Source organism: Cornus florida, unplaced genomic scaffold (genome assembly GCF_030987335.1).
Source record: "Cornus florida cultivar Cherokee Brave unplaced genomic scaffold, ASM3098733v1 CherokeeBrave_3.0.0_Hap2_Chr11, whole genome shotgun sequence".
Taxonomy (NCBI): Eukaryota; Viridiplantae; Streptophyta; class Magnoliopsida; order Cornales; family Cornaceae; genus Cornus; species Cornus florida.
Genome location: NW_026775581.1, coordinates 107,341,305 through 107,398,970, shown reverse-complemented (window position 1 = coordinate 107,398,970; position 57,666 = coordinate 107,341,305). Strand labels below are relative to the sequence as shown.

Sequence of the window (57,666 nt, the reverse complement as noted above, 5' to 3'; positions counted from 1 at the left end):
AATTATATATATATATATATATATATATATATATATATATTGAGGGTTGCAATGGAAAGTTCCCTTGTGCAATGGGTTTTTAAGAAGGAGGAAAATATTGATGACAGGTGGATCTATTAAAAAAAAATTAAATTGATGCAGAGACGAGGGAGATAAAGTATTAAGATGATTGTTGAGTGGTGGTGTGGGGAGGCGCCGACGATGGTGGATATTGCCGAACACAAATTTTTGGGCCAAGCCACGGAAAGAAAGAAACAAACGCTAAACAAAAATTTAGAAAAATAAATAAAAATAAATACCCAACAATTTTAGGCTACCAAGAGCATAATGACTTCCATTAAAACGGGTGAGAGCCCAACATCAAACTTCATGACCGCCGGCGAGAAGCTTTAAGAATCTATGACGCAATCACAATAACCCCGTTGAAATTTATTGAAGAACCAGCTCGTCGGCGAAGTCGGCTGCCGAAGGTTGCAATTGGTAGTCGATATCGTCGGCAACAGAGAAGGAAAACGCAACACAGAGCGTAAAGAAAGAGACAGAGCGTAGAGAAAGAGAGAGAGAGAGAGTTCTGTAGAGAGACCGTGTTTGGCGCTAAAATAAGTACTCTAAGGACATGTTTGGCAGTTGTGTTAAGGGTTATTGGTGATAAGGTGATGTGTTGTCCTAATAGTATTGGATGTTCAAATTGCATTTGCCACGTCAACAACATCAGGTGCTAAAACAATTAAACAGCAGCGTTCCACTAAAGGGTAGTCTAGTAATATAACATTTTGGATGACCTCCGGTGACCCTGATATTTGATTTTGTCCTTAAAGTGAAATTTTTTTGATAGTTTAGGGGGTAATTATTAGTTCAGGGGGGTTTTGTGAAATTGACTGAAAGATCAGTATTTGCACTTTACCTTATATATTATTTATGCTTCTCTATTACAGCATCACAGCCAACCACCAGTGGCAGCAACCACCTTCACCACCACCATTATCATCTTACAAACATCAGGGGCACCACTACCACTATCCAACACAATTAGAAACGTCTCCACCACCTCTTTTACCCCTTCAATTGAAACCCTAATTTCCTAACTTCTTCACTGGGTCAAATAACTCATCATCATATCTTACCTCCCTTTTTCTTCATGGATTATATGGATCGGCATCGACCATTAATCCTCTGCAAATCGCGTATTCAGATTAGATCTAGTTGGAGAAACAGGGTTAATTGGTTGTTAGAGTAAGGAGTTGCAAAAGTTCTTTGTGCACTGGACGTTCACTGATCTGGGTTTGGGACATGACATTCCATACTTGACGACAGAGTCATCGCCACCGGAGAAGAGGTGGAGATTATTGAGGCAGGGGTAGTGGAAAATATGGACAGGGTGAGAATGGTATCGGATTTGACGAAGAGGGGGGCGGGTTTTGATGTTGAATACCTAGACGAGACCATAGAGGGATTCGGTGGCTACGTGGCGGCCATCGGAGTGGAAGAAGACAGAGGTGGCAATGTTAAAGAAGGCGGAGATGGTGGATTTGGGCTCGAGGGTTTGGGCAAGAAGATAATGATGGTGGCGGAATAGGTGGCCGCGAATTCGTGAGGAGCTGTTGGGGAAGAAAACGAGGTGATGAAGGAGATTAAGGTTTAGATGGGTTCGGGCTTGAATTATTTCCAATACTTTGATTCTGAAGAAATTGACTAGCCATGTCAGGGCTTGAATCATGTCGCCAATGATTCTTGTTGGCTGGTTAGCGAGATCGTCGACCTTAAACCGAGAGAAAATACAGACATAAAACAGCATATATGTGTAAATATCATATATTCTATCTTGTATTATACTATTTTTACTTTGTATATATATATATATTCACTTGCAGTTTTATTAATATGATAATCTACATAAACATATTCTATCTTGTGCGCTGAACATTTTCAACTCCCTATTTAGTTGTCTAGAAAATGCAAGAAAATGAAGATATATATATATATATAAGGTTGGGAAGTACAGTGGAGTAATTAGCTGGAGACAGATGAAGAAGAAGAAAAAATGAGTGAGTTAAAAGAATAAAGGTGGGTAAAAGTGTCATTTGGCAATATAATTTGATAAGTTGTTGTATTAATATAATAATATAGGGTATAATAGTAGTTTCACATGCATTTTTAACAGAACTTAACGTCTGTCGCATTGGAGGGAGGTGATTGTAATTTTTGAAACCAAAGGGCACTGTCTGTAATTAGGCCTAATCTCGAGGGAGGTAAGTGATATTATCCCATTATATAAAACATCTATTAGACTACTGTAACGGGTGGGCGTTTGTCTATTTACTCAAAAACTCAAATTGTTGGGTTGCGCTACATGCTCACCTACTTATACACTGTAATGTTTATGGCTTTTATTATATATATATATATATATATATATATATATATATATATAATGTTAATTAAAGAAATTTTTTATTTTTGCTATGGGACCCACCTTACTTTAATGCCTTATGTGGTTAATGGGATTGCAGACCCATTTTTTTTATGCAATCAACTTTCTCTCTCGGCTAGTTCTCTCTCTCGCTGCTTTGTTTTTTTTTTTTTTCTTTTTCTGTTACAACTTCAACTCTTGATTACTTCCTCATCTCTTGAAAATTTTAGATGTCGTTTGCGGCAAAACGAAGAGCGCAGTGAGATCTTCACATAGATATAAGTAATTTCAGCTTTTGTGCCTCCTTGAATTTTCGAATCTAGGGCTTAAGAATTGGGGGTTTTCTCCTCCTTTGAGGTAGGGGTTCTTAATGTACAATTTCTTGCACTTTAGTGAATTTCCTTCTTGATTTTGCTACTTAGCATGCTATTTTGTGTTGATCTTCTTGTAAATGATAAAATTGTTCTAAATGAATTACATGACTATGTGTTTTAATTGACATTATGTGTAATAGCATGCTTGAATGATATAGAATTCATGCCTTACATGCTTAATCCTATTAGCTTATTATTGAATGTAAGTAATGTGAAAATTTATTTGAAATTCTTGTAAAGCATGTAAAACGGTATGAGTTTGAAATTACATGTGTGTTGATAAATATTGGCATGGCATGAAAATATGAAACATACATGCACTTCATTGGGAAGAAACGGGGAATGTTGTTTTGAAAGAAATAAATAGGCTTTTGGGAAAGGTTTTGAAAAGGTTTTTATGAAAAATCCGGCCGCCTAGGAGTTGCCAAGGGACCGCGGCGTTAGTGAGGCCTAGAGGGGACTAGAGAGATCGTCCTAGTGTAGTTGAATTACCTGGGCCCTAAATGACGCCATGGAGTTGCCATGGGTCAGGGACAGTGGCCAATCCTCCTCTTGTGCTACCATAGAGTTGCCATGGGATGGGTTCACTAACGTTTTGAAATTTACGATGGAAATGGTTTGGGAAATAGGGAGTGACGTTGCATGGTATGGCATATCATTGCACGACATATTCATTTGTGGTATCGGATTAATGATATGGTATTGTGGTTATATTTTTTCCCCAGCATGGTATGATCTCAATTTCTTTATTCATATTCATTGTGTGGATTCACGGGGTCTCAAGAGGTGTGCCTTGGGCACTTCCTAATGAGCTTATGCTCCACCCTTCATTTTAACATTTTTCAGGAAACGGGAATGAAGTGGCGGATGACGTTCTACTACAGGCTTAGTATGGATTAGATGATCATTTTGTTATTTTTGTATCTAAGTCCCACTATTTTTATAAAACTTAGTATATTGTATTCTGTACTGAGCCTTATGGACTCTTGCTATTGTAGTTATATTCATGGGCTGTAATTTTATTATAAATTATTTAAACGTTATAAGACATGGACTTTTGATCTAAACCATATTTTTTTTTTTTTCACTGTAATTATGATATTTGAATTAAATAGCATGTAGTTGTTCCACCATGAGTTGAACCATGTTGAAGCAAAATGAATGGATGAAAGCAATGTTGAAATGTATTATTTACATTGTGTTGGGACAGGTTAGGTAAATTTTGAAGGTCCAAGAGAGGCTTTTGCATTTTTATGCATTTAAGCAGGTTTGTCGTAGGACCCGTTTTAGCAAAGCTCATGCCAAAAATTTTTATTTATTTTATTTTTTATTTGTGTCATTTTAGGATCGTTACAAATTTAGTATCAAAACGATGGTTCGAAAACCATTAGGACGACGAGTAGAGGCTTACATATGCATGAGAAGTCATCTGCATAGTTTATGTGATTAATTCTTAAAGTTTTTTGCTATGTAAAAAAGTATGCTTAACTGTTTACTTGTTTACGTGCTTATGTGCTTATATGCTTATATTAATGTGTTCAATGCATAGTCTTGCATGCTAAGTATTTTGTGTTGAGTTGTTCACGGTTGAATCTTAGTATTATCGTTATTGAACCGTTTTCTAGTTTTATAGTATGATGCCGCCACGAAAGGAACCCAGAGGTGTTGGCCCTATGCCGACAAGAGGTGATGTTGGTGAAAGCTCTAGTTCCAATCCGGCGGAGCAAAATGAAGAAGATACACTTTTTAGGGATTTGATTACCCCAAGAGGTGTTTCCACCAGAAGGGATGATGTTGAGACACCCGTTGAAGATGGTGAACGTTCAGTGGAACTAGCATTAAACCGTTTGTTACAGAGAGCCTTGAGGGCTACAATTGCTACTCATTCGCAACCGGTACCACAACCGATAGTTCAGGTAGAGGAGACGCCAGCACATAAACATCTCAAGATTATTAAAGGGTTTTCTAAGTTGTTGCCAGTAATGCTTCAGGGTGGTGCAAATCCAATGGTAGCGGACGACTACATGGACCAAGTGGAAACCCATTTGATTTCTATGGATATAACAGATGATCACTTAAAAATCATCCTAGCCACTTATAAGTTTTCAAATGATGCCAAGCTTTGGTGGAAGTCGGTCACAAATCAGTAGAAGATTGAAGAGATGAGTTTGGATAGGTTCAAAGAGCTATTCTATGAGAAACATTTTCTTGCTCCCAAGAGGTGGGAACTAAGGGACCTGTTTAATGGTCTTATCCAAGGAAATATGTTAGTGACGGAATACGAGAACAAGTTCACTTCTCTTTCCCGCTTTGCTCTAGAGATGGTGAGAGATGAAGTTGATAAGACTCGAAAGTTTATTTCTGGTCTTGATTACAAAATGAGACCGTTGTTAACGGCACAGGGCATCAGGGTTTATTCTGAGGCAGTGGAAAGAGCATTGATGCTAGAGGCGGAGGCCAAAGATAAAGATGTAAGAAATGAACAATATAAGTAAAAGAGGAATGCAGGATCATCTTTAGAGGGACCTTCATGGAAGAGGAACAAAGGTAGTTCATCTCAGTTTCAAGGGCAGCAGTCTGCACGATCCGCTCCTACTACCCCTATGCCAGCAGGGTCTGCCAGGAGTGGTGTCATTTGTTATCGCTGTAATCAACCGGGTCACTACAAGTCAGAATGTCCACATGCATCGGTTAGTTCTGGGGTTTGCTTTGGTTGTGGCCAACATGGTCATAAGGTTAAGAATTATCTTAATTTGGGAGCAGGCATCGGTGGTGGCAGAGGGTCACAGCAAAGGCCGTCACAGTCGGCTACAGTTCAGTCATGTTTCAGACTACCACCACCACAGTCTGCCATGTCCTCTCAGGGTTCACTGCTAGTTAGGAAGGATACTCCTACTATGTCAGTGCAGTAGTCAGGTGTTCAGGTTGGCAGTTCTCAGGCACTAGCACCACAAGGACGTGTCTTTGCACTTACTCAGGGCGATGCATCTTCTGGTCCATCAGTTTTCTGAGGTATATTTCCAGTGTTTGGTTATTGGGCCCGTGTTTTGTTTGACTCTGGTGCATCTCATTCCTTTATTTCATCATCATTTGCATTTACATCGAGGTTAGAAGTCAGTTTCATGGATCAGGCGTTGTGTGTTGATACGCCAGTTGGGGTTTCAGTATCTTTGAGCCGAGTTGTGCGGGATTGTTTCATTGTGATAGCCGGACGGACTTTTGTGTTTGACCTTATCCTCCTGGAAATGACTAACTTTGATGTCATTCTCGGGATGGATCGGTTAACTTCCTTTCGTGCCACGATCGACTGTTTTAAAGGTAGAGTCACAGTTTGCACTCCTGAGGGAGACTGTTTACTTTTCATGGGAAATCGGAGTGATTCCCACACTTCATCGTTTTATGGAGTTCGTGGATGAAGTCATGGTGATTACTTCTTGGCTAGTCTTCTAGCCGAAGAAGATGATGTTATGGAAGAAGACTATCTTGCGGTTGTTCATGATTTTCTGGATGTGTTTCCCGAGGATTTGAAAGAGTTGCCTCCACACCGAGAAGTGGAGTTTACTATTGATTTGATGTCTGGTACCGCGCCGATTTCTATGGCACCGTATTGTATGGCACCAGTTGAATTGGAAGAATTGAAGATACAGCTTGATGATTTGAGGATGAAAGGTTTCATCCGACCGAGCGTGTCGCCGTGGGGCGCACTGATTTTATTTGCTAAGAAAAAAGATGGTTCTTTGAGATTGTGCATTGATTACCGGAAGTTGAATCATGTCACCATCAAGAACAAGTATCATTTGCCAAGGATAGATGATTTGTTTGATCAGTTGAGGGGAGCCAGTTGTTTTTCAAAGATTGACTTGAGGTCAGGCTATTATCAGTTGCGGGTTAAGGATGAGGATATCCTAAAGACAGTGTTCCGTACACGCTATGGACACTGTGAATTCCTTGTTATGCCTTTTGGCTTGACTAATGCTCCAGCGGTATTCATGGACTTGATGAACCGCGTCTTTCACGATTACTTGGACCAGTTTGTAGTAGTTTTCGTGGATGACATTCTTGTGTATTCAAGATCTCGGGAGGAGCACAAGATCCATTTGAGTATTGTATTGTAGATTTTACAAAAGCACCAATTGTATGCCAAATATGAGAAGTGTGAGTTTTGGCTACAAGATGTGAAGTTTTTGAGGCATGTTGTTTCAGAAGGTGGAGTATCGGTTGATCCATCAAAGATAGAGGCAAATCTGAATTGGGAACAACCAAAGAATATGTTTGAAATTCGCAGTTTTCTTGGTTTAGCGGGTTACTACCGAAGATTTGTGAAGGATTTTTCTCACTTGGCAGCGCCTATGACCCGTTTAACCCGGAAAGGGATTAAGTTTGCATGGAATGAAACATGTGAGTCATCCTTTCAGGAATTGAAGACAAGGTTGACTACGGCTCCAGTATTGGTAATACCTGAGCATAGCTTAGGTTACGTGATTTATTGTGACACTTCACGTGATGGTTTGGGATATGTGTTGATGCAGGATGATAGAGTGGTGGCTTATGGGTCTCGACAGTTGAAGACTAGCGAGCTTAACTACCCTACTCATGATTTAGAGTTAGCGGCAGTTGTATTTGCCTTAAAGTGTTGGAGACATTACTTGTAAGGTGAGAGATTCAAGATGTACTCGAATCATAAAAGTCTCAAGTACCTTTTTCTCCCAAAATGACTTGAACAACAGACAGAGAAGATGGATTGAATTCTTGGAAGATTACAATTTTGATTTACAGTATCATCCAAGCAAGGCAAATGTGGTAGCAGATGCCTTAATACAAAAATCTCGTGGAACTTTGGCTAGTTTGGCTATTCGAAAATGGAAAATGCTTGAAGATCTGGCAGAGATGGGATTGCAGTATTTTGATGATGATGTTTGCAGTGAGTCGGCATTCTTATTTAGTCCTGTGGCTCAACTTACTCTTGTCGGACGAGTGATTGACTCACAGAGACATGATCCAGATTTGGATGCCATTCACACTTTGATCTCCAGTGGTGAGACAGTGACAGATTGGACTTTGAATGCAGATGGAGGTCTATGGTTCAGAAGTTTGTTGGTTGTTCCCACAGTTTGTCGTGAGGAAGTCCTACGGGAGTTTCACACTTCCCGTTTTGCAGTTCATCCAGGCGGTACCAAGATGTATCACAATTTGAGACGTCAGTATTGGTGGAACGGAATAAAAAAAGATGTTGTACAGTTTGTGGCTAAGTGCCTTACCTGTCAACAGGTGAAGGCCGAGTATCAGAGACCAACCAGTTTGTTGCAACCATTGCCTGTAGCGCAGTGGAAATGGGAACATATTGTTACGGATTTTGTGACAGATTTTCCAAGGTCACGGAGGGGTAATGAAGTCGTATGGGTCATCGTTGACGGATTGATCAAGAGGACTCACTTTTTGCCTATTAAGGCAACAGATGATGCAGAGAAGGTTGGTGTACTATATGTGAAGGAAATTGTAAAGTTGCATGGAGTTCTAGTAACCATTGTCTCAGATAGGGATGTAAAGTTCACTTCGAAGTTCTGGAAAGGACTTCAAGCAGTGTTTGGGTCAACGTTACACCTTAGTACGGCATTCCATCCACAGATCGACGGCCAGTCAGAGCGTACCATCCAGATCTTGGAGGATATACTTCGGGCATGTGTATTTAATTTGGGAGGTAGTTGGGAGGATCACCTTCCGCTTATTTAGTTTGCCTACAACAACAGTTATCAAGCGAGTATCCAGATGGTTCTATTTAAGGTGTTGTATGGTAGATCATGTAGGTCTCCTGTTTGTTAGATTGAGGTGGGTGAGACAGCTGTCTTAGGACCCGACATAGTACTCGAGACTACTGAGAAAATTAAATTGATCAGACAGAGGTTGCTCACAGCTCAGAGTCGACAGAAGAGCTATGCGGATAGGCAGAGACGACCGCTATCTTTTGAGGTGGGAGACAATATTTTTCTACGGGTTTCTCCACGAAAGGGGTTAATAAGGTTCGCGAAGAGTGACAAGTTATCGCCACTATTCAATGGACATTTTGAGATCTTTGACTGGGTAGGAGATGTTGCCTTTAAACTTGCTTTGCCACCACAGTTGGACAGGGTCCACAATATTTTTCATGTATCGATGCTACGGAAGTACGAGCCAGATCCATCTCACATTTTGAGTTGGGTTGATGTGGACATTGATGAGGATGTTTCCTACGAGGAGGGACCGGTTCAAATCATTGACACATAGCAGAAGGTGTTAAGGAATAAGACGATACCACTAGTGAAGGTTCTTTGGAGGCATCATAGTGTTAAGGAGGTTACTTGGGTGCTTGAACAGGAGGTTCGCTTCAAGTATCCAGAGTTGTTTTTTCCCTCAGGTATAGCTTGATTTCGGGGACGAAATCTTTTTAAGTTGGGGAGAATGTAATGTTTATGGCTTTTATTATACATACATACATATATATATATATACATATATATATATACATATATATATATATATATATGTATATATATATATATGTATGTATAATGTTAATTAAAGAAATTTTTTATTTTAGCTGTGAGACCCACCTTACTTTAAGGCCTTATATGGTTAATAGGATTGCAGACCCATTTTTTTTTTTTTATGCAATCAGCTTTCTCTCTCGGCCAGTTCTCTCTCTCGCTACTTTATTTATCTTTTTTTCTTTTTATGTTACAACTTCAACTCTTGATTACTTTCTCATCTCTTGAAAATTTTAGATGCCGTTTGCAGCAAAACGAAGAGCGTAGTGAGATCTTCACATAGATATAAGTAATTTCAGCTTTGGTGCCTTCTTGAAGTTTCGAATCTAGGGCTTGGAAATTGGGGGTTTTGTCCTCCTTTGAGATAGGGGTTCTTAATGTACAATTTATTGCACCTTAGTGAATTTCCTTCTTGATTTTGCTACTTGGCATGCTATTTTGTGTTAATCTTCTTGTAAATGATAAAATTGTTCTAAATGAATTACATGACTATGTGTTTTAATTGACATTATGTGTAATAGCATGCTTGAATGATATAGAATTCATGTCTTACATGCTTAATCCTGCTAGCTTATTGTTGAATGTAAGTAATGTGATAATTTATTTGAAATTCTTGTAAAGCGTGTAAAATGGTATGAGTTTGAAATTACATGTGTGTTGATAAATATTGGCATGGCATGAAAATATGACACATACATGCACTTCATTGGGAAGAAATGGGGAATGTTGTTTTGAAAGAAGGAAATGGGCTTTTGGGAAAGGTTTTGTGAAAAACCCAGCCGCCTAGGAGTTGCCTAGGGACCGCGGCGTTAGTGAGGCCTAGAGGGGACTAAGGAGATTGCCCTAGCGTGGTTAAGTTACCTAGGCCCCAAATGATGCCATGGAGTTGCCATGGGTCAGGGACTGTGGCCAATCCTCCTCTTGTGCTGTCATGGAGTTGCCATGGGACGGGTTCACTAACGTTTTGAAATTGATGATGGAAATGGTTTAGAAAATGGGGAGTGATATTGCATGGTATGGCATATCATTGTACGACATATTCATTTGTGGTATTGGATTAATGATATGGTATTATGGTTATATTTTTTCCCCGGCATGGTATGATCCCAATTTCTTTATTCATATTCATTGTGGGCGTTCACGGGATCTCAAGAGGTGTGTCTTGGGCACTTCCTACCGAGCTTATGCTCACCCCTTCATTTTAACATTTTTCAGGAAACGGGAATGAAGTGGCGGATGACGTTCTACCATAGGCTTAGTATGGATTAAATGATCATTTTGTTATTTTTGTATCTAAGTCCCACTATTTTTGTAAAACTTAGTATATTGTATACTATACTGAGACTTAGGGACTCTTGCTATTGTAGTTATATTCATGGGCTGTAATTTTATTATAAGTTGTCTAAACGTTGTAAGACATGAACTTTTGATCTTAACCATTTTTTTTTTTTTTTTGACTGTTATGATATTTGGATTAAATAGCATGTAGTTCTTCTACCATGAGTTGAACTATGTTGAAGCAAAATGAATGGATGAAAGCAATGTTCAAATGTATTATTTGCATTGTGTTGTGATAGGTTAAGTAAAATTTGAAGGTCCAAGAGAGGCCTTCGCATTTTTATGCATTTAAGCAGGTTGTCGTAGGACCTTTTTTAGCAGAAGTCATGCCATTTTTTTATTTTGTTATTTTTGTATCATTTTAGGGTCATTACGTACACACTTCAACCCTCATCCAAATCCGATGTGGGACAAGTCCCACTTATAACATTCTCCCCTACCCGAACTCGCGCAACTCCCTTATTGCGGTTGGGCCACCCTGGCTACCCGAGGACAAAACCCGGACGCCCTTCAGGCTCGGCGCTTGGCGTAAAACTGGATTAAGGATTGGGTTTGGCTTTGATACCAACTATAACGGATGGGTGCTTACCCATTTACCTAAAAGCTCAAGCTATTGGGTAGTGCTGTATACCTACCCATTTATACACACCTCGACCCTATCCAAATTCGATATTGGACAAGTCCCACTTGTAACAACTATTAACAAACAACTATTAGACTGCCTATACTTTATGCTATCGACAAAAAATGGGTTAAACTCACAAGTAAGACATCTATACTACAGCACAATCAAAAAACGGATAAACCAATCATCTCAAACAAAACCAACCTAATAAATCACAAAACCTCTAACCCAATACCCATAATCATGTGATCAATAATTATAAACATAAAGTAATAGGTAACTCAATCATGCCTTGGCAAAACAATCGTGCTAGTTGATAAGCGTGAATATTTCATATTTGAGCCCTTATAAGTGCATGAGTTAATACCTTAGTTTTACTTTTCAACTTGGTTTTAGACTTATTTGTGATTATTTGCCTTTTGTAGGTCAATTACTTAAAAAGATGATTAAATTACACTTTTAAAGCATGGGGCGATGTTCTCGAAGCTTCTGGAGGTATTCTGAACTTTCTAGGAAGTTTCGGAGGTCAAACAAACAAGTTTGAAGAAGTATAAAGAACGGCGCTCGAGCATTGTGCTAATAGGGCTCAAACGCCATTTTGAAAAATCGATTAAGTATGGAAAGAAAGACACTTCGGATAATTTATGGAAAAAAATAAATGTGGATTAAGGCTCGAGCGCTATTTTGCCTTGGAGTAAAATCATGTGCGAAAAAGTTATAAAAAATAAGTTTTTTTTTTTTTTTACCCCACATGGGCCCAGATGATTCTAGAAGTCCTAAAGCCCATCCAATAAGGATTATGATTCAGTTTCTCATATTAAAAGAAGATAAAAGGTCACAAAGAAAGCTCATCTCTTGCAATTTTCAAATCTCGTGGCGGCTTTTAGGGTTTTGGAGTTCTCTTTGAAGATTGAAGAAGAAGATCACAAAAAGAAGAGTTACAATTCATGAAAATGTTTTATGCACCAACAATGATATTATCATCCATCTTCACGAGTCATTAAATCTTTTCTTAAGGCATTGATGTAACTCAAATCCGAGTAATATAGTTTGATTGATCTTTAACTTTGGGGATTTTTATTATTTATGTATTTTAATTGCATGAATATGACCAACGGGCCAGTGCCCTAGCGGTATTAGCCTCTTATTTCCCAAATGGAGGTCAAAGGTTCAAGTCTCATAAAAGATAAGTGTGTATAAGTACTAACTAGATAAAAATAAAAAAATAAAAAAAAAAAAACAAATTACATGAATACGAGCAATTGGATTTTTAATTAATAAAATTGATTTTTGATAAAATTAACCATTGTCTTAGAATTAGTTTTATTTTAATTAAATCCAAACTATTCTTATTGTTTGAGATTGGTGGTTAAGGGCTTCTCATAACAATCTAAATAGTGATAATGCAAAAATGCTTAATTGTATTGTGAATGAATGTTTTGATAATTTATGTTTAGGGAGAGGAATTATTCTGCAATTTAGTTCAAAGTAATTAGCAAATAATTCGTGTCAACCGAATATAAGTTATTATTTAATGTAAATTCAAGATTTATCTTCTTAAAATTGAATTAAATTGGATGTGAATTCATTTAATTCCCAATTATGCATAAATATTGAAATCCCTAAGGTTGAAGCAATTGACCATATTACGAGGCTCGTGGCGAAGTCAAGCCCTAAGTATTTGTTCCCTATATCTCAATCTTTGATACAATTGTTTATTCTTATTTTTCATGTTATTTAGATACAATCAAAACAAACAATTCATCTCTTTAAATTAAATTAGTGATTAATTTTACACTTGATAACCCAATACAGTCCTTGATGTTCGACACCCTCTGCATAGTTCTATCCTATAAGGATTCGTTCTATTACGAGTGGTTTATCATTGAAGAAAATACACATCACCAGTAATTCATACCACGTACCCAAATAACTCAACCATGCCTTGACAAATTATCTATGATAATAGGTACTTGTGAGACTGCGTTAATAGTCAGCCTACAATTGTTCCACATCACAACCCATATCCACAATACGATAAATGTCATTAATAGTACATATAACATAATATTAATTTATTTTTTCCAATTAATGATTTCGGCAAAACACAATACTTTACACGAACTACTCTAAGGTCGAGCTTGGGGGTCACTAATAAAATGCTATATCAAAACTTTACCATTCTGAAGGATTATCGAGTTACAGAGATCAATTATGACGTTAAGCCACCAAATAACACCAATGGGATCCTTAACGAGTCAATGATTGGTCTAGAGGTAGGTTAGAATAAGTTTTGCAGTGCACTGAGTCAAATTAAATATGGAGTAATAGGAATTTCAATCGGGTGAAATCAAATGTCAGCCTACTGAAACTACAATGTCAATCGACTGCAATTTTAGTCGATTGAAATTGCTTGGGCCAAATACTTTCACGAGGCTGCGGGTTCTCGTGTCAAAACACAATAGTTTAAGTCGGGTTTTGAAAGACAGAGGCAAGATTAGTGAATTTAAACATGAAATTACAATTACCCAAAAGCCTAACTAGGGTTCAAATCAAAATCAACAATATCAAAGCATAAATTACAGATGTATTTATAAAACTCAGAGACAACGAAATGTAGGTAGATTCAATTCAATATTCCATAATCTAAATAATTCATAATATTAACAATGGCTTGACATACTTATTTCGATTTATAAAAGGTGAAGAGTTTGTAGATTAAAAGGGGAAGAGAACAACATAAATTGCCTCATAAATTGTCGCAATACGAAATCGCAAACCTCTTCGGATTCCCTTCCATAAATCGACAGCATAGGGATTTCGGTCTCTCCCCCCACCCTCTCTCTCGCTTTCTTTTGTTTTATATCTCTGTCTCAATTATATGTATAATTATGTAACTACACCCTAATCATTATACTAGGGTTCACATCATATCATATATGACTTGGGCCTAATAAAATAAGTCCAACTCGAAATTCCATCAATGACTCGCATTTAATCCAACCCAATAACCAATTCAAAATAATAATATAATAGCACAAACACAAAATACATATAACTATTAATAATTAATTAATTCAACCACAAATAAACTAAATAAATTCATATTTAATAAATCATTTTAAATGTGGGGGATTACAATAAATACGAATGTTAAAATGAATGTCCGGTTGGGCGGGGGGTGGCATAAATACGAATGTTAAGATTTACATCTAATAAGACTATAAATAATAGATTTGGAAATGATCATATTTGGAAGATGGTTGGAGTAATAGGAATATTTTAATAAAAACACAAATTGTATTTGATACAATAATTTTAAATTATTTAAATACTACATAAATAGTGTTATATCCGTTACATTGGAGTCTCTATATGGGACGACTAATGTAAATCTCCACCATATATCTCTATTGTGTTTGATGAATCTACTATTTCTCAAGACTCACTCTCTTTTTATACTATTCGTTTTTTATACTCTTTATATAATACAATCAAGGGCGGATCCCGCACGAGTCGGGGGAAGGGGGGGATAAAGGGGCTTGAGCCCTCCCAAATTTTATTTTATTTTATAAAATATTAGTCGCAGCCCACCCCAGAATATTTTAGCCCCTAGATTATATTTTTGGGCTCACCATTGAATACAATACACTATTAACATGTTTATGGGCAATGAGACGTGACTTGGTTATCTCGTTTTCCCATGAATATGTCCGGAGGACCCACCACCTACGAGCTCTTGGGTTATATATTGGAACCGATACTATTGCCAATACCCCGCATGCGAAAAATAAGTATGACTTTAAACCCGTGCCTAACATGCCTCATAATCTCAAACTCCAATTTCTTACCTTTATCTAATTTGTTTTATTTTCCTATATACTACTGTAATTTGTTAGTACTTCGTATTTTGTTATTATAACTATTCAAATTGATTTATTGTTCATCTCATTATTTTTCTTCTAGCTATTGTATTGTTTGTTAATTGTATAATTGTCAACCTTTTATTATGAAATTAAACATATAATATTGTGTCATGTACTTTCATTTAGTAACATAAAAGTGTTCATTATACTTGACAGTGTTGCATTATTCATTTTGTTATTGAAAGTATTGTATATGTGTGAATAAAATTCATAAAATTCTCAAACGATAATGAGATAAAATAGGTTAAAATAGTTTGGATATGTGCAAATAGGATTTTAAAGTATGCTGATTAAGAAAAGTGGCTAAAAAAAAGAAGAAGACTAAAGTTAACCACTCGAGACTGTGGTCTTAAATAAAATGAAATAAAAACATGTGATTCAGGTAACTAACTCTAAATAATTAAAAAAAGACTTGGTTATTTTGATTGTTGTTCATTTCATCCACCTCCCAAAATATTTTTGATAAAATTACAGACATCTCATATGATTTTCAAACTTAAACTAACCTATCTCGTAACTAGAACTTGGTAATATTTACATCTCTTCGTTAACTTTGGTTAAAGACGAAAAATATAAAGGCACGAACAAATAAGTAAGAAATCAATAATAGTTAAAGTACAAGCCTATTAGCCTATTACAAATATTTATGTAATGGGTATTGGACTACTCTTGAAGCTAAATCCCAATGTGTTCAGCTTGATAGCGGATTTTCACAGCTTACAATGACTCAAGTTTGTCAACCGCCTTGGCAGGGTATGGTGAAAGGTCAAGTGGATATTGGTGGTCTAGTGCAAAACTTGGCTCAAGAAGAAAGGGATGTATTTGGAGTTCCTGAGAGCATCACTCTTGCTATAATATCTTGGCTCCATCGCGTTCTGTCTTCAATTATATGCTGCTGAGCACGTTCCATTGGCCAGGCTAATATATTGACCTCATGTATGCTGTGTTTGTTAAATATTTATATGTTGATATCCTTGCAGTAGTCAAAGAAGACTTATGTAATCATGTTATGTAGTAGTGTTTTGTTTGCCAAGAAAAAAAAAAAAAAAAGGAAAGATAATTATCTAGTTCAATTCAATTTTAAAAAATTGAAAAAATGTTTGTGTTAATCTATTTTTATATATTTGTTTGTAACTAACAAAAACCTATAATATAATTAACCACATTAATGAATGGTCACTTTATTAAAGTTTAACTATATGAAGCATTTTTATTCAAGGTTATCTATGTTGGATCTTGGGCCGCCGTCTTAATCGGCTAGTGAGCCGGCCACGATCTTTAGTTTCCTCTATGTTTTACGCAATCCATTGGTGCTCCACTAGTTGGTTGTTGCACCATCTTCGTAATTTCTTTTACACGTACAAACTTTCTATCTATTGTAACAAGCTTTTATTTTTCTTATTCTCCTTTTTGTCCATCACTAGCTCACTTTGTTTTGTGTTCCGGAGTGGAATAAGAATTGCAAAGTGAACTGGACTAAGAAAAAAAGAGTAATATTACACATAAAACGAGTTAAAAGGAATAACAGTATTGCATATAGACTGAGCTGTGGATTAGAACGGTAAAGCTTGCTATTATAGCATCCTAACTCTCATATAATTTAATAACTTCAATTCAATTATATATTTTGGCTCGAGAGACCTTTCTATTAAATCTTCAAATAATTAAAACTGAGAATTATAATCGTTATAAATTTTTTTATCATGAATGAATGACCTATTTCTCATCACAGAAAGTACAAAGAATATATATATATATATATAATAATAATAATAATAATAATAATAATAATAATAAAATATTAGTAGAGAAAATAAAATTAGAGATAGATAGAGAAATATAATGTAATTATTCATTCATATATATACCTATACATATAATAATAAAATATTAGTAGAGAAAATAAAATCAGAGATAGACAGAGAAATCTAATGTAATTATTCATTTATTTATTTTTCTTCAATTGACAATTCGTCTAGTTTATTAAAGTAGAAAACACAAATGCATAAAAGAATAAAATATAATATGTATTAAAATAGAGGACAATAATTTCTTTTTAGTTATTGTCACATCGAATTCAAGATCAAATCTCAAATTTTAATTCGAGATGTGTAGAACTGCTCTTGCAAAATATATAGCCAAATTTATACTCATGCATATAATTTCTATTTTTTTTCATCTTTTCTATTTTTTGGTTTGGCTTACAATTACTGAGTTATTTGTTCTTAGTTACTGGAATTTTTTTTTTCCTTTTTGATTCCTCCAAGACGTTGGTTCTTAGTAATTTGTTCATAGTTACAATTTGAAGAACTAAGAACAAAGAAAAAAATGAAAAATATTATCTTTTAGTTACTGGATGAAGAAATTAATTTGATTAAGGGGAAAGGGAGGAAAGGGGTGATCATGAAGACGTTGCAGCGATGCCGCTCATCTGGTGCTGGCATTGGAAGGGAAGAGTTCATTCAGAATTCAGCATTTTCCAATGACGAAAAGTAGTCATGATCTTCAAATCTAAAAAGTTAATTCAATTTTTTAATTATGGGTATTTATGTAAAAAAATAATTCATTTCTTAACGGCAGTTAATCTTCATATGTCAAATATGATAAATTGTAATACTTAATAAATTGAGGTTGTTTGTTGCTAAAAAAAAAAAAAAAAAAAAGAAAAGAAAAAAGAAAAAGAGAGAGGGAGATAAAAGAGAGATATAGTTAAAACTAGAGGAATTTTGGTGCACTACGACGACAAGTATCATACATTCCATATTGACACCGAATGGTAATCTCCTAATATATAGCCAATCTGAGGTGATTTTGTCAATTAAGACTCTTTAAACATCTACTTGTATTAAATATCTTAAATGGTGGATAAAATTCAGATAAAAAATGTTGGTTGAATATTGTGGAAAGAGAAGGTTGGGTTTTCTTGTTCTTGCCATTACCATCACTGTCGCTGTAGGTTTACACATGTATATATATATATATATATTTTTTTTTATTATTTATATATGAATGTTATCCATCTCCGTGACTTTACTTGGACTAATTTCGAAACCCTAGTTATAAGTTTAAGATCTATTACTTTGATATGAACATTATGCATAGCTTAATTTTGAATTAGTAGGCTCTTTGACTCTAAAACTTTATTGTGAAAAATAGTTTCACAGAGAGAGAGAAAAAGGTCGAGTAAATTTTCACGCAGAGAAAATGAAGAAAATTTAAGTCCCTAATTGTAGAGAAAAATTGAAGAGAATCTGAAAGAGAGGTAAATTTTTAGAGAGAGAAAGTGAATTTCAGACCCAATTTTAAATAGAGAAAATAAAAAAAAATTAGGAAATAGTGGAAGATAGAGAGAAAGTAATGGTTCTTGGATTGAAGATAACATTAAATATATATCTTTATATTTATTGAACAAAATTTTCTATTTTAAAAATTATCCAAATAGATTGCGGTCAAATTGGGTGTACATTCCAAGATATTTGATGGTTCCCTATCACTGCTCAATACGGAATATAAGAAAAACCCTCTCTACCAATAAATATTTATATTTATTTTTGCCTTAAATACAAATATCCCTGCATCATCACTTAACGTGTGAAAAAAAAAGGGTAAATGGACAAAAACATCAATGGGGGCATTGTTTCGTCACACTTCTCCTCTCTGGCTTACATGGCATTCTTTAATTGGTTGCTTGACTATTCTAACATCAATGCTCACCTCTCACCTACTTTAATGTTAGTATTTTACCCAGAGTCCCTAGACCAAAAAGAAAAACTACTTTAATATACTCCATCAGTTAAATGGTTGGTTATACTTATGTGTGCACTCACGCACACGTTTATATACATATTTACACGTATATCTAACATTCTGTATAAAATTTTACTCCGCCGTTGGTGATTCCGTCGTCTTCGTCTTCTCCCGTTTCTCTCAGAGCAAGAACTCTCGACATATAGCGAAACGGGAGTGATCGCAGAGCGATCTTCAATTTCCTTCTTAGATCGATCTACTTTCTTTATGTACATAGATGGATCGATTTCAATTGTTTGTTCCAAGTGTTTTCTGACGTTTTTAGGTTCTGAATTATTGAAATAATAGTGAGACCTTAGGGTTTTTTCTTTGTTCCTTTTAGTTTTGTTTGAGATATAATAAAGTAATATATTATATTATATATATACACGGTAATTTGAGATGGCAAGGAGTAGATCATCGTCGACCAGATGGAGGTATATAAATCCAGCGTATTACTTGAAGCGTCCGAAACGTCTCGCATTGCTCTTCATCGCTTTTGTCTTCGTCAGTTTCTTCGTTTGGGATCGACAGACTCTTGTACGAGAGCACGAGGTACTCTCTTTTCTTTAAATAGAACATCTGTTTTTCTTTATTTGTTGTATTGTTTTATTTGATAAATATTCATTTGTTGTATTTTTAGATCTATCTTCTTCCTTTTTTTTCTTTTTTTTTTTTCCTTGGAATTTGTGTTTATTTATTCATTCTGTTTTTGGGAACATGTTTCGTTGTTGTATTGGGTCGTTATATGTCATATATACGATCTGGATGGTGAAGTGAAACATTGTTTGTCCAGCATTTTGGAATTGCTTTTATGTAATTTGAAATAATGACTTGCACCGAATTTTTCTCAGAAGAGGGGGAAAAATAATAATATTAAGTTGTGTAACTGAACAGACAATGATAGTGCAGAACTACTATTTTGTATTTGTCAATCACTTAAGTTGTGTAACCGAACAGCCAGAATCACTAAATTGTGCTGAGTTTTTTTTTTATTATTTTTTTATTTTATTTTTTTTTCAATACAATAACAATGCGCATTTTGTTCATCAACTAGCTTTTCCACATACATGTGTTGTGGAAAATTATAATGTCAAATTATTTTTAATTTTAATTTTAATTTTTATTAAGAATTTGGGGTATGGGATATTCATTTTCATTGCCTATATTTAACCAATAGATTTCTTCATGTGAGGTCCACACGATATAAACTCTTTATTCTCCATTTCTTATTTTTATTTTGCATTACATAGTCAATTAAGTATTTCACTTTGAAAAGAATTTTCCTTGAGGAAATTTACACTGATTTTGCAGATAGAGGTCTCTAAGTTGAGTGAAGAAATGAATCGGTTGCAAGATCTGGTAAGGGTTATAATTCCTTGGCTTACATACTGAATTATACATACATACATATATATACATATATACATATACATACATACATATATATATATATATATATACACACACACACATAGCGTAATTTTGCCATCTACTTTCCTTGGTAGCTATGCCCTCGTGCATCTTTATTTTGTAATTTATGGAATTTCGTTGATATGTTCGTTTTCTTCTGACCCAAATCCGAGTCAACATTTGGCCCAATTCAGCAAATGTATACTTGTTAGTTTTCAGTAAGTTTAATACACATTCTACTATCTAACATGACAGAAGAACACAGTATTAAATAGCTAAATTTTGCAAGTAATATTACAAGTTTTCATGAAAACAACCAAATTACTTGCCTACAAAAATTGTTCTTAATTCTACTGACGCGCTCGGTTTTCTTTTCACAGTGTCCTTAATCGATACACGCATCAATACACGCATCAATGAAATATATATATATATATATATATATAGAGAGAGAGAGAGAGAGAATATTATTTTTCAAATGGCTGAATATTTGTGGACTGATATATATTTGATACTCGCAGCTGGAAGAGTTACAGAATGTTCAAGGAGTTTCTGGTGCAAAAAGTGGAAAAGTCTCTAAGAAAAATGATGTTCAAGATGATCCGATTGACATTCAGCGGAGAGAAAAAGTAAAAGATGCCATGGTTCATGCATGGAGTTCATATGAAAAATATGCTTGGGGCCAAGATGAGCTTCAGGTATGATGCATCCATATGTTTAAATTATTCGACCTGCTAATGTTTGTATTTAGTTCTCATTTCTTATATTTAATGAATTTTAACGGAGTATGTAATAAGTCTTTATTCCTTGTTCCTTGAGACATGGGCTTTCTGTTCTTCTGCATGTTTCCTTTGCTGTTGCTGCCTTACTGGAACCTTTTTCAGTATTTAAGCTTCAGTTTGGGTTAACTCTTAAAGTAGAATTAGTTTATGGAAGTTTAAACTTTTATCCTCAGTTAGACTCACTTCATGCTTACAAGTTCAATTTTGGGTAAGTATGAACCTTTCTTATATTGAAGTCTTTGCTGAAAAGTTGCAAATTTATAGCATGATATGAACGGGATAACACGATGGAGTTTTAAATTGCAGTATTATTAATTTTAGGAAGTTAACAGCAATCATTGCGTGCTGATATCGTGGATGTAAGTTGGACGGCGCCATGGTCCATGAATAAATGGGAAAAAAGTGAATGACTGTTGCACAAAATGACCAGTAAACAAAAAATTGATGTTCCTGATGTGACCGATCCTAGTATCCAACAGAATTTACAAAATTTAATTTATCACATCATGCCATGTCACGGTACAAAATGATTGCTGTTTTATTGCCTATAAAGCCAGAGCAAAACTTTTTTAACATGTCCATGTTTTTACCTATTGATTTATTATTAAAATGAAAAACTCACCCTTTCTGCATGATGTTATCTGATGTAACTGTTCTCAGTATCTAGCATTAGGTACATACAGGTCTGTGAATCTACCTTTCACCATTGTTGTGGAATTGCTGGGCAATAGCCCTGGTCCTAGGTTAGAAGCCATATGGGGAATTCACCCAGATGGATCTTTTCTCACAGTGACTGCCCTATTTAGTGGATTCTATAAGAGTCGCATCTAGTTCGAGTGTTTTCTTGGTAAGAAATCATAAACACCACTCGTGTAATGACCTTAAATGCAATGACCTCTTGCCATGCCATTGGTGCTAACTGCTAACACCAGCCTATCACCACCATCATCTGAAATATCACTGCATTGCTGCAGTCACCGGATCCTCCATAACCAACTTTAGCTTGCGAACACCACTCTCCTAGTCCTTTGTTCCCACCACCATTGACTCCATTACATCGTTTCCGTCACCAAAATCACCACCTTGACCAATGGCTTTGCGAAGTTTGTGGCATTGTTATCGCTGCCACAATGGCTACTATTATCACTTCCACCCCTTCGGTACTCATGCCACAATCAATTTCACTGTCCTTGCAACTAGGCCACGGTCAATAAGACAATTTTGGACGTGTTTTACTTTAATTTCCATATACAATTTTCAGGTGTGATTGCTTTTGAGCTAACTAGGCCCCTTAATTTGAGATTGTCTGTACGGGAAGGAGGAGTAAGTTGCTGACAAAAGCTTTATAAGTACTTGTTAAGAAGTTTGTGCCATTTGTTTCGTAATTTTATGTTGGGTAATATATTCCTCAGATATTCCTAAGCATGATTTGGATCCCAGACAAATTCACATAATTACTCTGGCACATTCTTACTTCTTACACATTGAATGCAGTTGCATGGGCTAGACTCACTTAAGAATTACAATACGTGAAACATCAATTATTACATGGAAAGCTTCACTCACTCTTTAGCTTTGTTCATGGGACAAACTTGAAAGTTTTTTCCATAGAAAATGCTGGAGTGACTGATCTTAATAGGATCCAGTTTTGGTGTTGCCACGTTTATGCAATCCATATAGTACAGTATTGTTACTGTGGACAGTAGATAGAGGTTGGCTATTGGTTTGAGTGTAATTGGATGATGGAGAGAGTGTTGTGTTATTGTAATATTGAAGGGGTGGGGTGGGGGTGGGACTTCAAGGGCTGGAGAGACAGGGCGATAACCTTTTTGGTTGAAGCGGCAGGCTATTCAATCAAGTAAATGTGAATTAGATGCAGCTTTAGATTATTTTTTAAGTTTTATGTAATATTGGTAGCATCAGCTCGCTCAAGTGCTTGTAACTCCATAAGTGGTCATGAAAGCTGGTGACATTTGTAAGTCAAGCTATTACTCTTAATCAAGGCCAATTTGTTGACAACCCTGGTCACACTAGGCTGGGAACCAGGGCTTAAGGCTTTACTCCATCATTGCAACTCGTGCACTTAAATAATACTGTCCAATCAAAGATTGTATCTATGTTACGGCCCTTACGGGAACATTTGATCCAAGTAATCATCTTATGGCAGTTTACTTTTAGGCATCGCGAGATGTTGCATGCCTGATGATAATAAGTGCTTACTGCTTAAGTACCATATTCATGTTTAGTTTTTGTTCTAGTTGTTTGTTGATATCACTTCCATGTATAATGTGCTGTCACAACCATAAATTGTATGCAATACAATAAGTAGATTACTACTCACTTTTAGGTTCCTTGGTTCGGGATTGTGGATATATGGATTTAAGGATGTTAACATTTGGTATGTTGTCTTGCTTTATTATATTTTTGGTTTTTTTTTTATTTATATTTACTTGTTAATATCTTGGGGATTGGGGGATTGGAGTGTTGGGGGATTGGAGTGTTTCAATCTTTGTTATTTGCAAGATCTTACCATACTATGATAAAGAATGATAAAAAATGGAAGTAAAAAATAAGTGTTTTTTTCCTCAAAAAAATTGTGCTGCCTTTTGGTTATTGACTGTAGAATGGTTCCTCAGTGTTGAGAAATATAAGGAAATGAGATGCTCTCAGGCTTTGCTTTTAGGAGGATCTTTTTGTTTCTGAATGTTGCAACTTGCATAGTAGACCCTGCTATTTTCCTCCAATGTTTGTTCAAGTAGTCAAATATTAATTTGTGTTTAGGGACTTTAATTGTCCATCCAAGGCCAAATAAATGTGATTAACCATATTGATTTTGATTTCTCAAGACCTTGCCTTGTTTGCTAGATGGAACTTATTGAATAAGAAGTGAGAGCTCTTTTTGGCCTCCTTTATATTTTAATTACAGGGTTCTTAAATTTGACTCTGTTCAATTTCTTATATGTATCGAGCAGCTTATGGTTAGTTGACGGATTAGAAGCTAGACTGAAAGTGAAGAGTTGATGTCAAGATAAATGTCCATAGATTGAATTTTTGATAATGAATTTCATTTACCCTAAAATAAGGGCTTTTAAGCGGCTGAGTGGTTTCTGGTAGTGCAATTTGGCTGGCAGAGCAAAGAGTAGCAAGTCCATAAATTCTGTTTTACCACATCAGTGATGTTTGAGGATGAAATTCATTATTATTTATTTCATCCACTATGGAATGGTGCTGAAGTTGGTGTATATGTAGGCATCTTTGTCTATAGATGTACTGCTAGTCTGCTCCCCATCCTTTTTTCTCCTCCAACAATATTGTAGTTATATCCAGTTCTGGATATATAAGGAGAGGAATTTTATTTATTTGTTTATAAATCATGCATCTTTTTTCTGACATCTAAATATTTGTATTTTCCATCAAAAGAATTATTTTTCAGGTTTTCTATTAAGGTCGATCTTTGTTTACTTCTAATTTATGATCTGTGGACTGAAGTTCTTGTTTTTTTGGAATCAGCCACAGACAAAGAATGGTGTTGATAGCTTTGGTGGTCTTGGAGCAACTCTAGTAGACGCTCTTGATACATTATATATAATGGGTCTGGAAGAGCAATTTCAAAGAGCTAGAGAGTGAGTTTTAGCTTTCTTTCTTGTCTGTGGTTTTTAAGATATAACGCCCTTGTTTTTATTATTGTTATAATCATTGTTATTATTATTGGGATAAGTTCACGGGCCTTGTTATTCTTCTTTCAGACATTTACTACATTTTTTTTATATATATCTTTCTATAGAACCATCAAAGCAACAATTAGTTCCTTAGTTTTTGAGGGTTCCGCTGTGAAGGGGCTTCATACGAGGGCTTAATGTAGTAAAATGATTCTGCTTTCTTTCTATTACTCCAACTTATCTTTCTATATCTCCTGTAGATACTTTTGTGTCTGATAACTCTGATCAAACTAAAAACTCTTTTTTCCACTGCTTAATCCTTAGTTGAGTAGCCTTCTTTTCGTAGATTTTCAAGTCTGGTTGTCGAAAACCCATTCAGCCCCTTTCACTAGACCGATTATGTATCCTTTCAATTTTCATCTTGTCGTGTTTCTCATACGAGGAGCCGGACACGGTCTTGTCCTTTATTTAAGAATTTTGTCTCTACAATTGCTACAAAAATGTATTTTAGCATATCACTACTATTTCTTTCATAATTTTGTTTGGTTCATACGGGTTCATTAAACTACCAAGGTTTCATCCCAGTTGTATCTTTTGTACCTCCCAAAGTGGAAGATTGAGCGTTCAAGTTCTCGTAGGGGCAAAGTAGTTATTTGCCAGGAAAAAAATAATACGGGTTCATTATTTGGCATAGCGTTAAAAGCTCATACTGCAAAGTCTGAGAATCTTTGTTAGAGTTTGAGGGTAGCCACTTTATGCAAGTAATGCCAAATGTATCCCTCCCACTATTCTCCATTAAGGTGTACCAATACCGGGTAATGTTAGTATCCTATCAGCCAAGATGCATTCTTTTGCGTTGGCAATGATGAAGATCAGTATTCTCACATGAATTGGCTAAAGAATTTCCCGGATCAAGTGTTTTGGTACCATATTGAATTGATAAGACTTTTTTGTTTTGTTTTTTTGTTTTCAACGACTCCTAATACATATTCCTAGTTTTCGAAGGTCCATTCCTTATATTTCATTTAAATCACACTTCTGTTAAATCCTCTCAACTATTGAGTTTCTTTTCAAATATCTAATATTGAATAAAGTTATATTATCAAGAAATAGATGACATTATTGAATGTTATCGTGGATGTGTCTAATCAGTTCATCCTAATTAAGGGATAAACTAAGGGGCTTAATCTTAAACATGATGTAAGCCTATAATGATTGAAAGTCAGAAAATTCACTTGTTTCTCCTGAGGTTATTCATATTATAATCACAATTCTGTTATTCATGTCGTTAGGCTTCACCGTGTCAAAATATATAGGGTCAGTTGTGAAAAGCTCCTTAAACTATTTCCCATTGTGCACAAAACCTCCTTTAACTATCATGTTTAGTTGCAGATAGACCCCTTATGTCATTTATATAATTTTATAATGGAAATGCTGTCATGTGCAGGTCACATGGCATTTAATATGACAAAAATGCCCTTGGGCATTTCTGAATGTTTTGGCTTTTCCCCCCTTTTTTATGGTTCAACATATATGGGTTGCCTTTGACAGTGACTTGAAGGCATGGCCTTATTAACAGATTTTTCCTACTTTAGGGTGGTGATATTCGCAATACCAAGGGATCATATGCAGAACACTATTAGTTCAAGGGAGTTTTTTTGGCAATTTAACTATATACGTCTATATGTGACTTCTTCATTTTCAAATTCCTGGCGAAACAATAAAAAAGTTCTTATTTTCTCCACTGTTCTGTTAATCTTCTTAATTTGTAAATAGCTTCCATTTTTTACTTTTATGGGATATCCAACTTGAATTTCAGCCCTATTTTCTCGAGTGTTAACCTTTATTCAGTCACTTCTTCCCAAAACCTTATCCTTTCGTGATCACTAAGGCCTTCTAAAAATCAAGGCCCTTGTCCAAGCTAAATATATTTCAGCTTTACGTCAAAGTTTGACGAGCATCACGGTTGATGATTCTTTGGTTTCATCCGTGATAGATAAACTGGAGTAATTGAAGTGTAATTGAGGCTCTTTGTTGTTTCGGAGGACCAAAATCGTTAAGATCTTATTTGACGTTACTCACTTTTTCCAGTTACTTTTTGAATAGTATTTAAATAAGTTATATGTAAATATGTTCGACCTGCCATCCTCGTCCTCTCCAATTTTAGTTTTACTTTCTTCATCTTCACTTTCTGTCACCATGTTTGGTTGTCGGTACGGAGATTTAGGGCTTCCTTTTAAGGATATGCAATCAGTAGACGTACGGTTTAATAAACCTTTCAATTGCTCTTTATATACTCTTTTAATAGCTCAAAATGGTGGGAAGTGGGGACAGAGGTTGATTAATCTGAGGGGATTGAATGCAAGAAGCTCTTGATTCTGCAAGTGCTTATGTGGTTAACTGAATTAGTTTCCTATCCTCTTACCCTCTCCTTTAGCCATTTTTACTGTTCGGAATCTAGTTTCTCTCTCTGTTTTAGTTTTGCTGCTCTGTTTGTTTCTGTATCTACTGTAGCCTATTCTCAACTAAATTCACTTTATTTGCCTCCACAGTCTGGTTTCTCTCCAGTTTCCTAATTTAATTGTTGTTCAGACTCTCTCTTATCTTATCTTGCAAATTCTACTTTCCCATTTTCTCTCATAACTAATATCAATTTATACATATGTACATCCAGATATGGTTATAGAGGTGGTGCTGGTAATTTTTATTTCTGATTTTTTAAAAGATTATTATGTATAGCCTAGTTTCCTGTTTGATACTGATATGCCATTCATGACAGGTGGTTGCCAAGTCATTGGATTTTAACAAAAACTTGACTAGTGTTTCCCATTACTTTGAAAGATTGTTATTTATAAAGATTCATTGTCTGCTTGATATTAAAGTGCTATTTGTGGCAGGTGGGTCGCAAACTCATTGGATTTCAACAAAAACTATGATGCTAGCGTTTTTGAGACAACCATAAGGTTGCTTTATAAGGTTTAATGTCTTTTTTTTTTTCCTAATGAAGCATGACATGCTTCGAGAGTTTTGCATCTATCTAATCATCATAGGTTGAGAGAGCTCAACTGTACTGATAAACAATGTCTAATTCAATACTATCCAGAGTAGTGGGCGGACTTCTTAGTGCTTATGATCTCTCCGGTGACAAGGTTTTCCTCGAGAAAGCTACAGACATTGCAGATAGACTGCTGCCTGCATGGAATACTCCTTCTGGCATCCCATTTAATATTATCAACTTGGAACATGGGAATGCACATAATCCTGGATGGACTGGGGTAGGTTCTAAACATTGTTACGTGCTGTTCAAATTTTCTGACTATAGGATAAAGTTAATTTGGATTTCAATTTTTTATTTATTTTTTGTTCAACGGCATTTCTGTAAAATGTTATTTCATGTAGTTCATAAATCTTCTTTTGGACTAGTGCCTAGAAAGGACATTTATGAATAGACTTGGGATGATGCATGGACATAACATGAAGCCTGGACAATATCCGAATAGTTGTTACAGTGTCCAGCACGTATTGGATAGACAGTGCTGGTAGTAGTCAAGCACATATTTTCTATGTTTTCCAGTTTTCTGATCAAAATGTCAAAGACAACTGCATGTTTAGCCCTCTCTCGTCATGATGTCAATAATACTTCACATTGGTTTATGTGCCCGTCATTTGGTCCCTTGCACACGCTTATTCATGTTAACGTTGTGAAATTGCTCTTAGGTGTTTTACGACATAGGTCATTTGAAAAAAAAAGACATAGGTCATTTGAGATTTTTGTATAATTATTATTAACAAGTGTTCTCTGTTCTTAGGGTGACAGTATCTTGGCAGATTCTGGCACAGAGCAGCTTGAATTTATTGCTCTTTCTCAAAGGACAGGAGATCCAAAGTATCAGCAGAAGGTATATTTCTCCTATTCTTAGGATGCAGTGCAATGGAATATGTATGTTCGTTGATCAGCTTCATTCAAGTCGTCATTTGTATCTTTTATTGTCAGAAGAATCTAAATCATATGGAAGAATGCTAATTATAAACATCTTTGTTTGATTTGGAGCTTCTATTTTATGATAGAAATTTTATTTAGCTGGGAATGGAACAGATCATTGGCTTCAATTTATGGTATGAATTACATTGATGTTTCAGGCAGAGAATGTTATACTGGAGCTTAATAAAACCTTTCCTGCTGATGGTTTACTTCCCATCTATATTAATCCCCACAGAGGGACAACATCATATTCAACTGTAACTTTTGGAGCCATGGGGGACAGGTATCTTACCATTCAATAGTTAAATATGATTTATGTGAATTTCAATGAGCTCCATATCACATTGTTTATGGGTGTCAGCCTCTGTTTCTTAATCTATATCTGTTAAAAAACTATTCATACTAACAGTTTTTCTCTATAAGCTTGATCATGGCATGGTTAATGTGCATATTTTGGCTGCAGCTTTTATGAGTACTTACTCAAGGTTTGGATACAAGGAAACAGAACTACTTCTGTAAAGCTTTATAGGTGAGAAAACTTTACCATCCTTTTTCTGCCTCAGTTAATCTTCAACCACTGGAAAAAGTATAACCAAATTTCTCATAGGCATATTATTTATTAATATGAATTATGAATCATTATATTTCAGCTAGAGTTACTTTTCAGGTAAAATTACTACTGCTGTGCTATTGAAAATGTTTTTAACAAGCACAATACTTTCTCCCTCTCATCCTCTTTTCTCAGATTAGAGTGGAAGTTGGTTAATGTTTATGTTGAAATGTTAACATGGAGCCAATCCTTTTAGTTGTATCAGGAAAATATCTCATTTCTTTTGCTTGGTTTTGTTTTGAAGAAGATAATTTTGTTTTTAGTATTTCAGATATGTATTCTATTAATTTTAACTTGACAACATTTTTCTTTCTAAATTTGTGAAATTGAAACTGAGATGTCTAGAACAACAATCTCTTTTTCCGACAACTTCCTGATGGGAAAGTATTTTAATTGGAATTCTGAATGCAGAGAAATGTGGGAGACATCTATGAAAGGGCTGCTAAGCTTGGTTCGGAGAACTACGCCATCATCTTTCACATATCTCTGTGAGAAGATGGGGAATTCTCTAACTGACAAGGTAATTTGAGTACCAGGACAGGTAAAGGGAGAATGTTGCGATAATAATCTACTATATAGTATTTTGATTGCTTTTCTGTTGTTCTCCTAATATATGCAGATGGATGAATTAGCATGCTTTGCTCCAGGAATGCTGGCCTTAGGGTCATCTGGGTATGGTCCGGACGAATCTCAGAAATTCCTTTCACTTGCAGAAGAGGTATTTATTAACTTCTCAAGAAAAAGAAATTTTAAATAATATCGTGCTTCATAATTGAGATGTGATACTGAGAAAACTTTTTGAGTGGGCATTTTTGCTCTTTAACATGAGACTGAACTAGACTAGTTCATTGACAAAGACTGCAGAAAAATTGGATTCCTGTATCAGAACTGAAGTGGTTGAGAAAAGGCTTTGATTGTTGTAGTTGTATAACCACATGTATGAGACATTTATGTTTGTATTTTCTTTTGTCCACTTAATCTTTTACTCATCATTTTTTTCTTTCTTTGAAAAAGAAAAAGGAAAAAGGAAAACTCGATTTATTTACATATTAATTTCTTTAGTTGAAAAGAGATTTTGTTGATCTCCTGTTATGGCTTTTTCTTCTTGTTTTACTTGTGTGCGTGAAGCATTTATGTTTTGTATGTTATCATCTAGAATTTCATCTGCTTAATTCTTTTACTTAGTCCTTTTTTTTTTTCTTCTTCTTCTTTTTCGTAAAGAAATGTTGATGAATAGAGAGTTTGTTGGTCCACTTTCATGGTTTTCCCTTTCCTTGTCTTTGTTGTACAAAGACTTACTATTAACCCTTAACAAACTTTCTTTATCATCCTTCTGCTAAAAAAAATCTTCTTCCATAATCTGAACCCCTTTCTACCTTCAATTCTTAAATTTTAATTTGTTAATGTTTCCAAATATCAGGAAGCTATTCTTTCTGTAAACCTTGCACCTTTGCCGTCAAGATGGCTTCTATTTTGTCCTGATTCCATTTACAAGCGATTTTACTTTTGCTCTGCCTTCGTAAGCATTAATACATTAAGGTACTCTAAACCTTATCTCGCCAGTTAAGTAATGAAGACAGCAGTATGTTAAATTTTTGGTTCTTTCTTGCATTAAATGTGCACTAGGAGGATAGGTTTAGCCAGTTGAGTAACTGACCATGCATTTTCTTTTACTTTGACGATAAATTGTCAAAAATTACTGGTGCCATGGGCAATGGCTGATGGAAGCAATTGTGCTTTTATTACGCCCTCTCACCGAGAATTCTTTTCAATGACGTGTTAGTAAAATATTAATGTGGCATATACTGTTCTGCAGATCTCAGGCCTAAAAAATTCTTTACCTTATTCCGTCCTTATGTTTCTTTTTTCCTTTTTCTTTCAATTGGTTTTCTCTTTTATGTGTGTTTTTACTTCATTTTGCCATTGCTTGTGAGAGCAACTATAATCTTTTTCGCTTTTGTGTTTTTATGAAATCCAACTCTGCTTATGTCTTCCAAGTTCTGTCTCTCTTTTTCTCATGTTTGTTAACAACCATCTACTCCAAAAGCTTAAGCTATTAGAGATGGTGTAACTCGGCGTGCAAACGAACCGAGCCGAGCTTTGGGCAGCTCGGGGTCGGCTCGCTTTGTTAGATATGTCATATGTCATATGTTTGGCTGTAGTCTTCTAATTTTAGGGTGTAGTCTTATCTCTTAACATACCGAAATCAACGGTTGAGATGGAATCTAAATTTATGATGGGCTAATGAATTATAACTCCTTGGGCCTGATTAATGAAAGGAGGTGAATTGGGCTGAACATATATTGTATGGGCTAAACTAGTTTATCATGAAATAAAAATATATATGAGCCTTAACTAGCCTTGTTCATGAGCTTTAACGAGCCCGTGTTCACGAGCCTATACGAGCCGAGCCCAACATTGTTCGGGCTCGGTTCGTTTACTAATTAGACTAGAATTTGGGCTCGGGCTCGGCTCGTTTGCTTAACGAACGAGCCGAGCCCGAGCCATTCATGAAAAACTCGGTTCATTTGCAGCCCTAGGTGTAACTTAAATATATAAATCTTTCCACATGCCCCCTCACGTGTGGCCTTCTTTTGGTCGAAGACGTGTTTTTAAATTTTTAATTAAGGTGACAGTGAGGCTTGAACTCGACAGCTTTGTCTTTGATACTATATTAACAATCATCTACTCCAAAAACTTAAGCTGTTAGAGACAGAGGGTGTAACTTAATTATATAAATCCTTCAATAATGTTGATGTTTTCTTTCTATTATTGTGTTAGTTTAAAGAGAATTTGGATAGGTTCTGTCTATGTTGATGACTTGGTGGACTCATGAAATGTGTGAAGCATCTTGTCAAACATGACAGACTTGTGGGTACAAAACAATGCTACCCAGAAGGTGGTTTGCTGTGAGTGCTTGGGATTGGAACTAGCACACTTAAGCTGCTTGTTCCAATACTGGGAGCGCCAGGATTGGCTTATGGAGCTTGTATAAGTTACTTAAGTCGTGGTTATTTGTTTTTAAATGCAAACCAACTCTCTTTTCATTTAGTTAATAGATCAGGATGCATGAAATTATGTCCACAAAATGCACAAAATTTTGTATCATTTGGAAGCATGCTTGATATGAAGATTTTGTGAAGGCACAGCACTCTTTATATATGCGTGTGTAGTACATATTTTGGTCAGTATCTTGATGTGTTGTGTCGTTATGTCTCTTGCCCTTTCCCCTCAAACTTTGCAGTCTGTTACGTTTTAAATCCATGACTTTTATATTGATTTATTGTATGATGAACTGAAACTATAGTAGGAAATATTAAAAGAAAACTTGGGGTGTCACCAATCAAGTTAAATTTGAGCAGAAGTAACATTGAGCAGAATTAAGTGTAGGGTTTTACAGGACTTATCAAAAAAAAAAAAAACGTGTAGGGTTTTACAGGATTATATATGCAAAAATAAATTATAATTAGCTAAAGCTTTCACTAGTTTTATTTAGACAGGGATGAGGAGCCTTTATTCTAGACAATTATTGATTATATCAGATCTCCTCTCTGGTGTAAAATCTAACAGGTTTTGTTTATTTATTTATTTATTAATATTTAAAAAATAAAATAAAAACACAACATACAGTCATACACTATTAATATGTCTTATTAAATAATTACCATACAGTCATACACTATTAATATGTCTTATTAAAGAATTACCTTAGAAGTGGACCATTGGATATGGAAGGTGCCTCTTAATGTCACTGGGTCACAAGGCACGCGGTATCTTGATATGCTTTTTACTTGCACTGGCTTCTCAGTGCCGTTTTATTAGTTGTCTAAGACATCTTTTTGCACTTTGTTCACTGGGTTCTCAGTGTCGTTTTATTTATTTATTTAGGGAGTAGATTCATTTGGTCGAGAGGTTTATTTAAAAGTTCTTACCTTTTCATCATGGGCACACAAACCAGTGCATGGTGTACGAGTTTAAGATATAATCAAATCAAATCAAGAGTAAAGTATAAGAAAAAAGGATGAGAGAAAAAGAGAGGAAGATGGGGAAAGAGATAAAGAATGAAAGAATACTTTCATCCTTCCACCACATTCTATTTATACTTACAAGTTTTAGAAATTACACATAAGTCCCAATATTATATAAGTAATAACAAATAAGCCCTTGACAACACTTACCCTGCAGCTTGTGCAAAGATATTTATCATGCCCAGCTTAACTAACTTATTTTGCAAGCAACTCTTGCTCACACCCTTAGTCAGTGTGTCGACGTATGGAGTACAAATCAGCCCAAGACGAAGCTTTTCCTTGATGAATTGTCAATCGACTTCAATGTGCTTTGTCCTGTCATATTGAACTGGATTGTGGGCAATGCTAATAGCAACATTATTGTCACAATACAACTTCATTGATTTGCGAACAGGATAACCCAACTCACTCAACATCGTTTGTAGCTATAACATCTCACAAACTCCATGTGCCATGGATCTGAACTCAGCCTCTGCACTAGATCTAGCTACTACAGACTGTTTCTTGCTTCGCCATGAAACAAGATTACCTCCAACAAATGTGCAATTTCCAGAAGTAGATCATCAAGCTGTCACACACCCTGCCTAATTAGCATCAGTATAGGCTTCAACACGCAAGTGGCTATGATGGCCGAATAATATTCCCTTACCAGGTGAACCCTCGAGGTAGCGAAGAACACGATGAGTTGCCTCAAGGTGAGGTGTACGCGGAGCATGCATAAATTGACTAATCACACTAACAACGTAGGCAATATCTGGATGCGTTAGAGAAAGGTAAATCAGTTCCCAACCAATCACTGAAATCTTGCCACATCATCTAATGGGTCCCCATCTACATCATTAAGCCTATGGTCTAGCTCCCTGTCTCTAACACATACTTCCGTTGAGAAATGAATACCCCTTTCTTTGATCTGCACACTTTGATGCTAAGAAAGTATCTCAATAATTCGAGGTCTTTAACCTTGAACTTTGTCCCCAAGAATGACTTCATTCGATGGATTTCCAGTGATAACAATATCATTAATATACACAATAAGGACAATGGTGCAGCCCTGGTGCTTCTTGATGAAGAGAGTATGATCTGCCTAACTCTGTGTGTACCCTACTTCTTTCACGGCAGTGTTGAATCTCTCAAACCAAGCACGTGGCGACTGTTTTAACCCATTCAAGGCGTTATTTAGCTTGCACACTAAATTCTGCCCGCAAGCTTCAACCCTGGTGGCATAGTCATATACACCTCTTCCTCCAAGTCACCATAAAGGAAAGCATTCTTTACATCCAGCTGATGTAAAGGCCATGGCCTCCAAAGAAAGGAGGACAGGTATTGAGTTCATCTTGGCAACTGGAGCCAATGTTTGCAGATAATCAATCCCATAGGTTTGAGTGAAGCCTTTTGCAACTAACTGGGCTTTATATCTCTCAATTGTTCCATCTGCATAATACTTTATTGTGTAGACCCATTTGCAGCCTACTGGTTACCTTTAGGTAATGGAAAAATATCCAAGTACCATTCTTCTCAAGGGCCTTTATCTCTTCAATCATGGCTTCCTTCCATGGAGTTTGAGTAAGAGCATCTGAAACACTAGAAGGAATAGATAGAGGAGATACACGAAGTGAAAGCACGATATGTTGGAGATAAGGCATCGTAGGATACAAACTGAGATATGAGATGTTTTTTACAACTACAAACACCCTTACGATAGGCAATAGGGACATCAAGATCAACATGAATGTTATTGGGAAAAGAATCAGGAGTATCAATGTCAACGGAGAAATTACCTGGATCGAGAGAGACTTCTTAGTCCCAGGGTGAGTCCCCTCCTAGTGTAGACAATTGACTGCTTTCCCTGCTACAAATCATTAGTGTTAGGATGACTAGACGTAGGCACCTCAGTAAGAAGCTCCACCTGAATGGGAACAGGCAAAGCAAGGGGGCATTTCCTCTTAATGGATGACACATTATCTACTTGTATAGTATTTCTCCCCTTGTAGAGAATCCCGAGCAGTGGAAAAAAAGGAACAAACTCAAATAATGTAACATTCATGGAGACAAAGCGACGATGAGTGGTAGGGTTATAACACCGATACCCTTTATGGGGGTGGAGTATCCAATAAAGACGCATCGGATTGCCTTAGCGGCCATTTTGCCCTTGTGATGATGAATGTGAACATAACAAACACAACCAAACACTTTCGGAGGGACAGTATTCAAAGGCAGTGTTATGGTGTAAGACAGAGGAGGGGGATTAATAGCCAAGAACCTTAGAAGGCATGCGATTGATAAGATATGTAGCTTTTAAGGTTGCATCAGCCCAATAACGTTTAGGCACTCCCATCCCAATTAGAAGAGGTGTTTTCTTTCAGCTACACCATTCTGTTGTGGTGTATCGACACAGGAAGTTTGATGGACAATACCGTTATCAGCAAAAAAGGAGGCAAGACTACCATACATAAACTCTCCTCCATTATCAGATCGAAGGATTTTGAGGGGACAACCAAACTGAGTACACGCCATCCCATGAAAAGTTTTAAAAATGGAATGAACTTCATCTTTGGTTTTCATAAGATAAAGCCAAGTATATCGACAAAAATCATCAATAAACACAACAAAGTAACGAAGACCAAGTAATGAATTAGTATATTCAAGACCCCACGTATTAGAATGAACAAGCTGTAAAGGAGCTGTACTTGTATTAATAATAGTAGGATAAGAAACACGACATTGTTTGGCAAGAATGCATGTTTCACAATTTAACTCAAAAGATTCAACAGAAGAAAACTTGGGAAGCACGTGCTTCAAAACAGGAAAAGGTAAATGACCTAGTCTATTATGTCATCGCACTAACAGATCTTTATTGATATTAATATTCCTAACACTAGATTGATTTGCAACATAATAAGAAGTTGTCCTCGCATTCAACAAATACAAGCCATTATCGTCACTTCCACTTCCGATCGTCTTCCCCGTGTCCAAATCCTCAAACACACAGTAAGGAGGTTACATTACAATTTAAGCCTTTTGTAATGTTACTGACAGAAAGGAGGTTATTGGTAAACTTTGGGACATGAAGAACAAAGGATAAGGTAAGATTAGGAGAGGTAGAATCAGTGACCTTCCCCGCAAAGAAGGTGAAGATGCCATCAGCCACTTTAACCTTATCCTTACTAGAACATAAATTGTATGAAGAAATATTAGATGTCATACCAGTTTTGTGATCAGTGGCTCCATAATCAATGATCCAGAGTGGCCCACCAGATAATGTGGAAACTTGATGTGCCGAATGAGAGGTACATGTCTAAGCGAAGTTAGAGGTGGAAATGGAGGCATGTTGTGCTGGTAGATATCGGAGAGCATCAAGTTCAGCCTGAACAAAGAACTTGGTGGCCCTGAGGAGGCATGACCAGTAGAAGCAGTCTCACACTTTGTTGTATGTGCCATAGATAACCCTTTAAATGGACCAAGCCTTGGCCTAGCATTCGCATGAGTAGGAGCTGGAGTGGGGTGACCGTGTACATTCCAGCATGTTTCCCTAGCGTGGTGCGCACGCCCACAGTGATCACACCTCAACTTGCTCTTGTCATCTTGCTTCCCTCCTTTTGGAAAATTAGGTTTGTTTCATTGTTGTGTGGCAAGAGCAGGCTTCTCAGACAATGGTACTTCTAGCTCAGGCTAAGTGTATACAGGTACAAACATAGCCTTTATTCTACTCTCCTTGGCTTGGATATACGAAAACACATCTCTAACATAAGTGGGGGGCTGAATACCTTTTATTTATTTTTTTGATAAGTTAAGTGGGGGCTGAAAACCTGCCTAACACTTTTACCCTAGCATGCTCGTATCTCGGATGCAAACCACCCAAGAACTCATAGATTCGATTCATTTCTACCATAGCATGAAATGCTTTAACATCAGCTGCACACATAGGTATGTAGTCTTGGTAGTGATCTAACTTTTCCCATTTATCATGCAAAGTGTGGTAATATGTTGCAAGAGTTTGGTCTTCCTGCTTGAATCTTGAAATCCGTTGTTGGAGTTCATACAGCTTTGTAAAATTACCAACTGAGGAATACGTCTCTTCCACAGCCGTCCATAGCTCTTTAGCTATTTTCACAAACAAAAACCCTTTGCTGATCTGTGGCTGCATTGACTGCAACAACCACGTCATAACTAGTGCATTATTTGCACTCTACTCTTTGAGTTTTGGATCACTCTTGGAGGGATACATGATAGTCCCTTCGATATGGTCGATCATCCTATGACCAGTGACATGCATACGAGCAGATTGAGCCCACTCCATATAGTTCGTCTCATCCAGCCTAACAGTGGTAATACAAAAGCCTAGATGGTAATCACTACTACCTCTCACTACTGGAGTCAGATTAGGAGAAGACCTAGTTTCTTTTGAAGTCACCTCTGAGCTAGACATTTTATCAAATAGTTTCTGAGTATACAATCCTCATAAACAAAAATAGCAACAAAATAGGTAGAGAACCACCTTTCTAACACACAAACAACTACAACTAGAGAGATTACTGTCTTCTGAGATGCATAAAAAAGCGACCACAGTCACCAGACAAACCCTAGAAAGCAACAAAATAGGCCATTCCAAAATTGCGAATGACGAAGAAAAAGCCGTTGTTGCACAACCACATGAACGTGAAAAAAAACAACCTATCGAGACTACAATCAATCAACAGTACTTCCTTGCAAATAAATCCCATCTTGAAATCTCTTCAAAACCCTTCACACCCACTAGGATTTACACAAACTTGCCATAGGGTTTCAACTACACACCTAAAGCTTTACAAACCATGCTCTGATACCATGTTGACTTTAAGAGATAATCAAATCAAGAGTAACGTATAAGAAAGAGAGAAGAAAGAGGATGAGAGAAAATGAGAGGGAGATGGGGAAAGAGAGAAATTCCACCACATTCTATTTAAAAGAATACTTTCATCCTTCCACCACATTCTATTTATACTAACAAGTTTTAGAAATTACACATGGTCACTCCATTTTCTGTCTACGGAGATTATTTGCAGTCATTACCACCATATAATGTTTTGTGCCTCAGAAGCAGTTAGCCTTTGAGCCTTTGATTGGATCTTTCACCTCTTTATGCAGCTTGCTTGGACATGCTATAACTTCTACCAGTCAACGCCAACTAAATTGGCCGGAGAGAACTATTTCTTTCATGCTGGGAAGGTTAGTTATATATTTTTTCTTGTGCTATTTATTGAACTATTTCTGTTACTGTTTGATGTTTATTCCATGTACCAAATTTACAGGACATGAATGTGGGTACATCATGGAACATATTGAGGCCAGAGACAGTTGAATCACTCTTTTACCTCTGGCGTTTGACTGGTAACAAGACATACCAAGAGTGGGGCTGGAACATATTTCAAGCATTTGAAAAGAACTCCCGCGTAGAGTCAGGATATGTTGGATTGAAAGATGTAAGCACTTCTCAAACCCATAATCTCAGACATCCCCGGAGTTTAAGTTCTAAATGTTTATTTCTGGTTACCTTTTTAATATATATATATATATAGCCCATCTAAGTGGTTTCTTTGTTGATTGATCATCCCCATGATTAGCAAACACCAATTAGGTGCCATTCACTGTCCATGGTATTGATCAACCTTACTTTTTCTTCCAGAAACAAAGCCATCTGTGTCGGATTTAAAATTATTTAATGGGTTTTTGGAACACGTTTTATTCTTTTACGAATCAAATTTTCCTTTTTAGTAAAAGCCATTAGCCAATTTTGCTGTCACCAATGCTGGGTGCTAGCATGGGCAAACCTGACTTTTGGTATCTTTAGCACAAAGTTTCTTCCCTTGTAATTGAGCCTGCATTTTCACTTTATTCATTTTTTCCTTTTTTTCCTTGCAAAATAATCCCCTTATATTAAGATTGTTGGATGAAGCCCATCAATCAGTGTCGGTCTTGACTCTATAGTGTTTTGGGAGGAAAAGTCAGAAGATAGCCTAACCTTTGGCATCATTATACTAAGATTGTTGGATGAAGCCCATCAGCCAGTGTCAGTCTTGTCTATGTAGCATTTTGGGAGGAAAAGTTGGAAGATAGCCTAAGCTTTGGCATCATTATGCACAAAGTGATCACTGACGTGTCCTCACATTTGTCAACCCAAGCTTTTTACCATTTCCATTGGATCTAGTTTATTTAGCATTTTGTGTATTTTCTCCATGCACATACTGTGTGATCGAGATTAAAAATGTTAAATATGTGTTGAGTTATTCATGTTGTTGTGAGTGGATTGTCTTCCTAAACATTTAAAAGGAATATAGATACAATAGTCTTTTGCTTGTGCAAAACCTTGATTATAATTTATAAGGCTTATCTCAGTTGTTAGAATATGCAATGGCTATGACTTGCAGTCATTTGATTGCATTAGTTTTTTGTTTTTTTGGGAATGTGGATATTGTTGACTTTTGTGATGATTTGGTGAATACTTCATGCTCTGTGTGATGCAGTCCCACATTATTAGTTACCTCATTTTAACCCCAGTTGACATTGTTTATTTGTATAATTCACTCTAGGATATTAAAAAATGAATTCCTGCTAACTTATAAAAAAAATAATAATAATAAATTAAAATTGAATTCCTGCTAGTTAGCAATATGTAATTCATCTTTGGAGGCTGTCTTGTCTCCAAAGACAGTGAAGTATTGTCTTTTAACGTAAAGGGAATTTGTTACTTCTGTACAAATTTCAAGGAAGGATTTGGAGAATTAGGAGGACTTTTAAATATTATAATCGTAAATTCCATTCAGTTGGTGTTGCCACTTTTGTACAAATAAGAGAGCCATACTAGTAGTTTTATGCTAACAGAATGTGGCACCCTTTTTGGTAACTTAAGAGCACTCAGAATGGAAGAAATTGAAAATGGTTACAAATGGTAGCCTTTTTACTGCTTTTTTAATTTGCCTTTCATTTACTGCTGATTGCTGGTGCTTCCAGGTTAATACTGGTGTCAAAGACAATATGATGCAAAGCTTCTTTCTTGCGGAGACACTCAAGTATCTTTATCTTCTCTTCTCACCCCCTTCAGTCATCCCACTGGACGAGTGGGTTTTTAACACGGAAGCGCACCCTCTAAGAATCGTCACCAGGAATGATGAGGTACAGAATTCTGGTGGATCAAAAGGATCGAATGAACAACATGAACCAACTTTTAGGTCACGTGCTAGGAAAGAAGGTCGATTTAGTGGTCATTAGGATTTTTGAAGTTTTAAGATTTTTAATAGGCCATTTCTGAATTCCTCATGAAATCAGTTTTTCAGTCGAGACTTCTGTATTTTTAGGGATTGCTTTATCTTAGAGTTATTCCATGGATGCCTGTCATTTTGAAATCGGCCGATACATCATAGATTAGAGGTTGTTCACTGTTGCATAACTGTTTGTAATATCATATAAGAGACTCTGTATGGATGATTCAGTTTCAAATTTCTGATATGTCAACTAAAGCTTGAATTGTAACTGAGGCTTCTTACTCTTCCAATTCTGATTGTACTTGGTTCCGGTTATAATTCATTATGAGGTACATGCTGAGATGTCGCTCATTGAATATTCAATCTTCATTGTGATTAAAACAGACTAGGCAAAACATCAGGTTTGCCTGTAAAGTCTTTTATTCTTGGAGAAATTTTTTATGTACTTTTGTTTGAATTTTAGGTTAGGTATTCAACGGTAAAGTAAGGCATTCGGCTTTTAAAATTTATTCAAATCTTTAATGGAACTCAATTGTAAGTGAGATTTAATTTGTGTTAACAAAACTAAATACTATATTGAGTTTTATCTAACCATACTTGCATTGCATGCCCAGGTAACTTTCGGTACATAGAACATTATCTCTCCTACTAGTACTCTGTTGTGGCCAACCAAACATGAGAAGTGTGAGAGTAAAATAGTCCAACACAGATGGGGCAATGCCACGTCATCCCATAATTACCCGATTCTCTCTCTCCTGGTTCTTTTTTTCAACGTGGATGGAGGATATTAGGTTTCTTTGTACCTTTTACCTGTCTAATGTTCAATTCTAATTTCATTTTTAGGGTGGGTTTGTGCCTTTTCTTCACCAATTGTTGAATCATACCATCAATGTATGTTCACTTGTTAGATTGAACTCATTGGATTTTCAAAAACAGAGCATTAAATCAAACAACAAACATGGGTTTTTAGAGATAGAGGTATAGATATAGATAAAGATAAGAGACAAACAGGCATAAACAAAGAGGCAAGAGACATGGAGATACAGATATAAAATCGTAAATTAATTACGGTTTCAATCAATTATTCAATGTCCCTCAACTCTATTTCTTTGTATATTTTCTTCGCAATTTTCAATTATACCATCAAATTAGTTATCTTCGCCTTTGCAATCTCTTCACCATTTTACCATTAGCAGTGTGTCTTTACCTTAAACCTTGCGAAGGTTTAAAGAAAAAATAATAATAATCAAATCCATTCAATTTTGATATCGTATAAAAAAATATTGCCTGAAGATTATAACTACGGATATAGAGATAAAGCAGAAACGAAGAGGAAGAAGATGGATACAGAGGTAGAAATAGTGATAAATGGATAGAGATAGATATAGGTATAATAAATAAAGCAAAAACGAAGAGGAAGAAGAAAGAAGATAGATACCGATAGAAATAGTGATAGAGGTAAATGGATAGAGATAGAGATAGAGATAGAGATAGAGATAGGTATAATAAATAAGGGAGTGATGCGGCATTACCACGTATGAATCGGACTATAGGCTGATTGGGTCAGACAGAGTACCTACTCGAAGTGAAAAGTTAGAATGGACATTCCATCCAAGCTAGGATAAGAATCCTCTTTTAATCCAAATTTCGTGCATTTCATTCAATTGGCAACTTTTTTAATGAGTTCCTTCGTCAGCAATCCTCGCGTGTAAAATCTATACCGTGTAAAAAAATACCTGTGCTTGTTTGAAGGTATGCTATATTTCAGATTTGGTAGTGGTGGTGTAGCCACATAGAGATAAGTGAGGGCAGCTGATCCTACTGAATTTTTATTTTTTTAATTTTTTTTAATTTTATATGAAAAGATTATTATATTTGTATAATTATCCACACTAAAAGTTGAAATTGTACATATATATACTCTATATATATATATAACCAAATGACCATTCATGGTATTATAAAAAAAAAAAGAATATAATCTTTCTAAAAAATATGATATTTTTTTCACTTTCTCAAAATATTATATTCTTTCCCTCTTTCCCCAAAAATACAAAGGAATATAATCTTTCCACAAAATATGATATTTTTTTTCACTTTCTCAAAATATTATATTTTTTCCCTCTTTCTCAAAAAATACAAGATATTCTTTCACACTTGTGACTTTACTATAAACAAATACATTATTAATTTTCATCACATTTTCAATGTTCAACATTTTTCTTTCGGCGAGCCTTCAATATTTCAAAAATTCACAAAATTCAAACAAATATTGCAGAGATATATATTTTTTTATCATCTAAATTTACTATTATTATGCCATGAACATTTTGAAAACTCGGCTGCTCGCTCTCAGAATATAAAAAATATAATATTCTCAAATATTTAGAACTATTTAATTTAAAAATTGCCCCCACCGAAGGAAATTTCTGGCTACGCCACTGTTTGGTAGTAATCTTAATATGTGAACTAGATAGTAAAAATTAAAGAAAACCAAAACCCAGAGTTTTAGGTGGTTGTGTTGACGCATAGCTTCAACAGTTCAATGATACAGACTCATATTAAAAAAAAAAAATTTCAAACAAATACACGCCCAGAGTATTATTGTCCCTTAGCAAGGCTTGATCACTCAAGCTTGGAGAGATCATACGGAGCTGATTCAAAGAGATTGACCAACTGTACTAGATTAGCAAACTCGTACAACTCAATGAACCTTCAAGAAAGCATCAAATGCAAGCTTTAGATGAACCTCACACGTCGACCTGTACGTACAGTTAATCTCTCTTTTGTGAACTTGCAATTCAAAGAAGATTCGTTCCGCAATTTCATATAAAAAAAATAAAAAATCAGCATGCAATTTAGCTTGGCAACCATCAAATCAGTTCTACAGAGTCCATGACTGGAATTGGAGAGGAGTTGTAGAATGGCTGATACCGCAAGAGATCTTTTAATTTCAAGCGCCCAATAAAAGTTGTTCTTTGTTGCATTAGTTTTTTCAGAGCCCTTAACCTAATAAAAATTTGTAATTTCCAAGTCAGTAATAATTTGAAACTTTAACTCATTCAACAAAGCATTTCAGATACATATCATATAGTAGCCACTGTTACTGATCCCTATTCACAAGTATGCCCGTGTTGTCTCTTAGCAACACTCAAAATAATAAGCCTCAAATGCTATTGATTTAAAGTAGCTGATAATTAAAAACCATTCTACACACTGTTCATGCACACGCACACATTAAAAACAGTTTCGTATATAGTTTTGAAAGAGAAGCAAGCACCTCAACATCATTCATCCTTCACTGGATACTTTCCATTCGAAATGTTAGTTGAAGCACCTGCAGTAGAAGTTGAACTGCTGCTGCTAGTGTCCTGGAAGCTACGAGCCGGATCGCCATATGATTGAGTACCAGGCCACCTAGACAAAGATGACCATACACAGCTTAGCTTTTGTTGCAATGTCAATACATGTTGATGAAGATTACATGTGCTTCAATTTTATTGTACCTGCTTGCCCGTATAGTCTCGCCATTAATGGTCATTTTTTCGTCAAATACATTGCCTGCAACAATGGCATATAAACTCAATGATTACATCATTACCTAGTTCATGTGACGCCTAGACAGGGTGCTAGGAGTAGAGTTCTGAAGACAGACCCACGAAGTGACTTCTTTCAAGAGAAGTAATGGAAAAACATAAAAGAAGACTGCGATGGAAATGAGAGTGTTCAATGTCCAAGGAAATTAAAGCAGTCCATGTGTTCTATATAGTATTTTTAAGCATAAACAGAAATATGCAATGCGCATACTACTACAAGACTACGATAGAAATGAGGTTATTTATCAAAATCTTTTCCGCACGTTAAACAAGCATTATTGGGTGGGGGGGGGGGGGGGGAGGGGGGAGGAACAAAAAAGAGAGAGACATTAAGTTCCAACAAGAGAAAGTGTATCCTACAAAATTTTGATGAATGTAGAACTTAATGGAATGCTCAATCTCCTTTGGGGCATTGGATTGCCCAATTTTTCGATATCTGTTCTCAAAAATACCTTCTTATGAGGTGCTAAATTTATAGATTGCAGTTTTGCTCATCAATGATCAAGAGTTGGCGCAAACTGTAGGTAGACTTTATGTATGACTTTGTCAAAACCCTAAAATAGAGCAATCTAGAAACATTAGAGCATTTGCATGATAGAGAACAAGCAGGCAAATCATGAACTAACCCCAACATATGTTGCATCATTAACTGCAACAACAGCAAGTTAATCATAACTGTGTATTAAACTGATGAACATTGCCAACCTAGCCATTACATTGAGCTAAAGAGGTCACTCTGCCAACCTCAAGAAGTAACACCTGCACAGAATCATCATGTGGCTTAACAGCCAAGGGGAGCAAATCTCGCTGGGAAACAAGATGTGATCAACAGCAATAGTGTTCGGAGGTTCAACGCACGTGAGTTTGGATTAGAGTTAAGTAGGTGATTCTAGGGGATTTTCTGATACCTAGATCTATAAATCTTTCTTCATAGTTGATTGTTCTGTGTACTTTGATGAGTCCCCTCAAAGACCTTGGGATGTGGATGGTTTGTCTTGTCACCTTTCCTAAGCTATGTTTATTGAGTTGGTGAGGCTGAGTCTAATGATCTATCCGACTGTCAAACTGATTTCTTGTCCCTCAACTTCTTCAATTCACAAACACCTTCACCCAATAACATAGGCACCGATGTTTACCTGCTGAAGGTTCTCAAATATTATGTTTGAGTCAGACATCCGACAATATTTTAGCTGTGCTTGGGAATCAAGAGCTTCGGTGAAGTTTATACCCCAATTTGACATGATTCACACGAATGCCTGATACTAGTGTTGACCAGAAGATAGAGACGTGCATCTAAGATGACGCAGACATGACATTGATTGACAAAGAATTAACGGCCAACATCCCAGAACGACGTAAAACCTTCTTTCAAAAAAATAAAAATAACAATATAAAAGAAGAAGAAAGGCTGAGGGAAGACAATCAGCCAATTTGACAATGATAATACCACGTAACTACATAATTAGAGCAATAATATGATTACCAGAGAACAATTTCCAAAAAATGACCTCCTAATAAATTTTATAAAGAAAAATCTCAGGGAAAGTAGATGATTTTTTTCCCCACGGTCCTGAATGATTAATTTGAATCTGCATAAAACTGAAGAAGCCAGAACATGTTGTATTCCATTAAATATGTAAAGCATAAATTCAGACCTTATATATCATCTCTTAATAAATGATTACCTCCATATATATCCTTATCAGAAAAGTATTTCGCCATCAATCGACGGGTGTAGTCAGCTTCATATTTGTTGAACTTTTCTATGTGCTGATCACTATCCATATCCCTAGACCAAAGAAGAACAAAATATTATCTTGCCTCTGATTCAGAAAAGAGTTCACTACAAACTATCATCAAGTCAACTACAAAAATCATTGATATAAGTATGTAGCACCAATAAACTACTTAAAATGAAGGCTATAAATAGTGCTATGCGAACTAAACTTCCTATAATAAATTAGCAACAAATAAGCCATATTATTTTAGGAAGCTGAAAATTCAGTAGCTTGTTTGGCAGCAGACTGAAAGAAGCCAACTTTCACCATAAGAATAGCATAACGAACATACATTAAGCACCCTTATGCTGGCATAGTATACTAGAACATAAAAGTTCACTTCTAAAGGAATATTTAAAGATTGTGTATCTCGAAATAACTAATTTTACCATGAGTCAGGTTCAGACTAAAATTAATTGGGTAAAACAATAATGAACTAAAGTTGCATTTGGGAGCATCGAATTGGTGCATTGGAGAAAATTTAGTTCAAACTTTGAATTAGATTTCTTCCGATTCCAATACCAAAACGTAACGTTGATTGCTCCCAAGCATAGAATAAGGGAAAATGAACCTCAAAAGCTTATTAAAAAAAATGAAAATCAATGAAGATTCCAATTCCTACAGGCAAACCATGTGTTTTGGTAGGGTATGCTGCTAATAATAATTTTTCACTATAACAATTTGGAAAGAGACACAAATTACATTATATTATATCTTAATGGAAATTGAACCCTAGAATCTTATTCGATATGCATTGCAAAGATATTTCTTTAAGAGGCTTTAATACTACTTTTTTCAGTGTAATTATCGGATCTTTATTAGGTAAATCATAATTTGAGGACCTCTTCAGCTGTTCGGTGATAAGAGATAATACAGAGCAAAAATACACGGTGACCCAGTTACGCAAAACTACAGAGTCTTACAAATTACAATTTTAGATGATGGCGGAGCAAAAAGAAGAGGAGAACCTGATCTACTTCTCTGAATGGGTTCAAACCCTAAGCCGATGCTTCGCTCGTTCAATCTTTTGGGGATTTCAAAAAAATGGAATGGATGAAAGAGAGAACTAGTTTAGCTCTGACTAGCGGGGTGAATATACCAACCAACCCTTATGCTTCCTTTGGATACAAGGAGAGAAAAGAAGGGAAAGGATTATAAAATAAAAGAAAGAATATCTAGAGTTTATATTCATGTTTGGATAAATAGGAGATAAAAAAAAAAAATTAGTAATATTGTTGTTTGGATAATGAAAGAAAAGAAGAGAAAGAATAATAATAAAATTACCATCTTACCCTTTTTGGTAGGGTTAGTAGGGCAAAATCATTTCAGCCTCCCGATCGCCTCCATCATTTTCTCTCTCACCTCCATCGTTCTCTCTATCTCTCCAACTGGAAACTACAAAATCTACAAGATCATAACATCAAAACCCATATCTCGACATATCATTTCAGATTGTTCCAAAAATAAAAAATGATCAATTACTACAGAACAAAGGTATGCATCTCTCTAGCTCTGGTTCGCGACGGAGTTTTCTAGCTCGTTTTCTATTCAATCAACCATGGCTTACACATTCTGGTTCAATCAAGTATTTGGATTAATTTCAGTTTTAGCATCATCAATTTCGTCTTCAATCGCATGCATTTCCACAGTGGATTAGGTTTCTCCTCTCTCTTTATATATAGATGATCGGTTGATCAACTAAACATCAACCTTCGCAATAGCACGAATCATTGTAAAATAGGGCTATTGGTCGGGTAAGTCGAACCACTGGGACTGCGCTAGTCTATGGCAACCTAAGTGTCTAGAATTGTTCTTAGAATGATAAGGGGTAATAAGGGTTTGTTTGATGGTCACTAAACTAGGAATTCAAAGTGCATAAAACAATAGTGTGCTAGGAAGTAAAGAGATAGAAAAATAGAGAAAAGACCAGGGAATTAACTTCACCACAAGCCATATAAACATGGCTAATTGCAATTAACTTGGGGAACAAAGTATACATGCAACCATGATATGTAGAAATGCAAGACAACTACAATATCTTCAAGAAGTTCACACATTCAAGAATTAAGTATATTCCATCAAAGGTTGGCATAAGTCATCTATCTAAACTAGGGTATAGAATGAAGTATCCTTCCTAAGTTATGAACTATCAAAGTCCTCAATTTGTGTGGTAAGTGCACATGAAGTCAAGAACTAAGCCATAATCCATCAAAGGTTTCCCTAAGCCATGGACTATTAAATTTCTTAGACAAAATGCCATTAAAACCATTGTATAATCTCATCTTCATTCTCACTATAAAGATGTAAGTAGCATAATCATGAAGAAACAATTTCTAAGACAAGAAAAGAGTCTCTACAAGATTAAATATGAAATGAAACACAAATACATCAAAGTGTATCTCTGGATTAAACAACTTGTTACATAAATGCAAAGTTCCCCAAATATAAACACAATTAATACATATTTACTTGACAAGGGTTACATCAACTCCCTAAGAAGAGGTTTAGTTACCTATGGTAGCTCTAGATGAAGGAGGAAGCAAGGCATCCAACTCCATTTTCGTGCTCCCTTGTGTTGGCTTGAAGAACTCCTCTTTCTTGCTCTCTTCTCTCTCCTCTATCTTGTAAAAATGTAGGATAATGATATGTGTGGCTCTTATCCCTCTTATTTACCACCAAACTAGGCTCTCTGTCTCCTCTAAAAACATCCCCAACTACCTCATAAAAGAGGGCCATCCAAAATTGGAAATTTCAGAGCACAAGTGGGCTGTCTCGTGGAGCAAACTGCCCAAATTTCGAGTGCTCGAAATAGGGCCTCGAGCACTCGAATTTAGTGTAAAAAGCTCCATGCTTCACTTGCTCCGCCCAGACCTACTTTGATGAAATGGCCATAACTTTGTGCTCCGAACTCCGAATGATGAACCGTTTGAAGATTTGGAGAGCTAATTCAGATCTTTAAATACTTCATGTTTTGGTGGAGATCCAATTCTCAAGGATGGTTGGTCGAAAATGAAGATCAAGGCAGAATTTCATTGCTGCCAGGCAGTTCTGCACACCTCTGGTAACAAGGCCATAGCTCTCTGCTCCAAGCTCCGAATGACAAACCATTTGAAGATTTGGAAAGCTGATTCAGAGCTCTAAATCTTTCATGTTATGATGGAAGTCCAGTTCTTGAGTTTGTAGGTCAAAGTGGCGAACAAAGTTCGGGCTTCACTGCTGCCAGAAATTCAGCTTTTGAGCACATTGTTGATCAAAAATCCACAAGGGCTTATTTTTGCTCCCTTTTTGCAATTAAACCTGAAAATGCATAAAAAAACACACAAATTAAGATAATCTACTTAATTAAACAAACAACGGACTTAACTAATGCAATTTAGGGCGCTTGAATATACAGTATTCGGCGCTTATCACACCCCCAAACTTACATTTTGCTAGTCCCTTAGCAAAACTACAATGAAAAACTTAATGAAAAGACAACCATGGGCATGCTACTACAAAAATATCATCCATGGTAAAATGAGATATATACATGGCTCAAAAATAACTTGAAACAGAAAAAGAGCTGGAGATGGGGTCATTGGGAATACTACCTTGCATATATGAAACATTGATACAAAAATTGGTTAAATACATTTCCACATACATGCATCAACATCAAAGTCTATATAAATAACTCAATTATCATCTCTTGAATGGAAATCAACTCTACCTTCAGTAAAAGTGAATTGGATTTTCAACATGCGGCTTTTACTTTCTTTTCCAATTCCCAAGCACAAGTTTTCAAATCATTGAATTCCCTTTTAAATGAGGTCCCTAAGGCATGATTTTATTTACAAGACAACTTTTGTTGCTTGTTGACAATTTATTGCAACTCATAAGCGAAACATAGAATGGTTGTGCAATGCTGAAGTCCCTTAAGCTTTCTAACCAACCTATGTAGCAAGCGTTAGGCCAACAACTCCCAAACCAGATGGCTTTAGGGTGTTAAGTGTAGAGACACTCCAAAGGGCTTAATAGCTCAAGTTGGAAAGGCTACGAACTCTAGCGAACCATGTTTATTACAATTTTTTTTTTAATAACCGTGCAATTTTTAGAGTCCTGAACTCAAGGAAATGTCTCAAACAACTCCCTGACACATCTGGCACATCCCAAAGTGTCCGGTTCGCAAAACGAGGAAAGACAAAAATACCCTCAAAAAATAGGAAGTTTCAGAAAATGGATAATGACAAAAATCAAAAACATTACATTCTTGGCTTCCCAATCGGCCAAAGTTCGAATCATCGCCGGCACAGACACCTACGAAGAAGCAGAACATCCAATTCCCCTGAAGGTTACAGATTTGAAGTTCTTCTTCTTGGTATTGCTGGTGGTGGGTGTGTTGTCATTGGCGGTGAAAGTGGAGAGGAGAGAGGAAATGGAGGATTTACAGCCAGTGGATTGGAAATATGCAATTTGTAAAGAGTTTGGATCTGAGTTTGAGATGATTTGGTTTCTGGGTCTTTTGTATTTAAGGTGTTTTGTTATTATTGAGGTCTCTGCAACAACAACATACGTGATTGGATTGAAGAGGATGTAGAGACACTCCTAGGGCTTAATAGCTCGAGTTGGAAAGGCTACGAACGTCAACTGGTCATTTTTTTTTTTCTTTCTTTCGCAGTTTTTTTTTTTTTTTTAGACAACTTAAATCATGCCAAAGATATTCATCTATCAGGTTCATCAAATCAAATTAACTAGGCCAAGGTCAAGGTCAATCAAGTTGCATGCCTCACAGTTAAGTTTCCAATGTGCATCTGTGCATTGTGAAGCTTAAAAGAGTGTCAAATCCAGCAAGAATCTAATTGAGACATTTATATAGACTGATTTGAATCCACATGATCATTTCAACTCAAATTTTTTTTTATTTTCAAAAATGTCAATTGCTTCTATACACAAGGTATTAAACATATGCTTCATCCCCAACAAGTTCAAATCATACTATCATTGCTTAGCAAAAATGTGAAACCAAAAATGTCCTATTGCACCCCCAAACTTGAATGTCACATTGTCCTCAATGTGTGAAGACAAGTGAAACAAAAATAAGAGCAAAGAAGGTAAAAGAATAATATTACCAAGTAGAGTGACGAATGCAAAAATATGCAAAAATATACATGGAAAAGCATAGGGCTCGTAAGAAAAACCAAAACAGAAATAAAAACTCTAACCTGAAGTTTAGTGCAAGATGAAAAACAAAATAATGCCAAAAAAATTGATTTATTTATTTATTTAGTATTATTATTATTATTATTATATCTATATATATATAAATATATATATATATATTTTAAGATGTGCATGAGGGGTTGGTCGCATGAGAGGTTGGTTTGGTTGAGAGGGTGGTGTGCATGCAAGGGGGTGGTGAGGTGGTTGTGGTTAGAGGAGATGAGGTTGAGTTTGTGAGTTGGGTTGGTTGAATGTGGAGGTGGGGTGTGAGGTTGAGAGAGAAGGTGATGCAGGTCGTGGAGTTGGTGTTGATGGTGGTTGGGTTGCTTGGTGTGGGTAGGTTGGTGGCAGGGTGGTGGTTAGTTGGCATGCAGGGGTGGTTGCATGCTTGGGTTGGCCTGGATGGAGAGATGCCGAGAGGTTGAGAGAGGTTGAGTGCTCAGGTGGTGAGTGAGAGAGCTTGGGAGAGGTTGAGAGGGGGTTCGAGCATTCGAAGTTGGACTTCGAGTGCTCGAAAAACTGGCAGTGGCTGCGGAACTGAAATGCCGAGAGTTGGGTCGTGTGAGCATGGGTGGTTGAGTGGTGTTTCGAGCACTCGGCAGGGGAGTGAGAGAGCTCGAATGGAGGGCAGTGAGCTCGGGATGTTTGGTGTGAGGAAGGTCGAGTAAGCTCGAGCACTCGAAATGCTTCTTCGAGTGCTCGAGAAACCGGCAGAGAGTGGAAATGGAGGGTTGGTGTGTGGCGTGGCTCGGGGTTGAGAGAGAGAGGAAAGCATGCATGAGGGGATGGTGGTGAGGAGTGGCTTGGTGTGAGGTTGATTTGTTAGTGAGGTAGCTGAGAGAGAGAGAGTGCTGTGTGTGCGAGGTCATGGGGTTAGGGAGGGTTGGTTGGTTTTGCCGAGGGGTGGTGTTGTGTTGGGGGAGAGGTGGGTTGTGGGTGGTGAGGACTGGGTTTGTATGCATGGGATGGTTAATGGGTGGTTTGGTTTGTAGATGAGATGGCCGAGAGGAAGAGAAGGCGATGAGGGTGAGGCAACGAGTGCTCGGGGCGTTGGCATGAGGTGTTCGAGCACTCGCTAGGGGGAGCTCGAGTGCTCGAAATGGAGCCAGTAGGTTCGGTATGTTGGGGTTGGCTATGGAGAGAGAAAGAAGGTGGAGTTCGAGCACTTTAAATAGGATCGGCGAGTGCTCGAACTGAGAGCAGTGAGTTGGGTGGGTTGGTGCATGAAATTCGAGCACTCAAACTAGAATTTAGAGTGCTCGAAAATGGCTCAGTAGGCTAGGGGGTGAGCTCGGCTGTGAGGACTGAAATTTGGAGCAATCCAAATGGAATTTAGAGCGCTCTAAAATTGGGCAGTGGTGCATGCAAGATTGGTTCACAATTGGAGCACTCTAAAATGGATCTAGATTGCTCGAAATGAAGGCAGTGACTTCGGCAAGTTGGTGTGGTAATTTGGAGCAATCCAAATGGAAGCTAGAGTGCTCCAAAAATGGGCAGTAGCTCATGGAATTTTGGTTAAATCATTCGAGCACTAAAATCTTGGCCCAGTGAGCATTTTGAGTGGATGCAATTGCTGAAACAAATGTGTCAAACTTTGCAACATCTTGCTAATGCATGAATATAATTGGAAAATTTTTCAAAATGTAATACATTTCCAATGTATGGATGAATTTTGAACTTTGCAAATTCATTCCATTCCAATGCATGGATGGAAAATTTTTAAACTTGGCATGCCATTCCCATGCATGGAAAGATTTTTAAAGCTTTGCATGGCAGTTGAAAAAATATTTGAAAACTTTGCATGCCATTCCATGTATCTAAATTTTTTCATGTCATTCCCATGCATTGAAAAATCATTGCAAGCAGCAGCTTCAATTCAAGCCATGCATGGAAAATTTTAAAACTTTGCACATTATTCCAATCTAATGCATGGATGGATTTTTGAAGCTTTGCATGCATGGAAAGAATTGAAATTTTGTATGGGACAATGTATGGGGAAATTTGAAAAAATTTCAAACATTGCAAATGCATGGAAAAATTTTAAACAGTGCAAGAATTTCAATGCATGGATGATTTTGCGAAAATTTTCAAGAATGTATTACAAATGAGACATTATGCACATGAGTAGCATTCCCAAGATCCGATGAAATTGCTAGGAAGCGATGGAAATTTCCGGGAATGAAAATTAGAGTTGAGAAGGTCTAAGAAAAATCAAATTTTTGGCTTTTCTAAACCGTTTCCCAGAAAATTTTGCAAGGCACGAGCAATTTCAAAGAGAAGGAAGCTTGGAAATTGAAAGAATTGCTTCCCTTGCTTTGCTAAATTTAATGTCGATAGCTAGACGAAGTTAGAGCAGGTACTAATCCTCAAAAATCTCGATAGCTAGACACACCGAGATCAAGTTAGTCCTCCTTACCCTATACCATGTCTTTCAAGAGATTCAAGCTTCCCCAAATAGGATAATTCTTTTAAAAGCGAAGGAGGAAGAGCTTGAAGACAAAAGTGGAAAAGAGGTAACGGAAAGACCTCAACCCACTCTTCATCCTCAATGAAGAACTTTAGATTATGGGGCTTATTTGGATTATGGGAAGATGGATTAGGTGAAGGTGCACCAAGCAACGACTTATGAAGGGTCATATTGAGCACGGGAATGCTCAACAAGTTATCCTTCAGACTTTCAACATCCTCCTCACACTTATCCAGCGGTTCGGGCTCAATAGCTTGAGATAACTCAGGAGAAGGAATGAGAGGAAGTGCAAGCTCCCAAGAGAGGGATACATTTGATGTTGACAAAGGAAGAGAATGAATAGGAGGAATATCAATCAAAGAATTGACCTCGCAAACAGAATTGGCAACATTAAAATCCTCATAATTAAAATGAGCTAAGCATGTTTTTAGAGGATCCTCCATTAAAGGAGGTGCATCAAGCAAGGGATTATGTAAGGGTTGTGCTGGATTTTTATAGGATACAATCTCATCATCATTAATTTCCTCATTTTGAACCACAAATTCTTCAATTTTTTGTGTGGCGACAATTTGATCTTCACCCACTATTTCTTCATTTTCACATGTGGTAACCACTTGAACATTCTCGTGATGAAAATTACTAGAAGTAAACTCATCATTCATAGAATTCTCTTTTGGATTGACTACAAGTTCAATTGGAAATTCTTCTTCCTTTTCCTGATTTAGAACATCAACCATTTGTTGAATTTGGGCTATCTGGTCATCTAAATCAACTCTAGATTGGGAATGAGAATAGGCGGTGGATTGCATGCTAACAATGTCATCCAACATTTGCTTGTTGGACTCCATCATTTGCGTATGCATAGACTCTATCATTTGTTCGTTGGTAGCTATTAACTCATCCAATGGAGACGGTAGAAAAGGAGAAGAAGAGGGCTGGAAATAATGATCATTAGGTTGAAAATTGGAGTGAAAATGTTGCCCAAGAGATTGTGGGGCTGAATTTCCTATGTCATGCCACAAGAAGTTTTGATGATCTCCTGAACCCGAGTTATAACCATTGAAGTATGGATCACTACCCGGTTCAGAGAAATTTGCATTTGGTTGCTCTAGATAAAAATCCGAGAATTGTCTCGTTGGAAGACAATCTCTTGTATGATGTGTATTACGAGAGCAAAAAGCACAAAACGCATGTGGTGTGTAGAATTAAGTTGGGAGATAATTATTCTCCATCTAGGAATAATTCAACAACACACAAAGCAATCAACACAACACTTCATCACCATAACCTCCACATATGATATTCCCTTTCTCCTCAATTATCAAGACAAAAATTAAATTGGCCACGACAAGGACCGATGCTTGAACACGAAATTAAAACAGGATAAGAGCCTCAACAAGGGCTTCACAACTAAACTAAAACTAGATTTAACACATGCACAACATTCACAACTCAAAAGTAGAAGTCACGAGACTTACCTGGGGTCCTCTAGACTTATAATTTGCTAGCATTCCCACGGCGAGCTTCGAGTCCCTAGAATCTTACAACACTTAAAACACAAAGATAGTCAAAACACACAAGGAATATTCACAAGACACAATATTCACAATCAAACTAAAATTAACCCTAAACTTTGGTTGCTAAACCGTTTGCAGTCCCCGGCAATGGCGCCAAAAATTGATAGGTTGATCAACTAAACATTAACCTTCGCAATAGCACGAATCATTGTAAAATAGGGCTATTGGTCGGGTAAGTCGAACCACTGGGACTGCGCTAGTCTATGGCAACCTAAGTGTCTAGAATTGTTCTTAGAATGATAAGGGGTAATAAGGGTTTGTTTGATGGTCACTAAACTAGGAATTCAAAGTGCATAAAACAATAGTGTGCTAGGAAGTAAAGAGATAGAATAATAGAGAAGAGACTAGGGAATTGACTTCACCACAAGCCATATAAACATGCCTAATTGCAATTAACTTGGGGAACAAAGTATACATGCAACCATGATATATAGAAATGCAAGACAACTACAATATCTTCAAGAAGTTCACACATTCAAGAATTAAGTATAATCCATCAAAGGTTGGCATAAGTCATCTATCTAAACTAGGGTATAGAATGAAGTATCCTTCCTAAGTTATGAACTATCAAAGTCCTCAATTTGTGTGGTAAGTGCACATGAAGTCAAGAACTAAGCCATAATCCATCAAAGGTTTCCCTAAGCCATGGACTATTAAATTTCTTAGACAAAATGCCATTAAAACCATTGTATAATCTCATCTTCATTCTCACTATAAAGATGTAAGTAGCATAATCATGAAGAAACAATTTCTAAGACAAGAAAAGAGTCTCTACAAGATTAAATATGGAATGAAACACATATACATCAAAGTGTATCTCTGGATTAAACAACTTGTTACATAAATGCAAAGTTCCCCAAATATAAACACAATTAATACATATTTACTTGACAAGGGTTACATCAACTCCCTAAGAAGAGGTTTAGTTACCCATGGTAGCTCTAGATGAAGGAGGAAGCAAGGCATCCAACTCCATTTTCGTGCTCCCTTGTGTTGGCTTGAAGAACTCCTCTTTCTTGCTCTCTTCTCTCTCCTCTATCTTGTAAAAATGTAGGATAATGATATGTGTGGCTCTTATCCCTCTTATCTACCACCAAACTAGGCTCTCTCTCCTCTAAAAACATCCCCAACCACCTCATAAAAGAGGGCCATCAAAAATTGGAAATTTCAGAGCACAAGTGGGCTGTCTCGTGGAGCAAACTGCCCAAATTTCGAGTGCTCGAAATAGGGCCTCGAGCACTCGAATTTAGTGTAAAAAGCTCCATGCTTCACTTGCTCCGCCCAGACCTACTTTGATGAAATGGCCATAACTTTGTGCTCCGAACTCCGAATGATGAACCGTTTGAATATTTGGAGAGCTAATTCAGATCTTTAAATACTTCATGTTTTGGTGGAGATCCAATTCTCAAGGATGGTTGGTCGAAAATGAAGATCAAGGCAGAATTTCATTGCTGCCAGGCAGTTCTGCGCACCTCTGGTAACAAGGCCATAACTCTCTGTTCCGAGCTCCGAATGACAAACCGTTTGAAGATTTGGAAAGCTGATTCAGAGCTCTAAATCTTTCATGTTATGATGGAAGTCCAGTTCTTGAGTTTGGTAGGTAAAAATGGTGAATAAAGTTCGGGCTTCACTGCTGCCAGAAATTCAGTTTTTGAGCACATTGTTGATCAAAAATCCACAAGGGCTTATTTTTGCTCCCTTTTTGCAATTAAACCTGAAAATGCATAAAAAACACACAAATGAAGATAATCTACTTAATTAAACAAACAACGGACTTAACTAATGCAATTTAGGGCGCTTGAATATACAGTATTCGGCACTTATCAATAGACACATATATTATATATATTACCTGTGAATCATTCAGAAATCTTTCAAAATCTACAAGAATCAGAACATCAAAACCCATATCTCGGCATATCATTTCAGATTGTTCCAATAATCAAAACCAATCTATATATAAATATTTCAGCGTCCCCAAACTACACACACACACATACATATATATATATATATATATATATATATCAGCTTATACATATATATAACTTCAGCCGGCTGTCTCTCAACTTTCTTGCCCCTTCTGTAAATTTTCTCCATTTATCTCCAAATCCCTCAAAATCTTGTCAATTTTGGAGGGATTCCAAATGAGGGATTTAGAAAGATTGTTATCCCTCCAAATCCTTTCTTTTCTCTCATATTCCTCCCATCCAAACACACTCATCACTATCCTTCCCTTTCTTTTCTCTCTAAATCCCTCAATCCAAATGAAGCCTTAATGAACGTGGGTTCGGTTTCAAAACCTGTTTGACCCGCAACTAAAAATACTTCAATGCTGCGATGACAAATATGTTTGC

The 57,666-nt window shown here is 36.3% G+C and overlaps 1 protein-coding gene across 1 annotated transcript; it reads left to right on the top strand.

Annotated features, from left to right (window-relative positions):
- Nucleotides 1–19,010: 19,010 nt before the first annotated feature.
- Nucleotides 19,011–40,960, top strand: LOC132286789 (mannosyl-oligosaccharide 1,2-alpha-mannosidase MNS1-like). The gene is made up of 14 exons (XM_059789178.1): nt 19,011–19,535; nt 20,295–20,342; nt 20,915–21,091; nt 24,686–24,798; nt 27,732–27,797; nt 27,938–28,109; nt 28,644–28,733; nt 28,975–29,099; nt 29,280–29,345; nt 29,838–29,946; nt 30,046–30,144; nt 38,579–38,659; nt 38,743–38,913; nt 40,442–40,960. The coding sequence occupies exons 1-14, from the start codon at nt 19,383–19,385 to the stop codon at nt 40,697–40,699; spliced, it is 1,728 nt and encodes a 575-aa protein (XP_059645161.1). The 5' UTR covers nt 19,011–19,382; the 3' UTR covers nt 40,700–40,960.
- Nucleotides 40,961–57,666: the final 16,706 nt, after the last annotated feature.

Coding starts and splice junctions, on each gene's coding strand:
- LOC132286789 (XM_059789178.1), top strand. CDS start 19,383: ATGGCAAGGAGTAGATCATCGTCGACCAGATGGAGGTATATAAATCCA. Junction 29,100..29,279: donor TTTGGAGCCATGGGGGACAG/GTATCTTACCAT, acceptor TTTTGGCTGCAG/CTTTTATGAGTACTTACTCA. Junction 29,346..29,837: donor ACTTCTGTAAAGCTTTATAG/GTGAGAAAACTT, acceptor TTCTGAATGCAG/AGAAATGTGGGAGACATCTA.